Below are 70,471 nucleotides of genomic sequence, written 5' to 3' on the forward strand. Positions count from 1 at the left end.
ACTTTGATTGCATGGAAAAAGCTGCAAAGGCCTTTCCATTAAGACGGTCTGCAAAGCCCTAACTTGGCCCTGACACCCTCTCGCGGCCCAGCACCCCGACCGCGCTGACTTTGCACGTGGGTGCTCACGTTGCCAGGTTTTACCGACACCTCCAGGGCCGCCGCACTGCGCATGCTCGCTCCCGTCCCCGGCCCCCACCTCCCGGTCCCTCGCATCGCGCATGCTCGCTCTCGACCCCGGCCCCCACCTCCCGGTCCCTCGCACCGCGCATGCTCGCTCTCGTCCCCGGCCCCCACCTCTCGGTCCCTTGCACCGCGCATGCTCGCTCCTGTGTTCGCCGGGGACGCACCGCGCATGCGCATGCCTCCACTGCCCTAATGCCGCCTTGCCGGCGCACCCCGTACCGCTAGGAAGCCAAGGGCAGAAAGAGCTCGGGGACCAGCCAGCACTCCTGTCCCTGCCCATCCCCGCCCGGCCCCACCAAAGCCCCCGGCAATGGCTCGGCCTCGCCCGGAGGGAGCGACCTCGCCGCCATTGAGGGCAAGGGATGTGCGTGCCGGCGTGCGGCGACCGGCGCCGCCTGATGACGTCAGCCGGCGTGCTGACGCGCCACGTAAGCGACCTGTTTGGCGGCGAGGCGGGCGCGCCCGGTTTGAAGCTGCCCGGGGCGGGCGCGGGGCTCGTGGGAGCGTCCTGCCGTCGGGTCCCGGTCCCGCGGGTCCGCGCAGCCCCGGGCCCCGGCCGCTCCCTCCTCCCGGGTCCGCGCAGCCCCCCGCCCGGGCCGCCTCCTCCTCCCGGGTCCGCGCAGCCCCCCGCCCGGGCCGCCTCCTCCTCCCGGGTCCGCGGAGCCCCCCGCCCGGGCCCCGCCGCTCCCTCCTCCCGGGTCCGCGCAGCCCCGGGCCCCGGCCGCCTCCTCCTCCCGGGTCCGCGCAGCCCCCCGCCCGGGCCGCCTCCTCCTCCCGGGTCCGCGCAGCCCCCCGCCCGGGCCCCGCCGCTCCCTCCTCCCGGGTCCGCGCAGCCCCCCGCCCGGGCCACCTCCTCCTCCCGGGTCCGCGCAGCCCCCCGCCCGGGCCGCTACCTCTTCCCGGGTCGGCCGCTCCGGGTGTCCCGCGCCCCGAGAGCGCTGTGCGCGGCTGATCCCGCTCAAGCCCGGCCGTGCGCCCCGGAGCCGGGGCGGGTGCAGCAGCAGCCGGGGCTCCCGGGAGGGCGGAGCGGCCCGGCGCCGAGATGCCGCCCGGCAGGGTGCTGCAGCCGGTGCTGAAGATGAAGGTGGACGAGCTGTTCCTGTGCTGGCTGAGCGAGTGCAGCACCCAGGCCATGCTGCGGGACTGTCTGCAGCGCATCCAGGCGCCCGGCTGGGCGGGAAGGGCCGACGGGGACGCGCCCGGGCCGGGGTCGGACCTCCAGACCCGCGTGCCCAGGCCGCCGGCGCCCGCGGGGACCCCCAGCCCGGCGCCCGCGGGGACCCCCAGCCCGGCGCCCGCGCCCCCCGCGCTGCCCCTGGGAGCCGCCTCCAGCTCCAGGAACGGGCCGCCCCTCCGAGGGACGCGTAGGTCCGCAGGGACGAGAGCAGTAAGTTTCTCTTCCTTCTGACTCACGCAGGTAACTCCGGGTCCCCCGTGGACGCGGCTCTGGGGGCGCAAGGCTGACGGGGAGTGTCGGGCCTCAACATGCCTGGGCACCAGCCCATCGGTTCCCCCCTGAAAAGCGCAAAGTGCTGGAAGTGGGACCGTGAGATGATTAAATGAGATATTATGATGCAGTGGAAACTTTATCCTTAGTCGTTCTAGCCCCAAACTGGTCGCACTATTAGGGTCTGTTTATATGTTTCGAGGTTGATTTTTATCATCCACTTCTCAGCAGTTTCTTCTGCTTGGCTTTACTGGTGAAATTAGAGCTTTATCCCTAAATTGTTTACAACAGTTAGAACTGGGTAGCGATATATGATGGATTCCCCGGATGGCGCAAACAGTTAAGCGGAAATGTTGGTTCGAATCCTCCCAGAGGCGCCATGTGATGTGTGACGGGCTGGTGACAGGATGGCACTGGTGTGTCAGGAAGGTCAGCTCGGCTGGGGTGTGTGGCCTCATTGATACGGACCGGTTAGGAGGTTCCCAAGCCTGAAGTGGCAAGGCTTGAACTGGGTTGTTGGTGAAGAGCTGGGAAGATGTGGGAAAAAAAGGAGTCTGCAAGAAAGAAAGGGAATCGCTGATCCAGCCAGGGTGGAGGTAAGGGTCCCTGGGTGGTGCTGATCCGGCCAGGGTGGAGGTAAGGGTCCCTGGGTGGTGCTGATGATTAACGAGCTCAACTGCTATTGAAAGGTTGGGGGTTCAAGTCCACCCAGGTGCATCCTGGAAGAAAGTCCTGGCAATCCACTTCCAAAAAATGGTTCACTGAAAACCCTGTGGGGCACAGTTCTGCTCTGACAAGTGGGGTGGCCATGAGTAGGAATCAAATTGATGAGAACTGGTTCGTGGCTCTCCTTTGCAGGTGTCATGAACAGCTACCCAGGGTCAGAGGAGCAGCCTGTGTTAAGGGGAGCAGTCATGATGATCTTGTCTGAGGCTTACAGGTCTCTTTAAAAATGTCTTAGAGTGTTTGGAAGCCCTGGTGGCACAGTGGTTAAGTGCACTTAGCTGCCAACTGGTTCGAACCTACTAGAAGTAGTAGTCTGCTTCCATAAAGATTGCTGTCGTTGTTGTTGTTAGGTGCCGTCGAGTCGGTTCCGACTCATAGCGACCCTGTGCACAACAGAACGAAACACTGCCCAGTCCTGCGCCATCCTCACAATCGTCGTTATGCTTGAGCTCATTGTTGCCGCCGCGGTGTCAGACCATCTGGTTGAGGCTCTTCCTCTTTTTCCCTGACCCTGTACTTTACCAAGAATGATGTCCTTCTCCAGGGACTGATCCCTCCTAATAACACATTCAAAGTACGTGAAACATAATTTCACCATCCTTGCTTCTAAGGAGCATTCTGGCCGCACTTCTTCCAAGACAGATCTGTTTGTTCTTTTGGCAGTCCATGGTATATTCAATATTCTTCGCCAACAGCACAATTCAAAGGCGTCAGTTCTTCTTTGGTCTTCCTTATTCATTGTCCAGCTTTCACATGCATATGATGCGACTGAAAATACCATGGCTTGGGTCAGAGGCACCTTAGTTTTCAGGGTGACATCTTTGCTCTTCAACACTTTAAAGAGGTCCTTTGCAGCAGATTTGCCCAGTACAACGTGTCTTTTGATTTCTTGACTGCTGCTTCCATGGCTGTTGACTGTGGATCCAAGTAAAATGAAATCCTTGACAACTTCACTCTTTTCTCCATTTATCATGATGTTGCTCATTGGTCCAGTTGTGAGGATTTCTGTTTTCTTTATGTTGAGGTGAAGTCCATACTGAAGGCTGTGGTCTTTGATCTTCATTAGTAAGTGCTTCAAGGCCTCTTCACTTTCAGCAAGCAAGGTTGTGTCATCTGCATAACGCAGGTTGTTAATGAGTCTTCCTCCAATCCTGATGCCCTGTTCTGCTTCATGTAGTCCAGCTTTTCAGATTATTTGCTCAGCATACGGATTGAATAGGTATGGTGAAAGGAAACAACCCTGATGCACACCTTTCCTGACTTTAAACCAATCAGTATCCCGTTGTTCTGTCTGAACAACTGCCTCTTTATCTATGTAAAGGTTCGGAAACCCTGTGGCGCAGTTCTTCTGTGTCCTGTAGGGTCACTGTGACTCAGAATCAGCTCGATGGCAGTGGGTTTGGATTGGGTCAGTGAAGTTTCAAGAAGCAAATAAACAGCTTTTTTGTTGGGATGAAAATAACAGGAGTTCATCCCTGTACTCGCGTTAAATGGAACGTGTGAGGCACTGTTAAAAAGAGAAAGATGTGTTCTGTGCTCCCGACTCCCTCCACAGGGGAGAGGCAATGCTAGGTGGTGTTTGCACTTTGAGAATCTAGGAAAGAACTCAGGGCCAGAGAAGGAGGTTTTCATCCATAAAAGAACCTTTCCTGCTGTGCCCAGACATATCCAGCATTGTGTATAGATGAGCCCTCATCCCAGGTCCACCGAATTCCCCAGGGACAGTAAAAGGAAGGCACGTCCGTAGTGAACATGTCACGTGGCAACGTCCAAAACAAAACACAGGTCACGTCGGAGCTGTCATCTGATATGTACCTCCAACAAGACATAAGAGATGGGCTGCTGTGCGTTTCAAGAAACGTCACCTGAAAGGGCACCTGTAATTTCCTGTTCTCGTCCATGTGAATTAGACAATGTCCAGCAGTTATCAGATTCTTCAAGCACTTGGTGATTTACGAGGGAGACTAGGACCTGATTGGCTGTTCCCTTGTGTACTTACCTATCAACCCAGATGACAACTGGAGGAAAAAGAGGGAGGTTCAGACCGTGAACACGTTAATGCCTCCTCTTTCCTTGTGACTCCTGTCTAAGGGACTCAGCTGTGGGTTCACGTAGCGTCTTGTTCTTTGGGTGGAGTCGGATCTTCTTCTGTGTCTTAGCTGGGTGCCGTCAAGTAGGTTCCAACTCAGAGCAACCCCACGTACAACACAAAGAAACCCTGCCCAGTCCCGTGCCATCCTCACAATCGTTGCTACTATGTTTGAGTCCATTGTTGCAGCCACTGTATCAGTCCATCTCGTTGAGGGTCTTCGTCTTTTACGCTGACCTTACCAAATGTGATGTCCTTCTCCACGGACTGGTCCCTCCTGATAACATGTCCAAAATACATGAGACAAAGTCTAACCATCCTCGCCTGTAAGGAACATTCTGTCTATGCTTCTTACAAGACAGATTTGTTCATTCTTCTGGCAGTCCACGGTTTACGCGATATTCTTCACCAACGCCATAATTCAACTACATCAGAGTTCTTCAGTCTTCTTATTCATTGTCCGAATTTCGCATGCATGTGAGGCGATTGAAAGTCATGGCTTGGGTCAGGTGCACCTTAGTTCTCAAAGTGACATCTTTGCTTTTTTTTTTTTTAACATTTTAAAGAGGTCCTTTGCAGCAGGTTTGCGCGGTACATGCGTAAAGGAGAAAAATGGAGCGTGATTTTAATGCCTCTGGGTGGATTTGAGCCTCCAGCCTCCTGTTAGCAGCTGAGTGCATTACCTACTGGGCACCACAGGGACTTAGCTTTCATTTCTAGAACTTCACATAAACGGAGTTATACACCTTCTTTAATTCGACCAAGTGTGCCGGGGATTTGGCTGCGTGGACACATGTGTCCGTGGTGGTTGTGCCGTCGAGTTGATTCTGACTCATAGGGACCCTGTACGACAGAGTAGAACTGCCCCAGAGGGTTTTCTGGGAAGCAGACTGCCTCATCTTTCTTTCTCTGGAGGAGCGGCTGGTGGGTTCCAAGTGCTGACTTTTTGCTTAGCAGCCGAGCACTTAACCGTTGCACCATGAGGGCTCCTTGCATGTGTCCGTAGTCAGCACCTTTTGACTGCAGAGTCCGATTCCATGTGTGGATGTACACAGTTTATCGGCTCAAATATTAGCGAGCGTTTGGATTGTTTGCAGCCTTTGTTTGCTATGAACAGAGCTGCTGTGGACGTTTGTGTGTGGGTGTTGGTGGACTTCGCCGCTGTGTGGTAGGATGTTTGTAAAGGGCCTGCGCACGCATCCTTCCCCCCTGCCCCCCAGCGGTGTGTCACAGCCTCTCTCCTCCACGTCCCCGATGACTGGCAGCTTCTTAGTCTCCTGACTTCGGGCCTTTCTGGTGAGTTGCAGCTCCCAGTTTGGGTTTGCAGCTCCCTGGTGTCTGCAGGTGGCTGTTGGCCCTCCGGGGCCCCCCCGTGAAGCCTCTGCTCACGCCTTCGGCTGTTGTATAAGTTGGGTTGTTCACGCTGTTACTACTTTTTATGTGAACACAAGTCCTTCCTGAGAAGTGTGTTGTGGACAAGTTTTCTCCCACCCTGTGGCTGTTTTGTTTCCCTAACAGTGTATTTCGAGGAGGAAATGTTAACTTTTCCCTTTTTTTTTGGTTCATTTCTTTTGTGATTCTTACTTTTTGGGTCCTATGAAAATTTTGCCTGTCTCAGATCACCCTGGGTGTGTGTGACGGAGCCCAGGTCCCTGCAAGACACTCTTGTGATGTGTGTGTGTGGTGACGGGGCCCAGGTCCCTGCAGGACACTCCTGTATGTGTGTGTGTGGTGACGGGGCCCAGGTGCCTGCAGGACACTCCTGTATGTGTGTGTTTGGTGACGGGGCCCAGCTGCCTGCAGGACACTCCTGTATGTGTGTGTGTGTGGTGACGGGGCCCAGGTCCCTGCAGGACACTCCTGTATGTGTGTGTGGTGACGGGGCCCAGGTCCCTGCAGGACACTCCTGTATGTGTGTGTGTGGTGACGGGGCCCAGGTCCCTGCAGGACACTCCTGTATGTGTGTGTGTATGTGTGTGGTGACGGGGCCAGGACCCTGCAGGACGCTCCTGTATGTGTGTGTGTGTGTGTGTGTGTGTGGTGACGCGGCCAGGACCCTGCAGGACGCTCCTGTATGTGTGTGTATGTGTGTGGTGACGGGGCCCAGGTCCCTGCAGGACACTTCTGTATGTGTGTGTGTGGTGACGGGGCCCAGGTGCCTGCAGGACACTTCTGTATGTGTGTGTGTGTGTGGTGACGGGGCCCAGGTGCCTGCGGGGCACTTCTGTATGTGTGTGTGTGGTGACGGGGCCCAGGTGCCTGCAGGACGCTTCTGTATGTGTGTGTGTGTGTGTGGTGACGGGGCCCAGGTGCCTGCAGGACGCTTCTGTATGTGTGTGTGTGTGTGTGGTGACGGGGCCCAGGTGCCTGCAGGGCACTTCTGTATGTGTGTGTGTGGTGACGGGGCCATGTCCCTGCAGGACACTTCTGTATGTGTGTATGTGTGGTGACGGGGCCATGTCCCTGCAGGACACTTCTGTATGTGTGTGTGTGTGGTGACGGGGCCCAGGTGCCTGCAGGGCACTTCTGTATGTGTGTGTGTGGTGACGGGGCCATGTCCCTGCAGGACACTTCTGTATGTGTGTGTGTGGTGACGGGGCCATGTCCCTGCAGGACACGTCTGTATGTGTGTGTGTGTGGTGACGGGGCCCAGGTGCCTGCAGGACGCTTCTGTATGTGTGTGTGTGGTGACGGGGCCCAGGTGCCTGCAGGGCACTTCTGTATGTGTGTGTGTGGTGACGGGGCCCAGGTGCCTGCAGGACGCTTCTGTGTGTGTGTGTGTGTGTGGTGATGGGGCCCAGGTGCCTGCAGGGCACTTCTGTATGTGTGTGTGTGGTGACGGGGCCATGTCCCTGCAGGACACTTCTGTATGTGTGTGTGTGGTGACGGGGCCATGTCCCTGCAGGACACTCCTGTATGTGTGTGTGTGGTGACGGGCCCAGGTGCCTGCAGGACGCTTCTGTATGTGTGTGTGTGGTGACGGGGCCCAGGTGCCTGCAGGGCACTTCTGTATGTGTGTGTGTGGTGACGGGGCCCAGGTGCCTGCAGGACGCTTCTGTGTGTGTGTGTGTGTGTGGTGATGGGGCCCAGGTGCCTGCAGGGCACTTCTGTATGTGTGTGTGTGTGGTGACGGGGCCCAGGTGCCTGCAGGGCACTTCTGTATGTGTGTGTGTGGTGACGGGGCCCAGGTGCCTGCAGGGCACTTCTGTATGTGTGTGTGTGGTGACGGGGCCCAGGTGCCTGCAGGGCACTTCTGTATGTGTGTGTGTGGTGACGGGGCCCAGGTGCCTGCAGGACGCTTCTGTATGTGTGTGTGTGTGTGTGTGTGGTGACGGGGCCCAGGTGCCTGCAGGGCACTTCTGTATGTGTGTGTGTGTGGTGACGGGGCCCAGGTGCCTGCAGGACGCTTCTGTATGTGTGTGTGTGTGTGTGGTGACGGGGCCCAGGTGCCTGCAGGGCACTTCTGTATGTGTGTGTGTGGTGACGGGGCCCAGGTGCCTGCAGGGCACTTCTGTATGTGTGTGTGTGGTGACGGGGCCATGTCCCTGCAGGACGCTCCTGTATGTGTGTGTGTGGTGACGGGGCCCAGGTCCCTGCAGGACTCTCCTGTATGTGCGTGTGTGGTGACGGGGCCAGGTCCCTGCAGGACGCTCCTGTGTGTGTGTGTGTGGTGACGGGGCCCAGGTGCCTGCAGGGCACTTCTGTATGTGTGTGTGTGGTGACGGGGCCATGTCCCTGCAGGACACTTCTGTATGTGTGTGTGTGTGGTGACGGGGCCCAGGTGCCTGCAGGGCACTTCTGTATGTGTGTGTGTGTGGTGACGGGGCCATGTCCCTGCAGGACACTTCTGTATGTGTGTGTGTGTGGTGACGGGGCCCAGGTCCCTGCAGGACACTCCTGTATGTGTGTGTGTGGTGACGGGGCCATGTCCCTGCAGGACACTTCTGTGTGTGTGTGTGTGGTGACGGGGCCCAGGTGCCTGCAGGGCGCTTCTGTATGTGTGTGTGTGTGGTGACGGGGCCATGTCCCTGCAGGACGCTTCTGTATGTGTGTGTGTGGTGACGGGGCCCAGGTGCCTGCAGGACGCTTCTGTATGTGTGTGTGTGTGTGTGTGTGGTGACGGGGCCCAGGTGCCTGCAGGGCACTTCTGTATGTGTGTGTGTGTGGTGACGGGGCCCAGGTGCCTGCAGGGCACTTCTGTATGTGTGTGTGTGGTGACGGGGCCCAGGTGCCTGCAGGACGCTTCTGTGTGTGTGTGTGTGTGTGTGTGGTGACGGGGCCCAGGTGCCTGCAGGGCACTTCTGTATGTGTGTGTGTGGTGACGGGGCCCAGGTGCCTGCAGGGCACTTCTGTATGTGTGTGTGTGTGGTGACGGGGCCCAGGTGCCTGCAGGGCGCTTCTGTATGTGTGTGTGTGGTGACGGGGCCATGTCCCTGCAGGATACTTCTGTATGTGTGTGTGTGTGGTGACGGGGCCATGTCCCTGCAGGACACTTCTGTGTGTGTGTGTGTGGTGACGGGGCCCAGGTGCCTGCAGGGCACTTCTGTATGTGTGTGTGTGGTGACGGGGCCCAGGTGCCTGCAGGGCACTTCTGTATGTGTGTGTGTGGTGACAGGGCCATGTCCCTGCAGGACACTTCTGTATGTGTGTGTGTGTGTGGTGACGGGGCCCAGGTGCCTGCAGGGCACTTCTGTATGTGTGTGTGTGGTGACGGGGCCCAGGTGCCTGCAGGACGCTTCTGTATGTGTGTGTGTGTGTGGTGACGGGGCCCAGGTGCCTGCAGGGCGCTTCTGTATGTGTGTGTGTGGTGACGGGGCCATGTCCCTGCAGGACGCTCCTGTATGTGTGTGTGTGGTGACGGGGCCCAGGTCCCTGCAGGACTCTCCTGTATGTGCGTGTGTGGTGACGGGGCCAGGTCCCTGCAGGACTCTCCTGTGTGTGTGTGTGTGGTGACGGGGCCATGTCCCTGCAGGACGCTCCTGTATGTGTGTGTGTGGTGACAGGGCCCAGGTCCCTGCAGGACTCTCCTGTATGTGTGTGTGTGGTGACGGGGCCAGGTCCCTGCAGGACGCTCCTGTGTGTGTGTGTGTGGTGACGGGGCCAGGTCCCTGCAGGACGCTCCTGTGTGTGTGTGTGTGGTGACGGGGCCCAGGTCCCTGCGGGATGCTCCTGTATGTGTGTGTGTGTGTGGTGACGGGCCATGTCCCTGCAGGATGCTCTTGTATGTATGTGTGTGGTGACGGGGCCCAGGTCCCTGCAGGACGCTCCTGTGTGTGTGTGTGTGGTGACGGGGCCATGTCCCTGCAGGACACTTCTGTATGTGTGTGTGTGTGTGGTGACGGGGCCCAGGTGCCTGCAGGGCACTTCTGTATGTGTGTGTGTGTGGTGACGAGGCCATGTCCCTGCAGGACACTTCTGTATGTGTGTGTGTGTGTGGTGACGGGGCCCAGGTGCCTGCAGGGCACTTCTGTATGTGTGTGTGTGGTGACAGGGCCATGTCCCTGCAGGACGCTCCTGTATGTGTGTGTGTGGTGACGGGGCCATGTCCCTGCAGGACACTTCTGTGTGTGTGTGTGGTGACGGGGCCCAGGTGCCTGCAGGGCACTTCTGTATGTGTGTGTGTGTGGTGACGGGGCCATGTCCCTGCAGGACACTTCTGTATGTGTGTGTGTGTGGTGACGGGGCCCAGGTGCCTGCAGGGCACTTCTGTATGTGTGTGTGTGGTGACGGGGCCATGTCCCTGCAGGACACTTCTGTATGTGTGTGTGTGGGGTGACGGGGCCATGTCCCTGCAGGACACTTCTGTATGTGTGTGTGTGTGGTGACGGGGCCCAGGTGCCTGCAGGGCACTTCTGTATGTGTGTGTGTGGTGACGGGGCCATGTCCCTGCAGGGCACTTCTGTATGTGTGTGTGTGTGGTGACGGGGCCATGTCCCTGCAGGACACTTCTGTATGTGTGGTGTGTGGTGACAGGGCCCAGGTGCCTGCAGGGCACTTCTGTATGTGTGTGTGTGGTGACGGGGCCATGTCCCTGCAGGACGCTCCTGTATGTGTGTGTGTGGTGACGGGGCCCATGTCCCTGCAGGACTCTCCTGTATGTGTGTGTGTGGTGACGGGGCCATGTCCCTGCAGGACACTTCTGTGTGTGTGTGTGTGGTGACGGGGCCCAGGTGCCTGCAGGGCACTTCTGTATGTGTGTGTGTGTGGTGATGGGGCCATGTCCCTGCAGGACACTTCTGTATGTGTGTGTGTGTGGTGACGGGGCCCAGGTGCCTGCAGGGCACTTCTGTATGTGTGTGTGTGTGGTGACGGGGCCATGTCCCTGCAGGACACTTCTGTATGTGTGTGTGTGTGGTGACGGGGCCCAGGTGCCTGCAGGGCACTTCTGTATGTGTGTGTGTGGTGACGGGGCCATGTCCCTGCAGGACGCTCCTGTATGTGTGTGTGTGGTGACGGGGCCCAGGTCCCTGCAGGACGCTCCTGTATGTGTGTGTGTGGTGACGGGGCCATGTCCCTGCAGGACACTTCTGTGTGTGTGTGTGGTGACGGGGCCCAGGTGCCTGCAGGGCACTTCTGTATGTGTGTGTGTGTGGTGACGGGGCCATGTCCCTGCAGGACACTTCTGTATGTGTGTGTGTGTGGTGACGGGGCCCAGGTGCCTGCAGGGCACTTCTGTATGTGTGTGTGTGGTGACGGGGCCATGTCCCTGCAGGGCACTTCTGTATGTGTGTGTGTGTGGTGACGGGGCCATGTCCCTGCAGGACACTTCTGTATGTGTGGTGTGTGGTGACAGGGCCCAGGTGCCTGCAGGGCACTTCTGTATGTGTGTGTGTGGTGACGGGGCCATGTCCCTGCAGGACGCTCCTGTATGTGTGTGTGTGGTGACGGGGCCCATGTCCCTGCAGGACTCTCCTGTATGTGTGTGTGTGGTGACGGGGCCATGTCCCTGCAGGACACTTCTGTGTGTGTGTGTGTGGTGACGGGGCCCAGGTGCCTGCAGGGCACTTCTGTATGTGTGTGTGTGTGGTGATGGGGCCATGTCCCTGCAGGACACTTCTGTATGTGTGTGTGTGTGGTGACGGGGCCCAGGTGCCTGCAGGGCACTTCTGTATGTGTGTGTGTGTGGTGACGGGGCCATGTCCCTGCAGGACACTTCTGTATGTGTGTGTGTGTGGTGACGGGGCCCAGGTGCCTGCAGGGCACTTCTGTATGTGTGTGTGTGGTGACGGGGCCATGTCCCTGCAGGACGCTCCTGTATGTGTGTGTGTGGTGACGGGGCCCAGGTCCCTGCAGGACGCTCCTGTATGTGTGTGTGTGGTGACGGGGCCATGTCCCTGCAGGACACTTCTGTGTGTGTGTGTGGTGACGGGGCCCAGGTGCCTGCAGGGCACTTCTGTATGTGTGTGTGTGTGGTGACGGGGCCATGTCCCTGCAGGACACTTCTGTATGTGTGTGTGTGTGTGGTGACGGGGCCCAGGTGCCTGCAGGGCACTTCTGTATGTGTGTGTGTGGTGACGGGGCCCAGGTGCCTGCAGGGCACTTCTGTATGTGTGTGTGTGGTGACGGGGCCCAGGTGCCTGCAGGGCACTTCTGTATGTGTGTGTGTGGTGACGGGACCATGTCCCTGCAGGACGCTCCTGTATGTGTGTGTGTGGTGACGGGGCCCAGGTCCCTGCAGGACTCTCCTGTATGTGCGTGTGTGGTGACGGGGCCAGGTCCCTGCAGGACGCTCCTGTATGTGTGTGTGTGGTGACGGGGCCCAGGTCCCTGCAGGACACTCCTGTATGTGTGTGTGTGTGTGTGGTGACGGGGCCCAGGTCCCTGCGGGACGCTCCTGTGTGTGTGTGTGTGTGTGGTGACGGGGCCTGCCAACTGTGTGTATGCGATGTTGGCCCAAGTCTCTTGGGGACACACCCTTTGATGTTTGTGTGTATGTGTGTGGTGACAGGGGCACTTTAAGGCCAGGCCACGTAAGGGGATTGCTATGTGGACAGCTCCCTCTGGGGGCCTCGAGCAGTTTCAGAGCAGTTTCAGCCCCTCGGGAAGAGAAGAGAGGAGAGGGACTGGGCTTCACTCCACAGGAGAGGGGCTCCAGGGGCTCCGGCTGCACGCGCCTCCCCCCTCTCTCTCTCACACACACGTGCACACACACGGACACACACAAGCACACAGGGCCGCAGGCCTCTCCCTGCTCCCTGCCATGTGCCCGCCTCAGCCTGTGGAATGCGTGCGGCCCAGCGCAGGTCCCCTTGGTGGCTCCCTGGTGGCGGGGGCCACCCCCGGAGCCCGCTGAGGCCGGCGGGCGGCTCAGAATAGCCCACCGCACAGCTGCCGCCCGGCCGCCTGGTCCCATGAAAGCCGACAGCATGCGGCTCAAGGAGCGCTCGCTGCGGCAGGACCCCGACCTGCGCCAGGAGCTGGCCCTGCTGGCCCGAGGCTGCGACTTCGTGCTGCCCTCCCGCTTCAAGAAGCGGCTGAAGGCCTTCCAGCAGGTCCAGGTGCGCCGTCTCTCCGTCTGTCTGTCCTTGGCTGTGTCTGTCCGTCCGCCCTCCCTGTTGTTTCCCGGGAGGGCAAGATCAAAGTGCCTGGGGTTGCGGGGCTCCCGCAAGCCTTCCAGACAGAGCTGGCTGAGATTTAAGACAGGGGCCCTAACAGGGCTCGCATTCTGGGGAAAGTGTTTACATAACTTTATAAGCCGGAAAACTTGCTTTCAAAGAGGGGCCCTCACGTGCGTCCCGTGGCTGCCAGCTCACCTGCCTCAGGGCCGTGTCACCGTGGGGGCATTGTACGTGCTTGTCGCCCGGCAGCCCAGCCCAGCGGAGATTTTCAGTGTGGACAGGACTTTGGATTGTTAGTAACGCCCATCGGGGGACTTCAGGCTTCATAAAGCCCGGAGGGAACCCCGACTGTTACCGCTGTCTGAGCACTTCGCTTTCTTTGCTGCTCAGTGATCCGCTCTTTTAAGGCTTTGTGAGGTCGGGATAGATATCGTACCGCATGGTCACCCGTTTGGAGTGGGCAGTTCTCCGGGTTTAGTGCTAACAGGCTTTTCAAGTTAATCACCTTCCTCATAACGCTGAGTCGTGAGACTGTCTTTGTGTTCGTACGGTGTTTCTCAAATCTGTTTCAGAGTAGGGCGTCCTCTGCAAAGGCCAGGCGTGCCCCGTGGCTCTTGGTGCCGTTTCGCTGTTTCCTAGACTTTAGTGTCTGTAGAGGCCAGAGGGGCCCTTAACCGGCTCCTGATTTGGGTGGGGATGCAGAGGTGGGGGCCAGGAGGCTCCCCTGGGAGTGCTCCGCAGAGATCTTGGCATCTTGTTTAGGCACATCTGCTACGGGGAACTGGTGTCATGTTCTGGCTTAAAAATCAAATTGGGTCAAAGTATGCTACCCTGAAAAAAAGCAAAGAAGCAACTTTCTGCCGATGTTTTCCTTAGAATTTTTTTCTCAGTCACGTCTCAAGTTTTACATCGTTCCGGAATTTTTCTGTCTGGCCTTTGCCTTCCAGATTTTGAAATTTTGCCTGCAAACTGGTAAAGGTATACAATGTGTTCCTTCTTTTTGAGGTTTGTCTCCTTAGAATCATCTTTGAGACCTGAAAATTGAAACGACCACAGGACTGACTTTTCCGAGTAACAGGGAATGAGCATTCCATAATTGTTCCCGGCCAGAGTGTTTCTGAACTTAGGAATCCCTTAGCCCTGGGGCCCTGAGGGCTGGGGGCCTTGGGGAGTGTCTGTGAACTTAGGAATCCCTTAGCCCTGGGGCCCTGAGGGCTGTGGGGCCTTGGGGAGTGTCTGTGAACTTAGGAATCCCTTAGCCCTGGGGCCCCCTGAGGGCTGGGGGCCCTTGGGGAGTGTTTCTGAACTTAGGAATCCCTTAGCCCTGGGGCCCCCTGAGGGCTGGGGGTCCTTGGGGAGTGTCTGTGAACTTAGGAATCCCTTAGCCCTGGGGCTCTGAGGGCTGGGGGCCCTTGGGGAGTGTTTCTGAACTTAGGAATCCCTTAGCCCTGGGGCCCCCTGAGGGCTGGGGGTCCTTGGGGAGTGTCTGTGAACTTAGGAATCCCTTAGCCCTGGGGCCCTGAGGGCTGGGGGGCCTTGGGGAGTGTCTGTGAACTTAGGAACCCCTTAGCCCTGGGGCACTTGAGGGCTGTGGGGCCTTGGGGAGTGTCTGTGGACTTAGGAACCCCTTAGCCCTGGGGCACTTGAGGGCTGTGGGGCCTTGGGGAGTGTCTGTGGACTTAGGAACCCCTTAGACCTGGGGCTCTGAGGGCTGGGGGCCCTTGGGGAGTGTTTCTGAACTTAGGAATCCCTTAGCCCTGGGGCCCCCTGAGGGCTGGGGGTCCTTGGGGAGTGTCTGTGAACTTAGGAATCCCTTAGCCCTGGGGCTCTGAGGGCTGGGGGCCCTTGGGGAGTGTTTCTGAACTTAGGAATCCCTTAGCCCTGCGGCTGCCGAGGGCTGGGGGTCCTTGGGGAGTGTCTGTGAACTTAGGAACCCCTTAGCCCTGGGGCCCTGAAGGCTAGGGGGCCTTGGGGAGTGTTTGTGAACTTAAGAACCCCTTAGCCCTGGGGCCCTGAAGCCTAGGGGGCCTTGGGGAGTGTTTGTGAACTTAGGAACCCCTTAGCCTTGGGGCCCTGAAGGCTAGGGAGCCTTGGGGAGTGTTTGTGGACTTAGGAACCCCTTAGCCCTGGGGCTCTGAGGGCTGTGGGGCCTTGGGGAGTGTTTGTGGACTTAGGAACCCCTTAGCCCTGGGGCCCCCGAGGGCTGGGGGTCCTTGGGGAGTGTTTGTGAACTTAGGAATCCCTTAGCCCTGGGGCCCTGAAGGCTAGGGGGCCTTGGGGAGTGTTTGTGGACTTAGGAACCCCTTAACCCTGGGGCTCTGAGGGCTGTGGGGCCTTGGGGAGTGTCTGTGAACTTAGGAATCCCTTAGCCCTGGGGCCCTGAGGGCTGGGGGGTCCTTGGGGAGTGTCTGTGAACTTAGGAATCCCTTAGTCCTGGGGCCCTGAAGGCTAGGGGGCCTTGGGGAGTGTTTGTGAACTTAGGAACCCCTTAGCCCTGGGGCTCTGAGGGCTGTGGGGCCTTGGGGAGTGTCTGTGAACTTAGGAATCCCTTAGCCCTGGGGCCCTGAGGGCTGGGGGGTCCTTGGGAAGTGTTTGTGAACTTAGGAACCCTTTAGCCCTGGGGCCCTGAGGGCTGTGGGGCCTTGGGGAGTGTCTGTGGACTTAGGAATCCCTTAGCCCTGGGGCCCTGAGGGCTGGGGGGTCCTTGGGGAGTGTTTGTGAACTTAGGAACCCTTTAGCCCTGGGGCTCTGAGGGCTGTGGGGCCTTGGGGAGTGTCTGTGAACTTAGGAATCCCTTAGCCCTGGGGCCCTGAGGGCTGTGGGGCCTTGGGGAGTGTCTGTGAACTTAGGAACCCCTTAGCCCTGGGGCTCTGAGGGCTGGAGGGCCTTGGGGAGTGTTCGTGGACTTAGGAACCCCTTAGTCCTGGGGCCCTGAGGGCTGTGGGGCCTTGGGGAGTATCTGTGAACTTAGGAATCCCTTAGCCCTGGGGCCCTGAGGGCTGGGGGTCCTTGGGAAGTGTTTGTGGACTTAGGAACCCCTTAGCCCTGGGGCCCTGAGGGCTTGGGGGCCTTGGGGAGTGTTTGTGCACTTAGGAATCCCTTAGCCCTGGGGCTCTGAGGGCTGGGGGGCCTTGGGGAGTGTCTGTGAACTTAGGAACCCCTTAGCCCTGGGGCCCTGAGGGCTGGGGGGCCTTGGGGAGTGTTTGTGGACTTAGGAACCCCTTAGCCCTGGGGCCCTGAGGGCTTGGGGGCCTTGGGGAGTGTTTGTTAACTTAGGAATCCCTTAGCCCTGGGGCCCTGAGGGCTGGGGGGCCTTGGGGAGTGTCTTTGAACTTAGGAACCCCTTAGCCCTGGGGCTCTGAGGGCTGGGGGGCCTTGGGGAGTGTCTGTGGACTTAGGAATCCCTTAGCCCTGGGGCCCTGAGGGCTGGGGGGTCCTTGGGGAGTGTTTGTGAACTTAGGAACCCTTTAGCCCTGGGGCTCTGAGGGCTGTGGGGCCTTGGGGAGTGTCTGTGAACTTAGGAATCCCTTAGCCCTGGGGCCCTGAGGGCTGTGGGGCCTTGGGGAGTGTCTGTGAACTTAGGAACCCCTTAGCCCTGGGGCTCTGAGGGCTGGAGGGCCTTGGGGAGTGTTCGTGGACTTAGGAACCCCTTAGTCCTGGGGCCCTGAGGGCTGTGGGGCCTTGGGGAGTATCTGTGAACTTAGGAATCCCTTAGCCCTGGGGCCCTGAGGGCTGGGGGTCCTTGGGAAGTGTTTGTGGACTTAGGAACCCCTTAGCCCTGGGGCCCTGAGGGCTTGGGGGCCTTGGGGAGTGTTTGTGCACTTAGGAATCCCTTAGCCCTGGGGCTCTGAGGGCTGGGGGGCCTTGGGGAGTGTCTGTGAACTTAGGAACCCCTTAGCCCTGGGGCCCTGAGGGCTGGGGGGCCTTGGGGAGTGTTTGTGGACTTAGGAACCCCTTAGCCCTGGGGCCCTGAGGGCTTGGGGGCCTTGGGGAGTGTTTGTTAACTTAGGAATCCCTTAGCCCTGGGGCCCTGAGGGCTGGGGGGCCTTGGGGAGTGTCTTTGAACTTAGGAACCCCTTAGCCCTGGGGCTCTGAGGGCTGGGGGGCCTTGGGGAGTGTCTGTGGACTTAGGAACCCCTTAGCCCTGGGGCTCTGAGGGCTGGGGGGCCTTGGGGAGTGTCTGTGAACTTAGGAACCCCTTAGCCCTGGGGCCCTGAGGGCTGGGGGGCCTTGGGGAGTGTCTGTGAACTTAGGAACCCCTTAGCCCTGGGGCTCTGAGGGCTGGGGGGCCTTGGGGAGTGTCTGTGGACTTAGGAACCCCTTAGCCCTGGGGCTCTGAGGGCTGGGGGGCCTTGGGGAGTGTCTGTGGACTTAGGAACCCCTTAGCCCTGGGGCTCTGAGGGCTGTGGGGCCTTGGGGAGTGTTTGTGGACTTAGGAACCCCTTAGCCCTGGGGCTCTGAGGGCTGGGGGGCCTTGGGGAGTGTCTGTGGACTTAGGAACCCCTTAGCCCTGGGGCCCTGAGGGCTGCCGGGGCCTTCCTCATGGGGGTCTGTGGAGCCTTCTCATTAGAGGTTCTCAGCGGGGAGGCAGAACCCATCCTGGAAGCCTGCGTTGTTTTAGAAAGACTATTTTGCAAAAGCCAGCTTTTTTTGATACACAAATTTTATGAATTCCTCTCTCAGTAAATTGTTTCATTTTGAGGAAAGTCCGTCCCTGCGCTTTTCAGGAATGAGAGCGTGTGCTGTGTGAAGTCAGTGTTCTCTAGTAGGGAGGATTGTAGGTTCTTCTGGGGGGATGGGCATTGGAGCCCTGGTGGCGCGGTGGTTAAGAGCTCGGCTGCTAACCAGAAGTTCGACGGTTCGAATCCACCTGCCGCTCCTGGGAAACCCTACGGGGCAGTTCTACTCTGACGTACAGGGTTGCTATGAGCTGGAATCCACTCCACGGCAATGGGTCTGGGTGTTTTTTTTGGGGGGGGGAGTGTTGGGGTAATTCTCCCTGCTGCTGTCAGTGGGGTCTCTGAGTGGGTGTGTGGGGCGCTGGGACCCACGGGGCAATGGGACTGTAGTGTCATCTTGGAGGTGCCATTGGGAGTATCAGGCTCCCTCCATGGAGGTGTGCTGTCCCTGCCTTTAGGGCTGCGGGACCCCCCCGACCGACGCTCCTGTCTCGGCCCCAACAGCCTCGGCTTGTGTTCTGGAGAACCCCGAGGCTCCCGGCCGCTGGGGCACCGAGTGCAGTGGCGCTCCCCGTCTGCTGCCCTTTCCTGTTGGGGTGACCGCCCTGTTGTCCCCTCTGGGCCCGACCCTGGTAGGATTGTCAGGGCCCCAGCCTCGGGGAGCACTGTGGCCCTGCCTGCCTCCACGGCCATGGGGGCTGCGGGCCGGGGTCCTGGAGCAGGATCCGGGGGCTCCTTCCTTGGCGACCCCCCACCTCCTGCTGGTGGACGTGGGGCAGAGTCCAGGTCCTGAGCCTGACCTCCCTCCGTGTGCCCCCGCCCCTGTCTGTGTGGCCCCGCCTCTGTCCCCGCCCCCGTCCGTGTGGCCCCACCTCTGGTGGACGTGGGGCAGAGTGCAGGTCCTAAGCCTGACCTCCCTCCGTGTGGCCCCGCCCCTGTCCCCGCCCCTGTCTGTGTGGCCCCGCCTCTGTCCCCGCCCCCGTCCGTGTGGCCCCGCCTCTGGTGGACGTGGGGCAGAGTGCAGGTCCTGAGCCTGACCTCCCTCCGTGTGGCCCCGCCCCCGTCCGTGTGGCCCCGCCTCTGGTGGACGTGGGGCAGAGTGCAGGTCCTAAGCCTGACCTCCCTCCTTGTGGCCCCGCCCCTGTCCCTGCCCCCGTCCGTGTGGCCCCGCCCCGTCCGTGTGGCCCCGCCTTTGGTGGATGTGGGGCAGAGTGCAGGTCCTAAGCCTGACCTCCCTCCGCGTGGCCCCGCCCCTGTCCCTGCCCTGTCCGTGTTGCCCCGCCTCTGTCCCCGCCCCGTCCGTGTGGCCCCGCCTCTGGTGGACGTGGGGCAGAGTGCAGGTCCTGAGCCTGACCTCCCTCCGTGTGGCCCCGCCCCTGTCCCTGCCCCCGTCCGTGTGGCCCCGCCCCGTCCGTGTGGCCCCGCCTCTGGTGGACGTGGGGCAGAGTGCAGGTCCTAAGCCTGACCTCCCTCCGTGTGGCCCCACCCCCGTCCGTGTGGCCCCGCCCCCGTCCGTGTGGCCCCGCCTCTGGTGGACGTGGGGCAGAGTGCAGGTCCTAAGCCTGACCTCCCTCCGCGTGGCCCCGCCCCTGTCCCTGCCCCCGTCCGTGTGGCCCCGCCCCGTCCGTGTGGCCCCGCCTCTGGTGGATGTGGGGCAGAGTGCAGGTCCTAAGCCTGACCTCCCTCCGTGTGGCCCCGCCCCTGTCCCTGCCCCCGTCCGTGTGGCCCCGCCCCGTCCGTGTGGCCCCACCTCTGGTGGATGTGGGGCAGAGTGCAGGTCCTAAGCCTGACCTCCCTCCGTGTGGCCCCGCCCCTGTCCCTTCCCCGTCCGTGTGGCCCCGCCCCTGTCCCTGCCCCCGTCCGTGTGGCCCCACCCCCGTCCGTGTGGCCCCGCCTTTGGTGGATGTGGGGCAGAGTGCAGGTCCTAAGCCTGACCTCCCTCCGTGTGGCCCCGCCCCTGTCCCTGCCCCCGTCCGTGTGGCCCCGCCCCCGTCCGTGTGGCCCCGCCTTTGGTGGATGTGGGGCAGAGTGCAGGTCCTAAGCCTGACCTCCCTCCGCGTGGCCCCGCCCCTGTCCCTGCCCCGTTCGTGTGGCCCCGCCTCTGTCCCCGCCCCCCTCCGTGTGGCCCCGCCTCTGGTGGATGTGGGGCAGAGTGCAGGTCCTAAGCCTGACCTCCCTCCGCGTGGCCCCGCCCCTGTCCCTGCCCCCGTCCGTGTGGCCCCGCCTCTGTCCCCGCCCCTCCGTGTGGCCCCGCCTCTGTCCCTGCCCCTCCGCGTGGCCCCGCCCCTGTCCCTGCCCCCGTTCGTGTGGCCCCGCCTCTGTCCCCGCCCCCCTCCGTGTGGCCCCGCCTCTGGTGGATGTGGGGCAGAGTGCAGGTCCTAAGCCTGACCTCCCTCCGTGTGGCCCCGCCCCTGTCCCTGCCCCCGTCCGTGTGGCCCCGCCCCCGTCCGTGTGGCCCCGCCTTTGGTGGATGTGGGGCAGAGTGCAGGTCCTAAGCCTGACCTCCCTCCGCGTGGCCCCGCCCCTGTCCCTGCCCCGTTCGTGTGGCCCCGCCTCTGTCCCCGCCCCCCTCCGTGTGGCCCCGCCTCTGGTGGATGTGGGGCAGAGTGCAGGTCCTAAGCCTGACCTCCCTCCGCGTGGCCCCGCCCCTGTCCCTGCCCCCGTCCGTGTGGCCCCGCCTCTGTCCCCGCCCCTCCGTGTGGCCCCGCCTCTGTCCCCACCCCCGTCTGTGTGGCCCCACCCCTTCCCTGTGGCTCCGCCTCCGTCTGCGTGGCCCCATCTCCATCCCTGTGGCTCCGCCTTGGTCCTTGTGTCCTCACTTCTGTGCGTCTGGCCCCGCCCCTGTCCGTGTGGCCCCGCCTCCATCCCTGTGACTCCGTGTCATGTGGCCCCGCCCACGTCCCTGTGGTCCCATCTCCGTCCCTGTGGCTCCGCCTCGGTCCTTGTGTCTCCATCTCCTCTCCGTGTGGCCCCAGCCCCATCCGTGTGTCTGCCCGTCCCACCCTGCCTGGGATGCCCAGGACTCCCACATTCCCATGAGCGTGGAGCCATGCGGGGCAGGGGTCTACGGGGGCAGGGGTCTCTCTCACACCTTTGTCCTGCGGGCGGCAGGGGCCTGCGGGACAGGGGTCATCTCTCAGACCTTTGTCCTGCGGGCGGCAGGGGCCTGCGGGGCAGGGGTCATCTCTCAGACCTTTATCCTGCTGGCGGCAGGGGTCTGCGGGGCAGGGGTTTGCGGGGGCAGGGGTCTCTCTCACACCTTTGTCCTGCGGGCGGCAGGGGCCTGCGGGGCAGGGGTCATCTCTCAGACCTTTGTCCTGCGGGCGGCAGGGGCCTGCGGGGCAGGGGTCATCTCTCAGACCTTTATCCTGCTGGCAGCAGGGGTCTGTGGGGCAGGGGTCTGCAGGGGGCAGGGGTCTGCGGGGGCAGGAGTTGTCTCTCAGACCTTTGTCCTGCTGGCGGCAGGGGTCCGTGGGGGCAGGGGTCTTCCCCTGCTGGCCTCTGGAGAGGCCCAGGACTGGTGCCGGTGGCCTGAGCCCCGCCTGCTCCTCCCGCTCCCCGTGAGCACCTGCGCTTTGCTGCCTCTCCTAAAGGAGCTGAGGGGTGCAGTCAGCACCCCAGGGAACCCTCTCACCCTCCCGTCCGGGTGCCTGGTGCACCCTGCAGCCCAGCCTCCACACCGTGCGATGCTTGCTGGTGTCCCCGCAGCCCCATCGTCGTGTCTGCACACCCGCAGTCCCGTCCCTGTGGCCCAGGCAGCCCCCTCCGCAGATGGGACACCCCCTCCCCGTGGGACCTGGGACCCAGCACAGCCCTGTGTGCTCACACTGACTGGCGGGGGCCTCCTGGAGAATGCTGTTATTTGTTTATCACTGATCTCTAACCTGATCACCACGGGGTCAGGGGAGCTGCCCGCAGGATCTGTGGGGCTGGTTTCTGCTGGGATGTGTCCGCGCTCCGCTGCGCGTGTTGAAAAGAATGTGTGGTGTGCAGCTGTGCTGCAGGCGTGTCTATTTCTGTCCCGGGATCACACGTGTAAAGCTCCTGTGTCCGCAGGGCTGGCTTTGTTTTTGGTTGTTTGGGCCACCGGGGGGCTGGTTGCTGGGGAGCGGGCTGCCCCCTTCCCTGCTGGGTGTGTGTGTGTGAGAGAGAGAGACACAGCGTTTGCTCTGTGCACAAGCTTCAGATGAAGTCAGGACCCTTCTGTCTTCCTTGGAGTCTCCGGGTGGTGCACACGGTGAACGTGCTCGGCTGGTACTGAAAGGCTGGAGGGTCGAGGCCACCCACAGGTGCCTCGGAAGAAAGGCCTGGCAGATCTCCTGAAAAACCAGCCACTGAAAGCCCTGCGGAGCACAGTTCTACTCGGACACACACGGGGTCACTGAGTCAGGGTTACTCCATGGCAGTGGGTTGACTGGCTATGTCTTCCTTGTGGTTGTCCCTTTCGTCCTCATGAAGTGACCCCGTTATCGCCAGTAAAGTACATCCCCCTGCGTCTGCCTTGTCTGTTGATGAGAGAGCCACACCAGCGTCCTCTTGGTTACCGTCTGCTTGACGTATCCTCTTCTTTCCTTTTTAAAATCCCCGGCCTCTCTGTGTCCTTGTGTTCTGTGTATATATCTTCTAAATAAATACAGTTATCTTTTTTCCAGTCTGATTTTTGTCTTTTAACTGGCACATGTAGTCTGGTAATATTTACTATGACTGTTAATCCATCTTGACTTATTTTTACCATCTTATTTTTTTTTCCTATCCTGTGTTGCCACATTTTTTTTTTTCTCATTCCTCTTAATTTTTCGTCTCCTAGTTTAGAGTACAGCGTTTCTACTGTCGTTAGGTGCCATCGAGTCAGCGCAGACTCACGGCGACCTTGTGTCTGACAGGAGGAAACGCTGTCTGGTCCTGTACCATGTTCACGATCCCTGGTACGTTCGAGTCCCCTGTTGTGGACACTGTGTGGGTTCGCCGTGGAGGGTCTCTTGTTTTCACTGACCCTCCAGTTTACTAACTATGACGTCCTTTTCTAGCCACTGGTCTTTCCTGATGCGGTGTCCAAAGTCAGTGAGCCGAAGTCTCCCCATTCTTGCTTCTAGGGGTCTTCTGGTTCTATTTCTTCTAAGTCTGCTCCGTTGGTTCTTCTGGCAGTTCACGGTGCATGCGGGATTCTTCTTTTAGTGATCGCGTTGTCATTAGCTGCCGTTGAGTTGGCTCTGACTCACGGGGGCCTCATGTACAACAGGAGTGTTGCCTGGTCCTAAGCCACTTTCATGATCATTGGTATGTTACAGTCCATGGTGGTGGCCGCCGTGTCAATCCCTCGTGTGGAGGGTCTCTCTCGTTTTCACTGACCCTCCACTTTACTAACCACAACGTCTTTTTCCAGCGATTGGTCCTCCCTAATGACATGTCCAAAATCAGCCACCTGACATAGTGGCCACACGGAGCACCACGCTACTGAACACGTTCCGGCGCCTTCATTGCCGTGTTTAGGTGTCTGTACTGTGTGTGATATAGAGGGATTGTCTGAGTGTTCTGTCCAAATTTAGGTCAGAGAACTTGGCGCGTTTACTCCTTGACGAGGTCTGTTTGTGTTTGTTGCGTGTTTGTGTTGAGAAGGTACTGAAGCACGTCCCCAGACCGTGACGAGGGCTGCTGTTCTGTTTCTCAGGTCCAGACCAAGAAGGAGGAGCCTCTGCCCCCAGCCTCCAGCCGAAGCATTCCAGCCTTTTACTTCCCGAAAGGACGTCCACAGGGAACCGTCCATGTTGACGCTGTCATCGCCCGGATAGAGACAGCTTTCACCCAGTTTCCACATGAGCGGGCCACCCTGGAGGACATGGGCCGGGTGGCTAAGGTAGGCCACGGTGCGTGTGGGTACGTGTGCTACACACCTGAAGCGCACTCCTGGAGTACAAGCGGGTCACCCTGGAGGACGTGGGCTGGGGGACCAAGGTAGGCCATGGTGCGCATGGGCACGTCTGCTAGGCTGCTCGGGCACATGACAAGCACGCGAGAGGCGTGGACTCAATTTTCCTGACACGGTTCATGAGACCCCGAGAAACACAGGGAGTTCCTGAGACGCCGAGACACACAGGGAGTTCCCGAGACCCCAGGACACACGCAGGGAGTTCCCGAGACCCCAGGACACACGCAGGGAGTTCCCGAGACCCTGAGACACGCAGGGAGTTCCAGAGACCCCATGACACACAGGGAGTTCCTGAGACCCCGAGACACACATAGAGAGTCCCTGAGACCCCGAGACACACGCAGGGAGTTCCCGAGACCCCATGACACACAGGGAGTTCATGTGACCCTGAGACGCACGCAGGGAGTTCCCGAGACCCTGAGACACACAGGGAGTTCCTGAGACCCCATGACACACAGGGAGTTCCTGAGACGCTGAGACACAGGGAGTTCCTGAGAAGCCAAAACACACAGGGAGTTCCTGAGACCCCAAGACACACGCTGGGAGTTCCTGAGAATCTGAGACACACAGGGAGTTTGAGGCCTTGAGGCACACGCATGGAGTTCCTGAGACCCCGAAACACACAGGGAGTTCCTGAGAATCTGAGACACACAGGGAGTTCATGAAAACCCGAGACACACGCAGGGAGTTCCTGAGACCCCGAGACACACACAGGGAGTCCTTGAGAACCCAAGACACATGCAGGGAGTTCCTGAGACCCCAAGACACACGCTGGGAGTTCCTGAGAATCTGAGACACACAGGGAGTTTGAGGCCTTGAGGCACATGCATGGAGTTCCTGAGACCCCAAAACACACAGGGAGTTCCTGAGAATCTGAGACACACAGGGAGTTCATGAGAACCCGAGACACACGCAGGGAGTTCCTGAGACCCCGAGACACACACAGGGGGTCCTTGAGAACCCGAGACACACAGGGAGTTCCTGAGACCCCAGGACACACAGGGAGTTCCTGAGAATCTGAAACACACAGGGAGTTCATGAGACCCCGAGACACACACAGGGAGTCCTTGAGAACCCGAGATACACAGGGAGTTCCTGAGACCCCGAGACACACAGGGAGTTCCTGAGACCTTGAGACACGCGCATGGAGTTCCTGAGACCCTGAGACACACGCAGGGAGTTCCCGAGACCCTGAGACACGCAGGGAGTTCCTGAGACCCCATAACACACAGGGAATTCCTGAGACCCTGAGACACGGGGAGTTCCTGAGAAGCCAAAACACACAGGGAGTTCCTGAGACCCCGAGACACACGCAGGGAGTTCCTGAGAATCTGAGATGCACTGGGAGTTCCTGAGACCCCGAGACACATGCAGGGAGTTCCTGAGACCCCGAGACACACGCAGGGAGTTCCTGAGACCCCGAGACACACAGGGAGTTGCTGAGAATCTGAGACATACAGGGAGTTCATGAGACCCCGAGACACGCAGGTTGTGCCTGAGAACCCGAGACACACTCAGGGAGTTCCTGAGAACCCGAGACACACGCAGGGAGTTCCTGAGACCCCGAGACACACAGGGAGTTGCTGAGAATCTGAGACATACAGGGAGTTCATGAGACCCCGAGACACGCAGGTTGTGCCTGAGACCCCGAGACACACACAGGGAGTCCTTGAGAACCCGAGACACGCGCAGGGAGTTCCTGAGACCCCGAAACACACAGGGAGTTCCTAAGAACCTGAGAGACACGGAGTTTCTGAGAACCCAAGACACACGCAGAGACTTTGTATTCAGTCTTACCATCAAGCCTGAGCACCACGGTCTGTGGCTGGTCACCCAGGCGTGACAGCAGGTAGCACCTTCCTGGCCCTGTCCCCTCATGTGCAGGGTCCCCTCTCTGAGGCCAACAAGAATGGCCCTTGATGGGCGTATGCATGCCCTGTTCTGTAATCCCCCGATCTCTGTCCTGTGGACACACCGTCGCACTCGAGAGCAACGAGCTCAGGCCCGCCTTCGGTAGATAGTAACACGTCATGTATGCCCTAAACACCAGCTAGCTGTCGTCCTGTTCACGTGCCATTTCGCAGTTTTCGTTTTCCCGTTCAGTGCTCCATCTCAGGATTTATCCATGTCGGTGCACAGGTTCTGCACACGCACTCTGGTTTCTGTATGGCGTCTGTTGTGGGGATGGACCACGATTTACTTACCCCTGGGTGTCCTGGTGAGGGACCTGTCATCTATGCTCAGTGCCAGGCTTCCCTGGTGTGTAACCCAGCAAGAAAAGTCACTGGGTCAGAGAGCACCTCGCCCTCACCTCGAGTAGCTGGCCAGGGGTCCTCCACAGTGTCCACTAGTGTGCGTGCCCCACAGTGTGTGAGAGTGCCTGTGTCCTAGCCCCCCCATCCGGTGCTTGAGTGCCTGTTGGCTGGGAACTGGGCGCCGGCACCTGTCGAGGTTTGAGTTTGCCCGTCCCAGTTGCTGGTGACGGCCAGTGTCTTGAGAGTGCGCTCCCATGAGAGGAGAAGGCTTGTTCCTGTCTGAGCTAGCTAGCGCCTCTGTAACAGGAGCGCCGTGAGTGGTGGCTTTAACAAACCAAAACTTGTTTTCTCAGTTCAAGGGGCTAGAAGTCCGAATTCAGGGCGCTGGCTTTAGGGAAGGTTTTCTCTCTGCTGACACTGGGGGAAGGTCCTTGTCTGTTTTTAGCTTCTGTTCCTTGGTGCCTTAGTGATCTCCACCTGGCATCTACCTTCCCCTTCTCTGCTTCTATATCTCAAAAGCGATTGACTTGAGACACACCTATGCTAATACTGCCTCATTAGCGTAACAGAGAAATGGGGATTGTAACTGAAGTATGATGTCTTATGCCCTCCGTAGCAACCCTACAGGACAAAGTAGAACTGCGCCGTAGGGTTTCTCTCTTCCTTATCTAGTGCTGCTATGACAAATACCCCAAGTGGATGGTTTTAACAAACATTTATTTTCTCACAGTTAAAGAGGGTACAAGCCCGAATTCAGAGTGCCGGCTCTAGGGGAAGGCTTTCTCTCTCTGTCGGTTCTGGGGAAAGGTTCTCGTCTTTTTGATCTTCTGTTCCTGGGTGATCTTCACGTGGCTTGGCATCTCTCTTCCCCCACCTGTGCTTCCTGCTTGCTTGTTTAATCTCTTTTATATCTCAAAAGAGATGGACTCAAGGCACTCCCTACACTAATCCTGCCTTGTTAACAAGACAGAAACAACCCATTCCCAAATGGGATTATAACCACAGGCATAGGGGTTAGAATTTACAGCACATATTTATGGGGGACACGATTCAATCCATACCACCTTCAAGGTTATAATCTTCAAGGAAGCCAACTGCCGCATCTTCCTCCCACGGAGTGGCTGGTGGGTTCAGTTGGCAGCGGAGCACTTTGGCCACCGTACCACCGGGGCTTCTAACCATAGGTACAGGCAGTCCCCGGATTACAAATAAGTTCCATTTCCAAATATGTCTTTAATTCAAATTTGTAAGTTGGAATGGTTAGGTAGGGTTCGAATCTAACATCAGTTAGTCAAATGTTTGTGTTAGTATGTAATATATAGTGTACCTTTCTATGCATAAAAAAGATTAAAGAAACTTTCAGATGCAGTAAGACATTTTTAACATAATAATACAGTAATAATGTTTTGATGCACGTTACAAAGTAGTTTGTTATCACGAACCATTGTATGCTTCTCGAATTTTTAACGTAATAGGCTTTATGGAGGTTGGTTTGTAACTATGGGTTGTACATAATGGTAATAACCTGGGGACCGCCTGTATACAGGTTAGGATTTACAACGCACATTTTGGGGGACACAGTTCAATCCATAACACTGTACTTTGACCCTTCCGCTACTGGAGGGGTCCTCTTCTCATGTTAGCTGAGCTCTAGAGATGCAAAACCAGTGAGACGTGTATATATAAACACGTAGAGAGACATTTACATCAAGGAAACGGCTCACACAGCTGTGGGGCTGGCAGATTTCAAATCCATGGGTCAGGTGGCCGGCTAGGGACCCCTGCTGGCTCACGGGGTTCCAGGGCCTGATGAACCTAAAATCTGAAGGTCAGATGCTCAGACGAGTAGACCGTAGGGTGGAGAGAGACAGAGAGAGGTAAAGGAAGGGAGTGAGAGTGGCTGAGCCCTGCCAGGACACCCTTAATCTGAAGGCGGGCCAAACACCCAAGGAAACTCCTTCCAGCTGATAGGATGATCACATCATGGAAGATGATTACATTTATATTACATACATCACATCTCATCATCCAATTCTGTCATTTGATGTGGATGGTTAACCTGTGCTGACGTGGATGGTTCACCTGTGCTGGTGTGGATGGTTCATCGTGGTGATGTGGATGGTTCATCGTGCTGGTGTGGATGGTGCATCATGGTGGTGTGGATGGTTCACCTCTGCTGGTGTGAATGGTTCATCGTGGTGGTGTGAATGGTTCATCATGGTGGTGTGGATGGTTCATCATGGTGGTGTGGATGGTTCACCTGTGCTGGTGTGGATGGTTCATCATGGTGGTGTGGATGGTTCACCTGTGCTGGTGTGGATGGTTCATCATGGTGGTGTGGATGGTTCACCTGTGCTGGTGTGAATGGTTCATCGTGGTGGTGTGGATGGTTCACCTGTGCTGGTGTGGATGGTTCATCGTGGTGGTGTGAATGGTTCATCATGGTGGTGTGGATGGTTCACCTGTGCTGGTGTGGATGGTTCATCATGGTGGTGTGGATGGTTCACCTGTGCTGGTGTGGATGGTTCATCATGGTGGTGTGGATGGTTCACCTGTGCTGGTGTGGATGGTTCACCTGTGCTGGTGTGGATGGTTCATCGTGGTGGTGTGGATGGTTCACCTCTGCTGGTGTGAATGGTTCATCGTGGTGGTGTGAATGGTTCATCATGGTGGTGTGGATGGTTCATCAAGGTGGTGTGGATGGTTTACCTGTGCTGGTGTGGATGGTTCATCATGGTGGTGTGGATGGTTCACCTGTGCTGGTGTGGATGGTTCATCATGGTGGTGTGGATGGTTCACCTGTGCTGGTGTGGATGGTTCATCATGGTGGTGTGGATGGTTCACCTGTGCTGGTGTGGATGGTTCATCGTGGTGGTATGGATGGTTCATCATGGTGGTGTGGATGGTTCACCTGTGCTGGTGTGGATGGTTCATCGTGGTGGTGTGAATGGTTCATCATGGTGGTGTGGATGGTTCACCTGTGCTGGTGTGGATGGTTCATCATGGTGGTGTGGATGGTTCACCTGTGCTGGTGTGGATGGTTCATCGTGGTGGTGTGAATGGTTCATCATGGTGGTGTGGATGGTTCACCTGTGCTGGTGTGGATGGTTCATCATGGTGGTGTGGATGGTTCACCTGTGCTGGTGTAGATGGTTCATCGCGGTGGTGTGAATGGTTCATCATGGTGGTGTGGATGGTTCATCGTGGTGGTGTGAATGGTTCATCATGGTGGTGTGGATGGTTCACCTGTGCTGGTGTGGAGGGTTCATCGTGGTGGTGTGGATGGTTCATCGTGGTGGTGTCGATGGTTCACCTGTGCTGGTGTGGGTGGTTCATCGTTGTCGTGTGGATGGTTCACCGTGGTGGTGTGGATGGTTCATCGTGGTGGTGTGGATGGTTCACCGTGGTGGTCTGGATGGTTCATCGCGGTGGTGTGGATGGTTCATCGTGATGGTTCATCGCGGTGGTGTGGATGGTTCATCGCAGTGGTGTGGATGGTTCATCGTGGTGGTGTGGATGGTTCATCTGTGCTGGTGTGGATGGTTCATCATGGTGGTGTGAATGGTTCATCGTGGTGGTGTGGATGGTTCACCGTGGTGGTGTGGATGGTTCATCGTGATGGTTCATCGTGGTGGTGTGGATGGTTCATCGCGGTGGTGTGGATGGTTCATTGTGGTGGTGTGGATGGTTCATCTGTGCTGGTGTGGATGGTTCATCATGGTGGTGTGGATGGTTCATCATGGTGGTGTGGATGGTTCATCGTGGTGGTGTGGATGGTTCATCTGTGCTGGTGTGGATGGTTCATCGTGGTGGTGTGGATGGTTCATCGCGGTGGTGTGGATGGTTCATCGCGGTGGTGTGGATGGTTCATCTGTGCTGGTGTGGATGGTTCACCGTGGTGGTGTGGATGGTTCACCGTGGTGGTGTGGATGGTTCATCGTGGTGGTGTGGATGGTTCATCTGTGCTGGTGTGAATGGTTCATCGTGGTGGTGTGGATGGTTCACCTGTGCTGGTGTGGATGGTTCATCATGGTGGTGTGGATGGTTCACCTGTGCTGGTGTGGATGGTTCACCTGTGCTGGTGTGGATGGTTCATCGTGGTGGTGTGGATGGTTCACCTCTGCTGGTGTGAATGGTTCATCGTGGTGGTGTGAATGGTTCATCATGGTGGTGTGGATGGTTCATCATGGTGGTGTGGATGGTTTACCTGTGCTGGTGTGGATGGTTCATCATGGTGGTGTGGATGGTTCACCTGTGCTGGTGTGGATGGTTCATCATGGTGGTGTGGATGGTTCACCTGTGCTGGTGTGGATGGTTCATCATGGTGGTGTGGATGGTTCACCTGTGCTGGTGTGGATGGTTCATCGTGGTGGTATGGATGGTTCATCATGGTGGTGTGGATGGTTCACCTGTGCTGGTGTGGATGGTTCATCGTGGTGGTGTGAATGGTTCATCATGGTGGTGTGGATGGTTCACCTGTGCTGGTGTGGATGGTTCATCATGGTGGTGTGGATGGTTCACCTGTGCTGGTGTGGATGGTTCATCGTGGTGGTGTGAATGGTTCATCATGGTGGTGTGGATGGTTCACCTGTGCTGGTGTGGATGGTTCATCATGGTGGTGTGGATGGTTCACCTGTGCTGGTGTAGATGGTTCATCGCGGTGGTGTGAATGGTTCATCATGGTGGTGTGGATGGTTCATCGTGGTGGTGTGAATGGTTCATCATGGTGGTGTGGATGGTTCACCTGTGCTGGTGTGGAGGGTTCATCGTGGTGGTGTGGATGGTTCATCGTGGTGGTGTCGATGGTTCACCTGTGCTGGTGTGGGTGGTTCATCGTTGTCGTGTGGATGGTTCACCGTGGTGGTGTGGATGGTTCATCGTGGTGGTGTGGATGGTTCACCGTGGTGGTCTGGATGGTTCATCGCGGTGGTGTGGATGGTTCATCGTGATGGTTCATCGCAGTGGTGTGGATGGTTCATCGCGGTGGTGTGGATGGTTCATCTGTGCTGGTGTGGATGGTTCATCATGGTGGTGTGAATGGTTCATCGTGGTGGTGTGGATGGTTCACCGTGGTGGTGTGGATGGTTCATCGCGGTGGTGTGGATGGTTCATTGTGGTGGTGTGGATGGTTCATCTGTGCTGGTGTGGATGGTTCATCATGGTGGTGTGGATGGTTCATCGTGGTGGTGTGGATGGTTCATCGTGGTGGTGTGGATGGTTCATCTGTGCTGGTGTGGATGGTTCATCGTGGTGGTGTGGATGGTTCATCGCGGTGGTGTGGATGGTTCATCATGGTGGTGTGGATGGTTCATCTGTGCTGGTGTGGATGGTTCACCGTGGTGGTGTGGATGGTTCACCGTGGTGGTGTGGATGGTTCATCGTGGTGGTGTGGATGGTTCACCTGTGCTGGTGTGGATGGTTCATCATGGTGGTGTGGATGGTTCACCTGTGCTGGTGTGGGTGGTTCATCGTTGTCGTGTGGATGGTTCATCGTGGTGGTGTGGATGGTTCATCTATGCTGGTGTGGATGGTTCATCATGGTGGTCTGAATGGTTCATCGTGGTGGTGTGGATGGTTCATCATGGTGGTGTGGATGGTTCATCGTGGTGGTGTGGATGGTTCATCGTGGTGGTGTGGATGGTTTATCCTGGTGGTGTGAATGGTTCATCGTGGTGGTGTGGATGGTTCACCTGTGCTGGTGTGGATGGTTCATCATGGTGGTGTGGATGGTTCACCTGTGCTGGTGTGGGTGGTTCATCGTTGTCGTGTGGATGGTTCACCGTGGTGGTGTGGATGGGTCATCGTGGTGGTGTGGATGGTTCATCGTGGTGGTGTGGATGGTTCATCGTGGTGGTGTGGATGGTTCATCGTGGTGGTGTGGATGGTTCACCTGTGCTGGTGTGGATGGTTCATCATGGTGGTGTGGATGGTTCACCTGTGCTGGTGTGGGTGGTTCATCGTTGTCGTGTGGATGGTTCACCGTGGTGGTGTGGATGGTTCATCGTGGTGGTGTGGATGGTTCATGGTGGTGGTGTGGATGGTTCACCTGTGCTGGTGTGGATGGTTCATCATGGTGGTGTGGATGGTTCACCTGTGCTGGTGTGGGTGGTTCATCGTTGTCGTGTGGATGGTTCACCGTGGTGGTGTGGATGGTTCACCGTGGTGGTGTGGATGGTTCATCGTGGTGGTGTGGATGGTTCATCGTGGTGGTGTGGATGGTTCATCGTTGTCGTGTGGATGGTTCACCGTGGTGGTGTGGATGGTTCATCGTGGTGGTGTGGATGGTTCATCGTGGTGGTGTGGATGGTTCATCGTGGTGGTGTGGATGGTTCATCCTGGTGGTGTGGATGGTTCATCCTGGTGCTGTGGATGGTTCATCGTGGTGCTGTGGATGGTTCATCGTGGTGGTGTGGATGGTTCACCTGTGCTGGTGTGGATGGTTCACCTGTGCTGGTGTGGATGGTTCACCTGTGCTGGTGTGGATGGTTCACCTGGGCTGGTGTGGATGGTTCACCTGGGCTGGTGTGGATGGTTCGCCTGTTCTGACGTTGATGGTTGTATCAGAACTTCGTTCCCTTTTATGACTGAGTAATACACATCTTGTTTGTTCATCGTCTGCTGGTGGACACTTGAAATGATTCCACCTTTGACTGTTGTGAAGAGTGGTGCTGTGAATGTTCGTGGACAAGTCTCCGTGTGGACATAAGTTTTCGTTTTTCTCGAGTATATACCTAGGAGCACAGTTGCTGTGTTATAAGGTAGCTTGAGGAGCTACTCGGCTGTTTTCTGCAGCGGCTGCATCATTTTACATTCCCGCCAGCAGTGCGTGAGGGTTCCGATTTGTCCACATCCTAGTGAACACTTGTTATTTTCTGTCTTTTTTTACTGTAGCCATCCCAGTGGGTACGAAGTAGGGTATCGGGGTGTTTAGATTTGCATCTCCCTGACTAACGATGCTGTGTCTTTTCATGTGATTGTCGGCCATTTGTATGTCTTGGAGAAATGCCTGTTCAGATCCTCTGCCCCCATTTTAATTGAGTTATGTGTCTTTTTATTATTGAGTTGTGAGGGTTCTTTACATGTGCTAGATATGAGTTTATATCTGATATGTGATTTGAAAATACTCTTTCCTATTCCCTGGGCCGTGTTGTTACTTCGTGATAGCGTCGTTTGATGCACAAAAGCTTTCACTTTTAATGACACCCAATTTGTTTTCTCTTTGGAATCTTGTGCTTTTGGTATAATACCTAAAAAGCCATTGCCTAATCCAAAGTCATGAATATTTTACCATGTTTTCATCTAAAAGTTTTGTGGTTTTAGCTCTTACATTAGGTCTTTGGTCCCTTTTGAGTTAATTTTTGCGTATGAGGTGAGGGTAGGGGGTCCAAGTTCACTCTTTTGCAGGTAGAGATCCGGTTGTGCCAGCACCCTTGGTTGAAGAGACTCTTCTCCCCACGTTGAATTCTTGGAAGACCAATCGTTGAAGATCAGTTGGCCGTAAACCTAAGGTTTAGTTTGGATTCCGAATTCTCTTCCACTGATGTACATGTCTAGCCGTATGCCAGTACCTCACTGTCTTCATTAAGTTCACTTTGTAGTGAGTTTCAGAATCAAGAAGCGGGAGCCCTCCAACTTTGTTCTTCTTTACGCAGATGGCTTTGGCTGTTTGGGGTCCCCTGCAATTCCACATGGATTTTCAGATCAGTTTATCGGTTTCTACAAAGAAGCCAGCTGGGATTCTGATAGGCATCGCATTGAATCTGTAGATCAGTTTCGGGACTACTGTCATCTGAACAATTCCCAGCCTTCTGATCCGTGAACGTGGGAAACCTTTGCATTTACAAGCAGTCCCCGGGTTGCGGGCGGTGTCCATTCCTAACTGTGTCTTTAAGTCGAATTTACGGGTAATCAGAACAGGTGCCTGTGATTCCAATTTAGTGTTACTTTAATGCAGTGATTTAAAAGCAGCAGGTGAAGATCATTGTGATGAAGTATTTTTTGCAAGAGTAGGACTTGGTTCAGTCATTTCAGAGTGAGGGTGAATTTACATGCATTAAAGGGCAAGGACCCGTTGTCCCTAAGTCAGACACTCGTAACCCGTAACTTGGGGACTGCTCGTACTTAAGCCAAAAAAACCAAACCCATTGAAGTCTATCCCGACTCATAGATCTTTAATTTTTTTCAAAAAATTTTCTTAGTTCAATTGGCATGATAAAATCTATTAAGAAAACATTCTGCATCCCACTTTGAAGAGTGGCGTCTGGGGTCTTAAACGCTAGCAAGCGGCCATCTAAGATGCATCAACTGGTCTCATCCCACCTGGATCAAAGGAGACTGAAGAACACCAAAAACACAAGGTAATTACGAGCCCAAGAGACAGAAAGGGCCACATAAACCAGAGACTACACCAGCCTGAGACCAGAAGAACTAGATGGTGCCCAGGTAGAACCAATGACTGCCCTGACAGGGAACACAACAGAGAACCCCTGAGGGAGCAGGAGAGCAGTGGGATGCAGACCCCAAATTCTCATAAGACCAGACTTAATGGTCTGAGTGAGACTAGAAGGACCCCGGTGGTCATGGCCCCCAGACCTTCTGTTGGCCCAGGACAGGAACCATTCCTGAAGCCAACTCTTCAGACATGGCTTGGACTGGACAATGGGTTGAAGAGGGATGCTGGTGAGGAATGAGCTTCTTGGATCAGGTGGACACTTGAGACTATTTTGGCATCTCCTGCCTGGAGGGGAGATGAGAGGGTGGAGGGGGTTAGAAGCTGGCGAGAAGGACATGAAAAGAGAGAGTGGAGGGAGAGAGCAGGCTGTCTCATTAGGGGGAGAGTTTTTTCTTAGTTTTCAAATTGTAAGTTGTGTATTTCTTTTGTTTTAATTTACTCCAGAGTATTTTTTTCTTTCGATGCCGTTGTAAATGGAATCGTTTTCTTAATTTTATTCTTGGGTTGCTCGTTGTCAATCAGCCGTTGAAAACCCTGTGGTGCACAGTTCTGTTCTGACACTCATGGGTGCGTCGTGAGCCAGAGTCGATGCCGTGGCAACCGGGAAAATAGTGCATAGAAATACACGATTTTTGTATGTTGATCTCGTATCCTGCAATGTTGCTGAATTCATTTATTAGTTCCAATAGTATTTTAGGAGACCTGATGGCACAGTAGTTAAAGGTTCCTCGGCTGCTAACCTAAAGGTTCGAGCTCCCCAGTGGCTGTGCAGGAGAAAGATGTGGCAGTCTGCTTCCGTAAAAATTAAAGCCTTGGGAACCCTATGGGGCAGTTCTACTCCGTCCTGTAGGGTCGCTATGAGGCGGAAGCTACTTGACAGCAATGCCATAAGCAGAAACTATCTGGGGAATTTGAATCGTAGTTGTAAGGATGTTGGTATACACTTGCTGTATACCTAATTGTTCTTGTCCACTTTGAGCCGGTTAACTAAATGAGTTTTTTTTTTTATTTCTTTCATTGTTTTCCCTCCTTGCTTTTTGTCTGATACAGTTTGAAGGACATGGGATTCTCTATTCCTTAAATGCCAGTAAGCTCTCCCCTCCTCCACTGGGTCTGCTTTCTTCTACAGGAGAACGAGTTTTTCTTTTTTACCATTAATTTTCCAAGTGTAACTCAGGTTTTTTATTTCTTGCATCGATGTCAGTAATTTATATTTCTTCTGAAATAATTTTTGCATAATTTATCAGTTTACTACTCTAAAGCTTTTCATTGTCTTCTGTATTTTTTTTTTTTTTTTAAGTCTGTGGTTTATCTGCAGGGAGCCTTGGTGACATGATGGTTAAGCGCTCAGCTGCTACCCAAAAAGCTGGCAGCTCCACGAGAGAAAGACCTGATAATCTGTTCCCGTAACGATTACAGCCTAGAAAACCCTATGAGGCAGCTCTGCCCTGTCACAGTGGGTTGCCGTGAGTCGGAACTGACTTGACGGCACACAGTCACGATGGTTTATCCCCACATAGGACCCTTTTGCTTTATTGTTTACTTCTGCTATTCTTTCTTCCATTCTCAAGATCAACTCATACTACTTTTTTCTAATAAGTATCTTTGAGCTTGTTGATTATTTTTATAATTTTTTGTTTATCCTTTTCCTAAATTTCTGCTCTCATTTTTATTATTTTCTTCCATGTAGTTTTTCTTTTTTTTTTTCTATTTATTCTGCCCTTCTTTTTCTAGCCTCTTGGGTTAACTACTTATTCTTTTTTTCTTCCCCTGCTTTGGGTCAGTTTTACTGGGATGTGATTTACATACAACAGGGTTCACCTGCATATCGACCACCGTAATCAAGATGTGGGACATTTCATCACCCGTGAACGTCCCTGTGCCCTTTGTAATCAACCCCACTGCTTGGCCCTGGCCACCCACAGATCTGCTTTGTGTCTCCCAAGTCTTGCCGCTTGTAGAATTTCACACGAATGGTGTCAGGGTGCGTTGGCTTCTGCGTCTGGCTTCTTGTTACAGGTTTATGTCTATGCTCACGAAGGATAATGGTCTGCAGTGTTTCCAGGTTGCTCTCGGGGTAGTTCTGGCCTCTCGGAGCTGGCTGGGAAGTGTTCCTTCTATTCGCTTTTCTTGGGCCATTGTTTTTAAGTTTTTGGTAGAATTCACCAGTGAACCCACTGGGACTAAAGTTTTCTTTGTGGGGAGGTTTCTAACTACAATTTCTTTAATAAATACAAGTTATGTACATTTTCTCCGGTGAGCTCCAGTAGTTCATTTCATTTCTGACATGAGCATTTCTGTCTTCTCTCTTTTATTCTTCATTAGTCTGCCAGAAGCTGAATTTTCTTTACTTTTTTCCTCTCCCAAAAATCAGCATTTGGTATTAGTGATTTTCTCTTACAATTTTCTGTTATGTTGATTTTTTATCTTTTCTTTATCATTTCCTTCCTTCTGCTTACTTTAGATTTAATTTGCTCTTTTTCCAGTTTCTTAATGTGGCAGCTTTGCTCTTTAAAACTTTCTTCTTTTCTAATGTACGCATTTAATGCTGTAAATTTCCTTCTAAGCATTACATAACCTGTATCCTACAAATGGATGTATGTTCTTTCTTTCCTCATTTTCTTTTGGTTCTATCCAGATTCTAATTTGCTATGTTACTTCTCCTTTGCCCAATGAGTTATTTAGAATTTTGTTGCTTAATTTTAAAAACTCGCAGATTTTTCAGACATTTTTTTTGTTACTGATTTCTAATTTAATTCCATTGTGATCAGGGAACAGACTTTGCCTGATTTCAGTTATTTAAAAGTTGCTGAGACTTGTCTTAGGAGCGGACGTCTGTGTTTTAAGTGCTCCGTGTGGGCTTGAAAAGGAGATACATTCTTTGCAGTGTGTTGAATATCAGTTTGCTTGATAGTGTTTTCAAATCTTTGCAGTTTTACAGATTTTCTGTCTGCTCCTTCTGTCAGTGTTGAGACACCAGCCGTAATTGTGGATTTCTGTTTCTCTTTGCAGTTCTATCAGTATCTGCTTCATGGACGTTGAGGCTCTGTTAGAAAGCATGCCCCATTTAGGGTTTCTCTGTACCCTCCATGAATTGCCCCTTTATCACTATAACATGATCCGTTGTGTCCCCGGCAGTATTTCTTGCTCTGAAAGCTGCTTTGTCTGACATCAACGCATCCACAATGAAATACTACTCAGGAGTGAAAAGAAACGAACTATTGACACACAGAATAACGTAGGCGAGTCTCATTTGCATTGTGCTGAGTGAAGAGAAGCCAGACCTACGAGCTTCATAGGGTCTGATTCCATTGATACGACATTCTGGACAAGACACAACCATAGCTAGGCATGGAGAGCCGGTCAGTTGTGGGGGTTGACTCTAAAGGGGCAGGGGAGGGAGTTGTTGGAGATGATGGCACTCTGTGTAAAAACTGCTTTATATCTTTCATGTTTTAGAGCTAACTCATTTCCCATTCACTTCAGAAGATTTTTTAAAAAATTGTGAGAGATGATTTAGGTCAAAGCTGATTTTCTTCGTTTAATTTTTAAATGAAAATATTATGATGATATACCACAGTAAAACTTTAAAAAGAAAAACCCTGTTGAATCTTTCAGCCACCTTTTAGGATTGAATAGAATTGGAATTCAAGGTGTGCATCCAGTTCCCCTAACTTTTTAATTGAGGTGTAGTTTACGTGAAGGAGCTCTGGTAGCGTATCAGTTAAGTGATCGGCTGCTAACCAAAAGGTTGGCGGTTTGAACCTATCCAGCAGCTTCATGGGACCTGGCCATCTGCTCCCATAAATATTGAACCAGAATAACCAAACCCATTGCCACGGAGTCGATTCCAACTCATAGTGACCCTATAGGACAAAGCAGAACTCCCCCATAGCGTTTCCAAGGCCTTGATCTTTATGGACGCAGACTGCCACACCTTTCTCCTGGGAAGCCACTGGTGGGTTCAAACTACCGACCTTTGGGTTAGCCGCCAGGCACTTAACCACCTAGAAAACTCTGTGGGGCAGTTCTGTGTCACATGGTGTTCCTGTGAGGTGAAACTGACTCAACGGCACCTACTGACTACAACAACGTAGCTTATATACAAACGAGCATACAAACCTTAATTCACACACATCTCTGGTTGTTGACAAATGCATAGAGTCATGTACACAGCACCAGCACTGGTTCAGAGCAGCACCATTGCCCCCAAATCCTAAGTGATGAACCTTTATACACCCTAGACCCAGAGAGCGAGTATTTCTGGCACCCCAATTAGTCCCCCCGGGTAGCCAGAGTTGTGAATGCTACTGGGATTAGCGTTAACAGAACCAAGCACGCACATTCTTTGTTATCTTTCTTCCGCAGCTCAGTATTGTGTCCATCAGATTCATCCACACGTGCGTGGAGCCATTGGCTCTTCCTTTTCATTGCTGCATTGTATTCTACTCTTTGACTATACCATGATTTATCCATCCAGCCTGCTCCTCAGGGACAGTTGGGTTGTTTTTGTCTTGGGGGCATTATGGATAAAACTACTATGAACATCCTTGTTGGTGTCTTTTGTGAGCACAAGCACTCGATTCTGTTGGTGAGTTCCTAGGAAGAGAACTGATGGTTTGCACATGTTAACTACGTTAGTAGAACTGCCTGTTTTCCCGGGTAGCTGGACCACTTTACTATCCCAGCAACACCACTCCAGAGTTGCGGTTCCTCCAGACCCTGTTACCAGAGCTTGTATTTCCAGTCCTTTCAGTTCTAGCCATTCACAGGGTGTTTGTGCTGGTGTCTCGTGCTTTTAATTGGCGCCAAGCACGTTTTCATGTGCTTTCTGGCCACATGCATGTTCTTTCTCTTGGAGTGCCCATTCAAGTCTGTTGCCCTGTCTTTTAAGTTGTGGTGTTTGGGTCATTTTTTAAAAATCGATTTATAGGAGTTATTTAAAATTCTGCATATGAGTCTTTTGTCAGAAATAATGTATTGCAGATATCCTTTCCCAATCAATGGCTTGTCTTTTTGTTCCTCCAACGATGTCTTTGGTTGAACAGAAGGTCTCAGTGTTAAAGTAGTTCAGTTTACCAGTCTGTTCTTTCAGGGTAGTATTCTTGAGTCCTGTTTAAGAATTTTTATCTACTCCAAAGTTATGCGGATCTTTTCTGTTTTTCAGGAAGTTTACTCTTTCACATTCAGGACTGTGATCTATTGCACATTAATTTTTATGTACGATGTGAGGTAGGGATCAAGATTTTTTTATTTATTATTTAATGTGGCAAGTCCGCGGACGCAGTACTTCTATTAAAAAGATTCTCCTTTTCCTACTGGATTGCAATTGTGCCTTTGGCCCGAATCAGTTAACTGGCTATGTGAGGGCCTGAAACTCTGTTCTCCTCCATTGCTCTGTTTCTTTTTCCTTGTGCTGATACTACATTGTCTTAATTACTGTAGCTTTATAAAGAAAGCCTTGAAATGCAATTCCTCCAATTTTCTTCTTCTTCTTTTTTTTCCCCAAGCATTTCCATGTTTTAGAATCAGCTTGTCAATTTCTACAAAAAAAAAAAAAACCAACTGGGTGTTGATTGGGATTGCAATGAATCTTTAGAACATTTTTGGAACAATGGACATTTTAACAACATCAAGTCTTCAGACCTGTTAGTATGCTGTGTTCCTCCATTTATTTGGGTCTTTCGTAATTTCTCCCAGCAATGTTTTCTTTGTAAAGATCTTGTACACTTTTTATTAAATTTATTGATAGGTTGATTTTAGATGGTCCGTTTTAAAATTTCTTTTTTCAATCGATTGTTGCTAGTATATTGAAATATAACTGATTTTTGTATTTGCTATTGAACCTGGATCCAGCAACCTTGCCAAGTTTTTACACTTAGCAATTCTAAATTTTGTAAACCTTTTGGATTTTTGCATATCAAATCATATGATTTTAAATTGACAGTTTTGCCTCTTCTTTTTCAATCATTATCTTTTATTTCTCTCTCTTGCTTTGTTGCCCTGGTTAGGACATCCTGTTCTTATTTCCAAGCTCAGGGAGGAATCGTTCTCGTGTTTCACCATTAAGTGTGACGTTACCCAGAGAGTCTTCTGTAGATACCCTTTATTACAGTACGGGTGTACCTAGTTTCCTGGCTTTTTTTTTTTTTTCTTTAATCGTGATTTATATATCTAGACAGACAGACAGTTGTTAGTTGCTGTCTTACGCTGTCTTCTAGTCTTCTATAGAGAAGCAAAACCAGTGAAGGATGTAAATAGAGAGAGAGAGAGATTTATCTCATGGAAATGGCTCATGTGGTTGTAGAGGCTGGCAAGCCCCAAGTCCATGGGTCAGGCGTCAGGTCAGAGGCTTCGCCTGGCTCACAGGCTGCAGAGGCTGGTGAATCCCAAGATCAGCAGGCAACATGGCAGGCACCTGGCTTAAGTTCCAGGAGCCAGAGGTCAGACAATGAGGAACTGGATGTAGGATCCAGAACAAGCAAAACCCAGCAAACTTTTCCGGAACGTCTGTATGTATTGAATGCAGGCCACACTCCTGAGGAAATTGCCCTTACAGCTGATTGGCTGATCACATCAGATACATCATGGAGGTGAGTACCTTATATCACAAAATGGAGGATAACTACATCATTACATAACTGCCGAACCATTGAGAATCATGGCCCAGCCAATGTGACACACAACCTTAACCATCATAGCTGCCACCAAGCCACTTCCGACTCACGGTAAACCCACATTTAACAGAATGAAACGTTGCCCCGTCCTGCACCATCGTCACAATAGTAGGTATGTTTGAGCCCATTGTTGCAGCCACTGTGTCACTCCATCTTGTTGAGGGTCTTCCTCTTTTTTGCTTACCCCCTACTTTACCAAGCATGGTGTCCTTCTCTAGGCACTGGTCCCGCCTGATAACATGTCCCAAGTACGTGAAACAAAGTCTCACCTTCCTCACTTCTAAGGAGCCTTCTGGCTGTACTTCTCCCCAGGCAGATTTGTTCATTCTTTTGGTAGTCTATGATATATTCAGTATTCTTCTCCAACACCTTAATTCAAGCGTCTGTGTGTGTGTGTGTGTGTGTGTGTGTGTGTACATATGTACATACCTACAAACAAAAATGTACATACACATATACATTGCCGAATTCAATTTGCTAATAACGTATTTTATTTAGGGTTTTGAGTCTGTGTTCATGAGGGACATTGGCCTGTAATTTTCCTTCCTTGTGTCCTTGGCAGGTTTCAGAATCTGGGTCACGCTGACCTCATCAGAGTTGGGAAATGCTCCTTCCTTTTTTATTCTCTGGACGGGCTCGCATACCATCGACATTATCTCTTCTGTAAACACTTGGAAGAATTCACTGGTGAACCCTCCTGGGTCCGGCATTTTGTTGGCAGAAAAGTTTTTAATTATGTGTTCAATCTCCTGAAGAAACATAGGACTGTCGAGATTTTCTCTTCCTGTGTTGGTTTTGGTTAGGTGTGTTAATGAAGTAATTTGTCCATTTCACCTAAATTGTCAAATTTATTGGCATAAAGTTATTCATAATATCCACGTACTACCCTTTTTTTTTTTTTCCGGTGCAAATACACACAGCAAAGCCGGCTCCCGTTCCACAGTTTCTAAAGAAAATGTTCAGTGACGTTGGTTATGTTCTTCACGTCGTGTCAAGATTCTCCTTGTTTCTGTTCTAGTTGTTTCACTTTCCTGTATTTAATCTCCCTGCTGCCATCTCTTCCATGTTTTATAATCTGTTGACCCTTTGGTCTTATATAGATTTTTATATTTTTTTGGGGACACAGTACTGAAGGGTGACAATCTACTCTTTGGGCTAAACCGTTACTTATTTTAAAGGTGACTTCAGGGGATAATTTCAGTTCAAGGTTTGAAGAGTGCAGCCTCGGTAGGTCCAGCGCTTAATGTCGACGGGAGCTGTAGTGATGTCCTCTCATTCCTGACGTCGGTCATCTGTGTTTTCTTTCTTTTGTTCTTGAAGAGTCTTGCTAAAGGGGCATCAATTTATTTTAAAAATCTTATCAAAGAAATGACTTTGGTTGTATTGATACTCTTTACTGATTTGCTTTCTTTTTCGTTCATTTGGGCTCTTTATTTTCCTTTTCTTTCTGAGACAGAAGCTTGGGACATTGTTCATCTTCAACCTTTCTTTGTTTCTAGTGCGTGTGTTTAAAGCTACAAACTTACCTGTGGTCATCGCTTACCTGCACTCAATACGGTTTGACAGTGTTTGCATTTAAAGCATTTTCTGAGTTGTCTTGTGGAAGTATGTTGCTTAATTTCCACACATTCGAGGGTTTGCATGTTGCCTTCCTGTACAGATTTCCAAGGTATTTTAACCGTGCTTAGGGGATTTGTTCTGGGCACAGTGCCATGGCTCTCTGTTCATAGCAGTGTCTGACGACGGAAATAAACGACCTGGCTTGCGAGAATGAAAACATACCTTGCGTTTTGAGGAAACAAGTTGACACCCATTGCTGCAGCTGGTGGGTTTGGAAAGTTATGTTCTGATTTTCTGCAGCAGCAGCAGGGCGGTCCCTTTGTAGCCTCAGCATCAGAGCTCAGGCCTCGTAATGTGAGGCTGGTGAGGGAGTCAGGGTTCGCAAATGTTCTCTTCTGCCCCAACGCAGGCCTGTGGCTGCCCGCTGTACTGGAAGGGGCCGCTGTTCTACGGTGCCGGGGGAGAGCGCACAGGCTCCGTGTCCGTTCACAAGTTCATCGCCATGTGGAGGAAGTGAGTCCTGCCCCTGGGAGGGTGGGGGGCGTGGGGAGACATGCAGAGGCTTGTGTGTAGATGCTCAGACGTGTGGGCATATGGAAGTGTGGACACAGGGCCAAGTGAATGTGTGGACACGTGGACATGAGGGGTGTGGACATGTGGACGCTTGAACATGTGGGCATATGGAAGCGTGGACACAGGGCCAAGTGAATGAGTGGACACGTGGACATGAGGGGTGTGGACATGTGGACGCTTGAACATGTGGGCATATGGAAGCATGGACACAGGGCCAAGGGGATGTGTGGACACGTGGACATGAGGGGTGTGGACATGTGGACATTTGGATGTGTGGGCACAAGCCAAGGGGATGTGTGGACACGTGGACATGTGGACATTTGGATGTGTGGGCATATGGAAGTGTGGACACAGGGCCAAGGGGATGTGTGGACACGTGGACATGAGGGGTGTGGACATTTGGATGTGTGGGCATATGGAAGTGTGGACACAGGGCCAAGGGGATGTGTGGACACATGGACATGAGGGGTGTGGACGTGGACGTTTGGATGTTTGGGCATATGGAAGTGTGCACACAGGGCCAAGTGAATGTGTGGACATGTGGGCACGACGGGTGTGGACATGTGGGTGTATGGAAGTGTGGACACAGGGCCAAAGGGATGTGTGGACGTGTGGACGCTCAGACGTGAACACTCGCACGTGTGGACATGTGGATGCTTGGAGGTGTGGGCATGTGGAAGCATGGACACGGGGCCAAGTAGATGTGTGGACACATGGACATTAGGGGTGTGGACATGTGGACACTCGGACATGGGCATATGGAAGCATGGACACAGGGCGAAGTGGATGTGTGGATATGTGGACATGAGGGATGTGGACGCTCAGACAACACTTGGTCATGTGGATGTGTGGGCGTGTGAGCATGTGGACCTTAGTCACATGGAGGTACGGGCATGTGAGCACGTGGAGCTTGGTCGTGTGGGTGTGTGAGCACATGGAGCTTGGGCTTGTGAATGTGTGAGCACGTGGAGCTTGGTCGTGTGGATGCATGGGTATGTGGGCGTGTGAGCATGTGGACCTTAGTCGCATGGAGGTACGGGCATGTGAGCACGTGGACCTTAGTCGCGTGGAGGTACGGGCATGTGAGCACGTGGACCTTAGTCGCATGGAGGTACGGGCATGTGAGCACGTGGAGCCTGGTCGTGTGGGTGCATGGGTATGTGGGCGTGTGAGCACGTGGACCTTAGTCTTGCGGAGGTACGGGCATGTGAGCACGTGGAGCTTGGTCATGTGGACGAGTGAGCATGTGGAGCTTGGTCGTGTGAATGCATGGAGCTTGGACGTGCGGCCTTCAGGGCCTATGCTCTCACTTGGAGACCGCTTTGCTTCAGGCACGTTCTTCTGCCCTGTCACAGCAGAGATTTGGCCATGGGCAGCTTGTGGGTACACCTGGGCCCCCACATGCTGTCCCACTCCGCCAGGCTGTCTCCCTGCGCCCCACGGTCGACAGTCCCTGCCCTCACGCCTCTGCAGAGGGCTGCTCCTGTGTTCGCGTGTCAGAGCAGTGGGCATCCTCTGTCCCCTCCAGGGTCCTCCAGAACTGTCACGATGACGCCGCCAAGTTTGTGCACCTCCTCATGAGCCCTGGGAGCAACTACCTGGTGCAGGAGGACTTCGTGCCCTTCCTCCAGGTAACACTCAAGGGCCCCTGGGGACCCCTTGCCTTCCCTGGGGAGCTCCGTGCCTTCCCTGGGGAGGGCCGCCCACATGGCTTGTATGAGGACATGGTTTAATCTCCAGCCTTTCTCACATTTCTGTAAACATCACCTGCACACCTTCAGCATCCACAACACGAGGAGGTGGGGTCAAGGGGGCAGAGGGTCACCATGGGCCTCGCCCTGCACAGAGCAGGTCAGACCTATAGGTTCGTGCTCCGGGCGCCACTAAACGCATATGTGCTCTGCAAAGTGATAGAGAGAGCTCGTCATCAGGCGTCACTCAAATATCATTTGAAAAAAAAAAGATCACAGCCTAGAAAACCGTATGGAGCAGTTCTCCTCTGTAACTCACGGGGCCGCTGTGAGTCTGAATCGTCGATGGCGGCTAAACATAGTAGCAGAGCAGTGCAAGTTCAAGTGACCTGAAGGGCGTGTGGTGGTAATTCTTTGCAAAATGAGGATATTTCACACGGACTTACATGTTGGTTGTTAAAATTTTACATTTGCCGAGTTATCCTTTACTGCGAGAGGCTGTAAAATTGTAGGTGTCGTTTTAGCTCACCTGCGGGCTTCAATCTGTCGGGGTCCCTAAGTAATGTGGTTGAGGTCCTTTTATAGGAAGTAACGCCTCCGGCACAGCCTCTCAGGTGGTTTGTGTTGGGGTGTGCACACGCCCCTGTGCACACGGGCAGACATGCCTCAGCACTCTCCCCTTCTGTGTGCAGGACGTTGTGAACACGCACCCCGGCCTGTCCTTTCTGAAGGAGGCGTCCGAGTTCCATTCCCGCTACATCACCACCGTGAGTATCTGCTCCTGGTCATGCACAGCGTGCTCCCAAAAGCCCCTTCCAGAGCCGGCCCTGCTGAATCCTGATGTCAGTAGCCAAAGTCCTGCCCCCAGGTCCCCCGTGTTCCTCACCTGTAGTCTGAGTTGGGGGCAGCTCCACCTTGTGGTCTGTGAGGTCGAGTGGATAGATGCCCTGGGTGTGGGCACAGGACATGGTGAGCCTGGGTGCCGGCCCTCCTGCAGTCAGTGTGCAGAGCAGTCAGACTTCATCAGAGTCAGACGCCAGCAAGGCGGAGCCGAGTCCCCGGCAGGAAGAACGAGCCAGGGGCTCAGGCTGAGAAGACCCCTCGGAAGGCCCTGTCTCTCCCCCATGTGACCCCTATGGCCGCAGGGCTGTTCTCCTCTGCAGCCCCTGTGTGTAGGCTCTGTCCTCAGCTCTGTCCCCTAGTCCTGGTTTCTGTGCCCTGTGAGGGCATGTGGCTCCCCTGCTGGTCACTCAGGGCTCCTGCACCTGAGTTCTGCCCACAGGCTCACCTGGGCCTGGCTCCCCATGTCCCCCTCACGGCGCCCCCTCACCCACCACAGGTTATCCAGCGGATATTCTACACCGTGAACCGGTCCTGGTCGGGACGAATCACATGCATGGAGCTCAGGAAGAGCACCTTCTTGCAGGTACGCACCCAGCTTCACGGGGGAGCGTTCACGTGGAGACGCTGCCTGTATGTGCGTGAACCCTCTGGGGGGTTTGAACCTCACGAGGACATGGCTGGGGACCATTTTCGGGAGAACTCTCCTTCAGGGGTGGGGGTGGTGTCTGGGTGTGGTGCCCCTCAGCTGCTCTCCCTGAGATCCACCTGGAACAGCCAGACGGCCCCCAACCCCACGTGACCCCCCATCCCCACACGGCTGCTCCACGTGACCTCCCATCCCCACACGGCTGCTCCACGTGACCCCCATCCCCACACGGCTTCTCCACGTGACCCCCCCCATCTCCATACGGCTGTTCCACGTGACCCCCACATCACGACACGGCTGCTTCACATGACCCCCACATCACCACACAGCTGCTTCACGTGACTGCCACATCACCACACGGCTGCTCCACGTGACCCCCACATCACCACATGGCTGCTCCACATGATCCCTCATCTTCACACAACCCTTGTCCCCACCTGCTTGTCCTCCTATCCTCACCTGCCTATCCCACGCCCCCCACGTCCCCCCACACCCCCTGCATCCCCACCTGCCCTTTCCCTGTCCCCACCTGCCCGTCCTCCATCCCCACACTTCCCCCCATCCCCACACGGCCCCCCGTGTCCCCCACAGAACGTGGCACTCCTGGAGGAGGAAGCCGACATCAACCAGCTAACGGAGTTCTTCTCCTACGAGCACTTCTACGTCATCTATTGCAAGTTCTGGGAGCTGGACACTGACCACGACCTACTCATCGACCCCGACGACCTGGCCCGGCACAACGACCACGGTGAGGACAGTCATGGGCACCTAGACGCCCTGCGCCTCCCCAGACACGCACTTGCAGCTGATCACCTCCCATCCCCTCCGCCCCCAGTGTGGCTATGACCGCAGGCCCACGACTACGGGGTCCATAGGCTCACAACTATGGGGTCCGCAGGTCCATGACTGCGGCGTCCGCAGATCCATGCCCGAGGGGTCTACGGTGGCTTCCCTGTGGCTGGGAGCAGTGGGCCGTCCTCCCTCAGCAACCCCTGCTCACATGGGGTCTCCCTTGCCCAGCATCCTCCTCCTCTCCTTCAGCTACCTGTCCACCCTGTCCCACTGCGTCGACCTCCAGGGATCTGGTCAGCCCTGAGGCTTACACCACGTCAGCCAGGGTGGGCCCTCATGAGCAAGCCTCTGGGTTCCCCCATGGAATCTCCCTGACAAGCTTCTCCTCGCTGTGTGACTGTTCCCGCAGGTGAAGGTCCATTCCCACGGCACCTTCTCACACAGGTGAACATTTATACAGGTGGCTGCTCACACAGGTGAACATTCACACAGGTGACTGCTCACACAGGTGAACATTCCCATAGGTGACTGCTCACACATGACTGCTCATACAGGTGATCTCTCACACAGGTGAACATTCCCACAGGTGACGGCTCACACAAGTGACTACTCACACATGTGAACGTTCACACAGGTGAACACACACACAGGTGACTGCTCACATGTGAGCATTCACACAGGTGAACACACACACAGGTGACTGCTCACATGTGAGCATTCACACAGGTGGCTGCTCACACAGATGACTGCTCACACAGGTGAAGGTCCGTTGCCACAGCCCATGTTCCCATAGGTGGTCACTTCCCCCGGGAGAAGGAATCCCTGTCTTCAGGGCCTGCCTCCGACCTTCCTCGTCTCCGGCTGCCCTGTTTGCCCCTTGTCTGAGTCACCTCGTGCCGCTGTACAGAAATAGCACAAGTGTGGCTTCAACAAACAAGTTTATTTCCTCACAGTTGAGGAGGCTGAAAGTCTGGATTCCAGGCGCTGGCTCTAGGGGAAGGCCTTCTCTCTCTCTCTCATAAAAGAAAGCAGCCCCCTCCTATTGTCCAGTCGGGGAACCCAGACTTTTAGGGTTTGTGAAATCAGCTGTGGGGCCTGCGGCCACTTAGCTCTGTACAGTTTCCTTAAATCCACAGAGCCTGTGCCCCCACCGTGCGGAGCCCCCCACCATGAGCTCTCTGTCCTGCCCTGTGGAGCCTGTTTCCTGCAGTTCTGGAGGCTCGTGCCCTCCACGGCGTCTCCATGTGTGGGACCCTCACATCCTTCTGTTGGTCCTGAGCCGGCCCTTGTCCTTGTGCCCCAAGGACCCCAACAGTGGTGGTCAGTGGTCTCTCACAGATGCTGAAGGCCCATGAGGGTCAGGGTGGCCACCCAGTGCCAGAGGTGTGGTCTGATGTGCCCCCCTCCTCTGAGCAGTCTGAAGGCTTCCTGCAGGCGTGGCAGGAGGGCTGCCGTGCTGGTAGAGACCGGGCGGGGGTGTCTTGTGTCTTGTGCACCCACAGAGTGGTCCCCTCGACAGCGGCATTCATTGCCGCCACTGCCCCGAGAGCTGAACTCACCCATCAGGACTGAGGGCTCCCCGAGCGGGCATGGCGGGGCAGGAGAACTGTCCCCACAGCTTCATAAGCAGAAGGACATGGCTGTCTTCCTCCTGGTCGAGTTGCACTCAGATGCTCTCATTCTCACAGTCAGTCATGGTGGAGGTGGTCGTGTACACCTGGCGTGACGTGAGCGTGTCCTGCTTCTTACACGCCATCCATTTGAGGCCCCCGGCTCCACTTTACCGTTTGGGGTCAACAGGGCAGAATCCAGCTCTGTCCCAGGGACAGAACCTCCTTTGGGTGCTGGGCAGGTGGGCACAGGAATCGCGCAGTCGTGTTCAGTGCCCTCCTTGCACCCGAGACGCCCTCCGGGGCCCGCTGATGCCTGGCCGAGCACAGTGGACGGAGCTCACAGCCGCTCTTGTCTTGCAGCCATATCCAGGAAGATGGTGGAGCGGATCTTCTCAGGTGCAGTGACCAGGTGTGTCCGGCCACGGCAGTGTCTTCCCCACGTGAGCCCGGCCTTGGGCTGTTCCCCCCTCGAGTCTGGATCAGACCGTGGGTGCCATCTCAACCCCGCACGGCCAGGCCCCTCTGCTGGCCGGTCAGCCTCAGGAGGCCCCTTGACCTGGAGCCCTGGGCGGGGCTGTGACAGTGACGCCGCCTGTGGTCAGGAGACGCGTCCTCTGCGGGTCAGGCCATTTGGCCTCCGGCTGGAGGGAGGGTGGAGTCAGGATGCGGATGGGGGGGCTGTCAGCAGGGCAGGTGAGTGTGGACTGACAGCCATACCACGTGACAGCCAACTCCTGTCCCCGGTCCCGACCACAGAGGCAAGAAGGTGCAGAAAGAGGGGAAGATCAGCTACGCCGACTTCGTCTGGTTCCTCATCTCAGAGGAAGACAAGAAGACCCCCACCAGGTGGGTGCCGGCATGTGCCGTGCTGCCATGGCGGGAGGGTGTGAGCCACCTCCTTGGACACGCTGATGTGTGCGCCCACGGGGGTGAGTGCGGGTGGCGGGTGGCTGGCATGAATGTGCTAGAGACATGCCTGTGAGTGAGCAGCATGTGGGTGACGTGCATGCAGGCGATGTGTGCATGGACTGCATGTGGCTGGTGTGTGTGTGGGCAGTGTGCGTGCAGGTAGCGTGTGGCTGACGTGCGTGGGTGGCATGTGTGGGGGCAGTGTGCGTGCAGGTAGCATGTGGCTGAGGTGCTTGGGTGGCATGTGTGCGGGGCAGTGTGCATGCAGGTAGCATGTGGCTGACGTGTGGGTGGCACGTGTACGGGAAGTGTGCGTGCAGGTAGCATGTGGCTGACGTGTGGGTGGCACGTGTATGGGCAGTGTGAGTGCAGGTAGCTTGTGGCTGACGTGTGTGGGCGGTATGTGTGGGGGCAGTGTGCTTGCAGGTGGCGTGGCTGACATGCGTGGGTGGCACATGTACGGGCAGTGTGCGTGCAGGTAGCGTGTGGCTGACGTGTGTGGGTGGCATGTGTGGGGGCAGTGTGTGTGCAGGTAGCATGTGGCTGTGTGTGGGTGGCATGTGTGCGGGCAGTGTGCGTGCAAGTAGCATGTGGCTGATGTGTGTGGGTGGCATGTGTGGGGACAGTGCATGCAGGTAGCGTGTGGCTGATGTGTGCATGGGTGGCATCTGGGGCAGTGTGCGTGCAGGTGGCATGTGTGGGGGCAGTGTGCGTGCAGATAGCATGTGGCTGAAGTGTGTGTGTGGGCGGCATGTGTGCAGTGTGCGTGCAGGTAGCGTGTGGCTGATGTGTGCATGGGTGGCATGTGTGGGGCAGTGTGCGTGCAGGTAGCGTGTGGGTGGCATGTGTGGGGCAGTGTGCGTGCAGGTAGCGTGTGACGTGTGTGTGGGCGGCATGTGTGGGGAGCAGTGTACATGCAGGTAGGTGTGGCTGACGTGTGTGTGTGGGCGGCATGTGTGGGGCAGTGTGCGTGCAGGTAGCATGTGGCTGATGTGTGTGTAGGTGGCATGTGTACAGGCACTATGTATGCAGGTAGCGTGTGGCGGGTACTGTGTGTGTGGGTGGCACGTGTATGAGTAGTGTGCGTGCAGGTAGTGTGTGGCTGACGTGTGCATGTAGGTGGTGTGTAGCTGACGTGCAGCCCTGCTGGCTGTCAGCATCGAGTACTGGTTCCGCTGTATGGACCTGGACGGGGACGGGGTGCTGTCCATGTATGAGCTTGAGTACTTCTACGAGGAGCAGTGCCGCCGCCTGGACAACATGGCCATCGAGGCGCTGCCCTTCCAGGACTGTCTCTGCCAGATGCTCGACCTGGTGCAGCCCGAGCATGAAGGTGGGGGCCTGGGGCGGGACGGGGGGACTTTCGGGACAGGGCCGTGGGGTGGGGCTGGGGGATGGTGGGGCCCTTCCAGAACTGCCTCTCCGCCACACGCTCGACCTGGTGCAGCCCCAGCCTGGGGTGGGGGGGGGGCTGGGCTGGCCTGGGGCTGTAGGACTGGGACGGGGGGACTTTCAGGACAGGGTCCTGGGGTGGGGCTGGGGGGTGCTGGGGCCCCGACCGAGTGGGCAGAGGTACCTGTGTGGGGACCTGTGTGAGGGGCTGTTGGGCTGGGCCGTGCTCAAGCCCCCAGGGAGGGTTTGGGCCGTGTGGGGCTGACACGTGGCATCCCCAGGTCTCACTTGTAACGGGGGGACCAGACCTCAGGCCCTGGCGGCCTGGCCGACCACCAGTTTACATCCACTTTCTACATCCATCGATCACTTCTCAAAACCATCAGATCTTACTGGACGTGTAGCCCTGGCTGCGTCAAATGCGTGTCCTGACACAGCACGTAGTACCATGTAGACCTGCGACACGTGAGCCCAGCCCATCTTCTCAGGCGTGTGCTCACACACGGCATGTAGTAGTGTGCAGACCTGTGACCCGCGAGCCCAGCCTATCCTCTCAGGCGTGTGCTCACACACAGCACGTAGTACCGTGCAGACCTGTGACCCACGAGCCCAGCCTGTCCTCTCAGGTGTGTCCTCACACACAGTACATAGTACCGTGCAGACCTGTGACCCGTGAGCCCAGCCTGTCCTCTCAGGCGTGTTCTCACACACAGTACGTAGTACCGTGCAGACCTGTGACCCGTGAGCCCAGCCTGTCCTCTCAGGCGTGTGCTCACACACAGCACGTAGTACCGTGTAGACCTGTGACCCACGAGCCCAGCCTGTCCTCTCAGGCGTGTGCTCACACACAGCACGTAGTACCGTGCAGACCTGTGACCTGCGAGCCCAGCCTGTCCTCTCAGGCGTGTGCTCACACACAGCACGTGGTACGGTGCAGACCTGTGACCCACGAGCCCAGCCTGTCCTCTCAGGCAAGTGTCTCCTACAGGGAAGATCACCCTTCACGACCTGAAGAAGTGCAAACTGGCAAACGTGTTCTTCGACACATTTTTCAACATCGAGAAGTACCTCGACCAGGAGCAGAGGGAGCAGGTGTCCCTGCTCAGGGTGAGTACTGGGGGTACAGGTCTCCCCGCTCAGGGTGAGTGTTGGGGACAGCATTTCCCCATTCAGGGTGAGTGTTGGGAAGCAGCGTCTCCCCTCTCAGGGTGAGTGTTGGAGGGAGGATGTGGGTCTCCCCATTCAGGGTGTCAGGAAGCAGCGTCTTCCTGCTCAGGGTGTCAGGGTGCAGGTTTCCCCTCTCAGGGTGAGCGTCGGGGGTGCAGGTCTCCCCTCTCAGCGTGAGTGTCGGGGGGGGGGTGCGGGTCTCCCTGCTCAGGGTGTTGGGAAGCAGCGTTTTCCTGCTCAGGGTGTCGGGGTGCGGGTCTCCCCTCTCAGGGTGAGCGTTGGGGGAGGGTGCGGGTCTCCCCTCTCAGGGTGAGCGTCGGGGGTGCGGGTCTCCCCGCTCAGGGTGTCCATTGGGGGACACAGCATCCCTATGTGGTGTCTACACGCTCTAACACGTGTCTCATCCAGGAGACTGAGAGCGACGGCCCAGAGCTCTCTGCCTGGGAGAAGTACGCTGCTGAGGAGTACGACATCCTGGTGGCAGAGGAGGCTGCCGGGGACCCGTGGAACGACGGGTAAGACAAGAAAGCGTCTCCTCAGGTTCGCTGTCGGGGTTGTGCTCACCCCGTCCCCCGATTTACGCTGAGGACGGTAACCGTTTCGCGGGCCTCGTGACAAAACGGGTCTTGGCCGGGCCCCTGCACTCGGCTGACCGGGAGGTCCTGCCCAGGTGCCATGGGCACAGAGACCCCACAGTGGCCGGCCCCCCAGAGAACAGCCGGGCCCGACTGAGGACAGGCAGTCAGCTGACCAGCGTCTCTCTCACGGACCGCGCCTCTGCGTCTTCTCTCGGAAGGTGCCTTATCCAGAGTCCCCGAGATTTTCTTCCACAAGTTTCATTTAGGTCCGCGGTCATTTTGAGCGCGTTTTGCACGCAGGGTGTGAGGTAGGTGTCGCAGTTCGCGTTTTGGCGAGCGAGTGCCCACTTGTGCCGGCACTTTTTTGAAAAGCCTGCCCCTCCTCCCCTGACGCGCCGTGGCTTCTGTCTGGAAAACCAGGGACCGCGTGCGTGTGGTCGGTTTTGGAACTCCGTTCTGTTATACGTGGGCCCGTTCACCCGTGCTGCACCGTGTCGGTGACCGTAGCTTTGCAGTGAGCGTGGGAATCGGACCATGGAGGCCTCGACTTTGTCTCCTTCAAAGTCGTGTGGCCTTCCTTTGCCTTTCCATGCAAATTTCCTAAAAACCTGCCTGGTGGTTTCCGTGAAAAACCCTGGAATTGTGGTGACTTTGTAGTTCAGTTGGTGAGTAGAAACTCGGGGGTGAGATCCTGCCAACGTTTTCCATCGCTTTCAGAACCGTCGTGGCTGTTGCAGGCTTTTGCCTTCATGTGCAAACTTAGAAACCAACTCATCTGTTTCTGCAAAAAAAACTCTGCTGAAAGTGTGAGATTTTGATGAATGAATAGATTGATTTGGGGAGAAATAACCTCTTAAATACCGAGTGTTCTAATCCATGAACAGAGTCCCCAGGTGGTGCAAACAGTGAACGCGCTCAGCCGCTAACCAAAAGGTCAGAGGTTCGAGTCCGCCCAGAGGCGCCTTGTTAGGTTGTTAGATGCTTTACTCAGAGCGACCCCGTGCACAACAGAAGGAAACACTGCCGCATCCCGCGCCATCCTCACAGTCGTTGTTATGCCTGAGCCCCTGGTCGCAGCCACCGTGTCAGTCCATCTCATGACGTCCTTCTCCGGGGACAGGTCCCCCTGATAACATGTCCAAACTACGTGAGACCACGTCTCACCATCTTTGCTTCTAAGGAGCGCTCTGGCTACACTTCTGAGACTTGGTCATCGAATTATTTACTTTTCCTTGCCTACCGCACTGCCTGGGGTGTCCATTGTGACGCTCACTATCGGGAGCGGGGGCCTTTGCCTGTTCCCCATCTTAGCTGAGACGCATTGTCACTTCCACTCAGCACGATACCAGCCGTGGGGGTTGGTAGACGCCCTTTATCAGCTTGGAGAACTTTCTGTTCCTGGTGCGCTGAGATTTGTTTTGTTTTGTTTTTAAAACATGAGTTGATGTTGGATTTTGTCCGATGGTTTTGGTCAAACAGTTTTTCTTCCTTATTCTGTTGCTACACAGAATTATGTTGAGTGGTTTTTGGTTGTTGAACCGGCCTTGCTTTCCCAGGATAAGTCCTACTTGGTCAGATATGTTACCCTTTTTATAGACTGTTAAGGAGCCATGGTGGCACAACTGTTAAGCACTTGGCTGCTAACCAAAAGGTTGGCAGTTTGAATCCACCAGCTGCTCCATCAGAGAAAAGATGTGGCAGTCTGCTTCCATAAAGATTTACAGCCTAGAAAACCCTACCTGGTCCTGTAGGGTCGCTATGAGTTGGAATAGTCTTGACGGCACCCAAGTATGGCAAGAACCCGTAGTGTTGGATTCACTGTACTGACGCTTTTCCCAGGAGTTTTTCTTCCTTCGTCCGCTGGTACAGTCACATCAAGTGAACCTTTGTTGTGGAACCAGTTTCGCGTTCCCTGGACAGACCCTACTTGGTCAGACACGTATCCCTTCTTACACACGGCTGGGTTCACTCTGCTAGCGCTTTTCCCGAGAGTTTCTGTGTCTGTGTTCACAGGGGTGCTGTTCTGCACTTTCCTTCCTTGGGGCGTCTTTGGCCTCGCAGACGGAGCTGGGAAGTCTTCCCTCCTCTTTCCTGGGCAGTGTGTGTACAGACAGTGTGATTTCTTCCTAAATCTTTGTGAAATGAGCCAGTGGCGCCATCTGGACCTGGAGTTGTCTTTGTGGGTTTTTATTTTTTTTAACAGTTTTGTGGAAGTATAACTGAGATGACCCTGCTCAGAGTGTACACTCTGATAAGTTGTGACCTCTGTATCCACCCGTGAAACCATCGCCACAATCAGGAGAGCGAGTCTTGTGCCTTTGGGGTCCCCTCCTTGCACCCCCCAAAGAAAGCACTGATCTGCTTTCTCTAATTATAGATAAGTTTGTATTTTCCAGAATTTTATATGTTTGGTACAATTTACCAGCAACGCCATGTGGTGCTGGAGTTTTCTTGGTGAGAATCTTTGACTCTGAATTCATCTGTGCCGGACTTCTACCCTAAAGGTTGGTAGTTCAAACCCACCCAATGGCACTGCAGAAAAAAGGCCTGGTGATCTGTTTCCGTAGATTCCAGCCGAGAAAAGCCTATGGGGCAGTTCTGCTCGGTCACATGGGGTCACCACGAGTTGGAATCAACTCAGCCACAATGGGTTTTGTTTGTTTTTTTTTTTAAAACAAAGATAGGACTGCTCAGGCAATCTGTTTCTTCTTGAGTGAGCTTTGGTGGTTTGTCCCTCAGGGAATTTCTCCATTTATCTGAGTTGTTTTGTTTATGGTTATTTATAACATCCCCCGATATTCTTTCAATATCTGTGGAATCTGCCATGATACCACCTCTCACTTCCCCGATACAGTTTTTTCCCCTTTTTTTCTTAATCCGTGTGCCTACAGGTTTATCAGTGTTATCGATCTCAAAGGGCCAGTGTCCTTGATTTTCTCTGTTGTGTTTGTGTTTTCTGTTTCACTCATTTCTGCTGTCATTTTCTTTCTGTTTACTTTGCGGTCACTTTTTCAGGTTTCTTCAGGTAGACTCTTTGGTCATGGACTGGAGGCCTTTCATCTCCCCCAAATCGGGGTTTTCAGTGCTAGCGTTTCCCCCATACGCAGAGCTAGGATGATGTTGTGTGTTCATTTTTATTTCTGTCAAAAGACTTTCTAGTTTTCCTTTGGTCCCTTTGACCCACCGGGCACACAGAGGTTTATTTTACCCACTCCTCATGGGCGCACGTGTATTTTACGTACTTCTCATGGGCGCGTGTATATGCGCTCACACACACACTCACACAGCACACGCACGGTGACTAGCCTGGCAGGACCCACACAGCTGGGCTCGGCAGGGCACACATGCTCTGGATGCGAGTGCTGCGTTCGGTTTTTGTAAAATCTGTTGTGGAGCTGACCCGTCTCACAGCCACCCCATGTGTCAGAGTAGAACTGCACCCTATAGGGCTTTCAGTGGCTGATTTTTTGGAAGTTGATTGCCAGGCCTTTCTTCCCAGGTGACTCTGGGTGGACTCGAACCTCCAACCTTTCAGTTAGCAGCCGAGCACGTTAACCTTTTGCAGCTTTTAGGGATTCCTGGTTTTGTGTAGGGGCCTTAAAAGTTCTTGAGTTTGGCAGTCACAGGAATTGGGACTCCCAGACCTCGGTTCCCTGCCTCAGTTGTTCCAGGGGCTCATTTGAGAAAGAAAGCTGCTGTCTGTGAGGTGGTATCACAGGAGAGGAACAAGTCTGGGTTTGTGGGGCGACAGACCATGGTTTCAATCTGGGGTCTCTGGATCCTTCTGGACTTGCCCTTGGGTGTGATTATTTCTAAACTTTGCTCTGAAGTGAACTTCCCAGAAGTAGTAGAATCATTCCCCAAAACTGGGGCGGGCAGCGCATGTTCTGTATTGTTATTGTTGCCGACACGTCAGCTCCGACTCACGGTGACCCCGTGTACAACAGAACAAACAAAACACTGCGCGTCCCGCACCACCCTCATGGAGGTTCTCCCTTGTTTTCGCTGACCCTCCATTTCAAGCGTGATGTCCTTTTCTAGCAACTGGTCCCTCCTGATGACATGCTCGGGGACCTGGCTGTGCTCACACAAGCCCAACATCACAGCAGCCCGCCCAGCCACGCGTCCCCAGCTGCATCCTCACGGCCTTTCTCTTGCAGGTACGAGCCCGAGCTCAGCCCCGTGGACCCCAAGCTGCGCCCACAGCTGGACACGAGGCCTTTCCTGGAGGCGTCATCCGCATTGGGCACCGTGGACCTGTACGAGTATGAGGGCGACGATGGCCCGCAGCTGCTGTGACCGCAGGGGACGGGGAGGGGACGACAAACAGCCAGTCAGCTCAGCAGTGGTTGGCCACTGCCCCCAGACATGGCGCAGGCTGGTATAGGACAGACAGACAGTTAGTTGCTGCAACGTCTTTATAGAAACAAAGTGCGTTTGTATGAATGATAAATTTTTATTTATTCAGTACTGTGCTGTCAGGGTGGTTATTGGTGGCGTGGTCTCCGTCTGCATGGACGCAGCCCCCCCATGTCCACCGGCCCCCAGAATTGTGGCAGGGACACACTTGGTGCCTCAGGCCTGTCATTTACACAGGCAGACCCTCCCCAGGAAAGTGCGGGGACCCACGCCCCTCGCCCACATCTGTGCGTTACTGCGGCCACCTCAGTCTGGGGCTTTTGGCAGCCGAGTTTCTCCCCCCAGCAGCTCGTCGCCGACCTCCCATGAGCAGGAACAGTGCTACGGCCACACCAATCACGAGCCCAAGGACAGTGGACCGTCCCATCCAAGGTGGTGAGCACCCACCACATGGTGCGGATGCTCTGACACGGCTCACGGACGCGTTCGTGGACATGTAGAAACATGCAAAGACCTCTGCTGCTACGTGTTCAGACGTCCAGGAGCGTTCTACGATGTCACGTCTGTGCCTCCAAAGACTCAGTGGATGTTTGCCCGGGAGCAGCAAGGAGCACGCCACGTGGCCTCACACGGGAAGGGACCCCGGGTGGCAGGAGCCTCCACCCACAGAGCAGGCCACACATCACAGCAGCCCCCAACACTGCCATCGTCCCAGGTCATGGTGATGCACGGCAACAGGCTACTTGGCCTGATGCCTCATGCCTAGGCGGCCACACTGCTGCCCACTGGCTTAGGGACATGTGTGACCTGCTCGGTGACCTGGGGGCCACGCTGTGCTCCACGGCCACTGGACTGGGATGGTGATAGAGTGAAGGCCGGAGTCTGGACATAGCACCAGGTCCACTTGTGGCATTGACGGGGTGAGGTCGTGTCCTGGTGGCCTCAATCCAGCAGCCCCTGCAGAGATGGGGGCTCAGCATGAGCACCCTGGTTCCCACAGGAGGACAGTCCCCAGGGGGCCCAAAAGCCCTTCACAGGGAATAGGGGCTGCTCCCCAGAGCACCCACAGGGGCCACATCACAGGGTCCCCTGGGACATGGACTGTAAGTGTCCCTGCTATACTGCGGCCGAGCCCACGCCCCAGACAACCGTCCACCCAGCCAGACTGGGTCAGCTGCCACTAGAACCCACGTCTCTGTGTCCATCTGCACAAAGGAGACCCCCCTAAAAGTCAGGGTACCCTCAGTCAGCATCCTCTACCTCTGGCCCAGGGGCGGCAGGAGAGCAGGGCCCGAAGGTGGGAGCCACCTCCTCGTCCACGCCACAGTCCACGTCAACATCCTTGCTGCCTGAGCCCTCAGACTCCTCGGACCACAGGAGATCACGGTGAACACATCCCTGCAGGAGCAGCGGTACCGTGTGGGGTCCTGGCCACCCCAAGGCTGACCTCAGCCCCCAACAGCCCACTCACTGTAATCCCAGAGCTGGGCCCTGGCCATGGCCTCACACAGCAGCCCCTGTGAGAGGGACCACGGACTCCACCCTGCCCCAGACCAGTGGCTCAGGCCCGAGCCCAGTCTCACCTCTGCGGCTGGTGGGGCCCTGGGATCCATCTGGGGAGGCGTCCACCATGGCATCCGGCACCCAGGGGAAGCACTGGTCCTCAGGGAGCCCTGTATACCAGAGTGGGTCAACACCATGCCCCACACCACTGCCCACAGCGGGGCAGATCAGCAGCACCCCAGACGACACCCAGACTTCTCCCCACACCACAGCGAGTTATTGGGGCCACCACCTGGACGTAGGGACCCCCCTCAGAAGGGTGACATGGAAACCCCTTACTCTGGAGTCACTGGCTCTCCTGGGTGATGACATCGGTTTGGGGGGCAGCTCCTCGACCCCTGCGAGGGCCTTGTGCACCCAGACCAGGGACTTACGGTAGACAAACGGGGTTCATCTCCACCCCCCCCGGAATGTGGGGATGCCTGCAGGGACCTTGTCCTGGAAGTGGGCAAGCCTGGCGGTGGGGTGGGGCAGTGGGTGTGGGGCATCAGGGAAGTGGATATGAACAAGGACACAGATGGTGAACAGGAGCCAGGTGACTGCGAGATGGGCTCAGCCCCTCACAGGCCTGGCTCGAGGAGCCCCCAGGGGCTTCTCCCCTGCCCCCAACACGAGGGACACGATGCACCAACCCCAGAGCAGGCAGCACAGGTGGGCAGGTAGACAGGTGTGCTGCCTCAGAGAAGTGACGGGAAGCCCTGGGGTGGGGGTGCCGAGGTGACATGGACTGGGGGCTCCTGAGACGTCTACTGCAGATGACCCCCAGGCCCTCTACTGCCTACAGAAGGACCTTGAGGACTCCTGGCAAGCCCCCCAGTTCATGTCTGTGCACCCAGTATGTCTGTCTGTCCTAAGCAGATATCAGCAGGGACACCTCAGCCCCACTCCCGCAAACACAAGGCCCGGCTCCCTCCTCCCCAGCCCACAGACACAGCACCCGGTGCTCCCCTTCCCCCCCCCCACAGACACCCACAAGGCCCGGTACCCCCTCCCCACCCCACGGACACCCACAGGGCCCGGCGTCCCCTCCCCCACCCCACGGACACTCACAGGGCCTGGCACTCAGATGGGAGGACCTTGGAGAAGAACTCCCAACAGCAGTAGCAGCAGGAAGTTGAGGTTGGGGAAGCCGTGTCCGTCTGTCCAGCTTACATGCTGGTGCCTCAGCAAAGGCAAAGGCCAGTCCGCACCTGCAGGCAGAAGGAAGGGCAGTGTGAGGACAGCTGTAAGGACTGCTCCCACACGTCCAGCCCACCTGGGCGTGTGTCCACTTGGGCACCGGCACACCTGCGCATCTATCTGCCCACCTGTGGATCAGGTGTGCGGCATCCCACGCACAGAGCAGGTCAAAGCTGAGTGTCAGGGCCAGGCGCCGCGCCAGGTGCTGCACATTGTGGGAGGGGCTGCAGATCAACCTGATGGGGTCGTAGCAGACGCCGTGGACGTCCAGGTGCTTCCGGTATAGCTGCAGACAGGAATGAGGTCAGGCACTCAGCTGTCCTGGGCCTCACAGGTAAGATGCATGCGTCCAGCTACAGGCCTGCACCTGGGGAACATCCGCACTGGAACCAGGTACCGCGTGCATCTGGGCGGACAGATAAAACCCAGAGCAGGTGCGTCCCCGGGGGTTTGCTGCCATAAGAAGGCCATGGGGCGGGCCTTCCCTTGTTATTGCTTGTGCCCCCCAGAAATTCTTGTGGAGTCCTCACCCCTGTACCTGTGACTGACCCTGTTTGCAAATAGGTTGTGGTGATGTCTGGTGGGTCCTAAACCTCGTTGCTCCTGAGAGGTCTTAGTAAAAGCAGCATAAGAGACACAGATTGGGAGGGGCAGGGAGACAGACGCCATGTGAGGACCATCTACAGGCAAAGGAACCCCAAGGATGGCTGCCAGACACCAGAGACTAGAGGGGCCACAGAAGGAATCTACATGCCGAGACCCTGATTTGGACTTGCAGCCTGCAGTACTGTGAGAAAGTAAGTTGCTGTCATTTAAGGTGCCCACGTGTGGTGCCTGTGTTACAGCTGTGCTCGGGCATGGAGACCCCCAGGCAGGCAGATGAGGAAATTCCGCCCATGGACACCCTACAGGGGACACGCCTAGCAGCCTTGTTCTCAGGGTTGCTTGGTGATAAGCCTGAAAAAGGACTGACAGGGACACCCACAGCCCACTAGGCCACAGCCGTACGGCCACGATGAGTAACGGATAAAATGACAGACGGACGTCGCGAGGGAGGTGCATGGCACTGAGGCTGTGCGTGAAGACACTGGGATCACCCCGAGTCGCCTCTGAACCACGGGTTCATGGGGGACAACTACAGGGAAACGTCGCCACCTACAGGAAGAGCTGAGTCTAACCACTCAGGATCTGTGTTCCTGCCAAGAATCAGGTAAGACATGCTCCCTGGAGAAAGTTCTGGAACCCAAAGAACCAGCAAGCATCCAGGAAAAGCCGGGGCCTTGCTCTTCTCTGCATTTCCACAGCAATGGGACCGCAGGAAATGGACTGACCGAGAGACGGTGGGCATGGGATCAGGAGATGGCCTGCCTGACCAGAGTGAGGCTAAAATGATGTGACAGACGCAGGGGTGGGGGACTCAGAGACCCAGAGATAACTCGATCAGAGACAGAGAGATGACCCAACAGAGACACAGGTGTGGAGACAACCTGACAGAGACACAGAGACAGACATGAGTGACCCACATGCCTCGGGCTCCACGCTGTGTGGCCGGGTGGCTCCCTCACCTGCTGCAGCCGAGCAGGAGCAACGAGCTATAGCACAGCTTGTCATTCTGCTGCTCCTCGTCATGGTCTTCTGGATGATGTCCCCAAAGGTGTGGTAATACTGCAGACAGACAGACGTCACCATGCCACTCAACACTGAAAGACAGACTCCTGGTGACCATGCTCAGCTCCACATTTATGCTGTTGGGTAAGTTCAAAGAAAGTAACAGACATCCCAGGGGTCATGGACTGGACTGCATCCCCAAAAAAGTTACATTGAAGTCCTGGCCCCTGTACCTGTGAAGGTAGCCCTGTTTGGACATAGGGCTTTTCTTTCGTTATGTTAATGAGATCATACTGGGGTAAGGCGGGTCCTAAACCTACCCCCTTCTGAGAGGTGTCTTACAGAAAAAGCAGAATAATATTGTTAAAAGTGTAAAAGAAATAATCGTATTATGAAGCTGCCTTGTTTTCTCTTTGTAAGTTACTATTTCCACGTGGATATTTATGTAGATAAAATTTGTCTCTCGATAAGGCTGTAATGGAGCCCTGGCAGCACGGTGGTTAAGAGTTCAGCTGCTAACCAAAAGGTCGGCATTTCGAATCCACCAGGCGCGCCTTGGAAACTCTGAGGCAGTTTTACTCTGTCCTATAGGCTTGCCATGAGTCTGAATTGACTCAACGACAAGTGTTTTAAGCCTGTAATGGATAGGGCCCAGAAATGAAATATTTGAAGAAATCACATGAAAAGATCTCAATGTAAATATATATTAAAAGAGAAAATCCTGAATAATGTTTCTGCGAGGTTTGGGATTGTAAAGCTGCTTTATCTTTTAGGGTTACTCCTAAACGTACCTTTTTTTGTAAACTTGACTGCCATCTCAGCAAGATAAATTATATGTAAGAAATAAAAATCCAAAAAGGAGAAAACGAGCGGAATAGACACAGACACATGGTGAAGACAGCTGCCACGTAAAGCTTGTCTCTGGGCCAAAGAACCAAGGATCGCCTGGGGCTCCTGTCCAGCAGCCCCAGACCTGGTGCCTGCTTCCGACTTCTGGCCTTCAAAACTGTGGAACCCTAAATTCCTGTTCTTTAAACCGCCCTTCCACCCAGTAAAAAAGTGTTTTGAGCACTTAGTAATACCAAATGCTATCCTAAGCCCTTGGAATGCCTCAGATCCCCAACCTCCCTGCCCTCACGGAGCTTCCATCCAGCCTCTGTCATAAGGAAAAATGCAAATGAACACAATAGTGCTTTGCACTTCACAAGTTAGCAGTTTTGTTTGTTTTTTTACACGACAGCATGGCAGTCACACGTGAAGGTATCAGGTTTGGGAAGAGATTTTAAAGATGTAGGACCTCGTGGGGGCCTGGGCAAGAGAACTGCAGCCCCAAAGCTCAGGGAGGGGACACGGGTGCATGGGGGGGATGCTGGGGTAGCAACAAGCAGGCAACTTACCCTGTTCCTGAGGAGCTGGCCAGCAGGCGGACAGCATTCCCCAGCCTGGCACGTGGTGGCCACGAGGATCTCAGTAAGCACGCTCTCCTGCTCAGTGGTGAGGCCCTGCGGGGAGACAGTATCAGTCAGTGTGGGGTGGGGGGGACCAGAGGGCACTGGGTTGCCGTGGGGAGAAGCCACACCCTGGGCTACAAAACATTCTGGGAAGATGGGATGAGCTCACCCTCCTACTCGGTCAGCCCAGGGGAGAGAGCACACAGGTGGCCGTGGGGAGAAGCCCCCCACTTTGTCTGAGTCCCCGGTGCTTGTGTCTCTGAGCACTGCTGTAACACCACGTGAGGTGACTTTAGGGACCGGGGGCTCACCGTCTCGGCCTGGAGCCACAAGTCGAATCAATGTCTCCTCTGAAACCTGGTTTCTGGCGTCTGCCGTGGGTGCGGCCTCCCATCGACCCCGACCTGTGTCCTGACCCCTGAACCAGGACAACGATATCCCCAAATCAACCCTGACCCATGGCCCTGACCCCCGACCTGGGACTGTGCTGCCTTCCGCTGGCCCTGACTCCCAATGCTGACCCCTGACCTGAGATGGAACCACCTCCTCACTGACCCCGATTCCTAGCCCTGACCCGGAATGATGCTGTCTCCTGCTGATCTCAACTCATTTCCTAACTCCTAACCCACGACGGTGCCATCTTCTGCCAGCCTGACCCACAAGCTGATCCCTGACCCTGATGGTGCTACCTGGCAGCATGCCGTGGTCCACCTACACAGTCTCCACGTGCCTGATCTTCATGCACCTCACAGGGTCACCATGATCTGACTTCCAAGTGCCTCACCTCTGTGCACCTCACAGGGTCACCATGGTCTCCTCACCTCTGCGTACCTCACAGGGTCACCACGGTATCACCTCTGCACACCTCACAGGGTCACCATGGTCTCCTCACCTCTGCGTGCCTCACCTCTGAGTACCTCACAAGGTCGCCACGGTCTCCTGGCCTCTGCACACCTCACAGGGTCACCACGGTCTCCTCACCTCTGCACACCTCACAGGGTCACCACGGTCTCCTCACCTCTGCACACCTCACAGGGTCACCACGGTCTCCTCACCTCTGCATACCTCACAGGGTCACCACGGTCTCCTCACCTCTGCATACCTGACAAGGCCACCACGGTCTCCTCGCCTCTGCACACCTCACAGGGTCACCACGGTCTCCTCACCTCTGCATACCTCACAAGGCCACCACGGTCTCCTTGCCTCTGCATACCTCACAGGGTCACCACGGTCTCCTCACCTCTGCATACCTCACAGGGTCACCACGGTCTCCTCACCTCTGCATACCTCACAGGGTCACCACGGTCTCCTCACCTCTGCATACCTCACAAGCTCGCCATGGTCTCCTCACCTCTGCGTGCCTCGCCTCTGAGTACCTCACAAGGCCACCACACTCTCCTCGCCTCTGCACACCTCACAGGGTCACCACGGTCTCCTCACCTCTGCATACCTCACAAGGCCACCACAGTCTCCTCGCCTCTCCACACCTCACAGGGTCACCACGGTCTCCTCACCTCTGCATACCTCACAAGGCCACCACGGTCTCCTCACCTCTGCATACCTCACAAGGCCACCACAGTCTCCTCGCCTCTCCACACCTCACAGGGTCACCACGGTCTCCTCACCTCTGCATACCTCACAGGATCACCACGGTCTCCTCACCTCTGCATACCTCACAGGGTCACCACAGTCTCCTCGCCTCTGCATACCTCACAAGGCCACCACAGTCTCCTCGCCTCTGCATACCTCACAGGGTCACCACGGTCTCCTCGCCTCTGCATACCTCACAAGGCCACCACAGTCTCCTCACCTCTGCATACCTCACAAGGCCACCACAGTCTCCTCACCTCTGCATACCTCACAAGGCCACCACAGTCTCCTCGCCTCTCCACACCTCACAGGGTCACCACGGTCTCCTCGCCTCTGCATACCTCACAGGATCACCACGGTCTCCTCACCTCTGCATACCTCACAGGGTCACCACGGTCTCCTCACCTCTGCATACCTCACAGGGTCACCACGGTCTCCTCACCTCTGCATACCTCACAAGGCCACCATGGTCTCCTCGCCTCTCCACACCTCACAGGGTCACCACGGTCTCCTCACCTCTGCATACCTCACAGGGTCACCATGGTCTCCTCACTTCTGCATACCTCACAAGGCCACCACAGTCTCCTCGCCTCTGCACACCTCACAGGGTCACCATGGTCTCCTCACCTCTGTATACCTCACAACGCCACCACAGTCTCCTCGCCTCTGCACACCTCACAGGGTCGCCACGGTATCCTCACCTCTGCATACCTCACGGGATCACCACGGTCTCCTCACCTCTGCATACCTCACAGGGTCATCACGGTCTCCTCACCTCTGCATACCTCACAAGGCCACCACAGTCTCCTCGCCTCTGCACACCTCACAGGGTCACCACGGTCTCCTCACCTCTGCATACCTCTCAAGGCCACCACAGTCTCCTCGCCTCTCCACACCTCACAGGGTCACCACGGTCTCCTCACCTCTGCATACCTCACAAGGCCACCACGGTCTCCTCACCTCTGCATACCTCACAAGGCCACCACGGTCTCCTCGCCTCTCCACACCTCACAGGGTCACCACGGTCTCCTCACCTCTGCATACCTCACAGGGTCACCACGGTCTCCTCACCTCTGCATACCTCAGAAGGCCACCACAGTCTCCTCGCCTCTCCACACCTCACAGGGTCACCACGGTCTCCTCACCTCTGCATACCTCACAAGGCCACCACGGTCTCCTCACCTCTGCATACCTCACAGGATCACCACGGTCTCCTCGCCTCTCCACACCTCACAGGGTCACCACGGTCTCCTCACCTCTGCATACCTCACAGGGTCACCACGGTCTCCTCACCTCTGCATACCTCAGAAGGCCACCACAGTCTCCTCGCCTCTCCACACCTCACAGGGTCGCCACGGTCTCCTCACCTCTGCATACCTCACAGGGTCACCACGGTCTCCTCACCTCTGCATACCTCACAAGGCCACCACAGTCTCCTTGCCTCTGCACACCTCACAGGGTCACCACGGTCTCCTCGCCTCTGCATACCTCACAGGGTCACCACGGTCTCCTCACCTCTGCATACCTCACAGGGTCACCACGGTCTCCTCACCTCTGCATACCTCACAAGTCCACCACAGTCTCCTCGCCTCTGCACACCTCACAGGTTTACCATGGTCTCCTCGCCTCTGCATACCTCACAAGGCCACCACAGTCTCCTCGCCTCTCCACACCTCACAGGGTCACCACGGTCTCCTCACCTCTGCATACCTCACAGGATCACCACGGTCTCCTCACCTCTGCATACCTCACAGGGTCACCACGGTCTCCTCACCTCTGCATACCTCACAAGGCCACCACAGTCTCGCCTCTCCACACCTCACAGGGTCACCACGGTCTCCTCACCTCTGCATACCTCACAAGGCCACCACAGTCTCCTCACATCTGCACACCTCACAGGGTCACCACGGTCTCCTCACCTCTGCATACCTCACAAGGCCACCACAGTCTCCTCGCCTCTGCACACTTCACAGGGTCACCACGGTCTCCTCACCTCTGCATACCTCACAGGGTCACCACGGTCTCCTCACCACTGCGTACCTCACAGGGTCACCGCGGTCTCATCTCTGCACACCTTACAGGGTCACCGTGGTCTCCTCACCTCTGCGTGCCTCACCTCAGTGTGCCTCACAGGGTCGCCATGGTCTCCTCACCTCTGTGCCTCGCTTCCCACATGCCTCACCTCTACACACGCCTCACTGCTGGATGCCTTCCCTTCATGTGCCTCACAGAGCCGCCATGGTCTCCTCACCTCCACGCACCTCACTTCTGCATGCCTCAACTCCGTGCACCTCACCTCCGCATGTCTCACCTCCACATGACTCACAGGGCCACCATGGTCTCCTAACCTCTGCATGCCTCATCTCCGTGTGCCTCACCTCCGCATACCTCACATGGCTGCCATAGTCTACTCTCCTCTGCATGCCTCACCTCCATGCACCTAACCTCTGTGCGCCTCACCTCTGCATGCCTCACTGGACTGCCATGGTCCATGGTCTCCTCACCACCATGAGCCTCACTTCCGTGCACCTCACCTTTGTGTGTGTAACCGCACATCTCACCTCTGCATGCCTCACAGGGCCGCCATGGTCTCCTCACCTCCATGCGCCTCACCTCCACATGCCTCAGCTCCACGTGCCTAACAGGGCCACCATGTTCCCCTCACCTCTGTGCACCTCACCTTCGTGCACCTCACCTCCACATGCGTCACCTCCATGTGCCTCACAGGGCCACCATGGTCTCCTCACCTCCATGCTCCAGCGGTGCCTCACGCAGCAGAAGGGCCGCCATGGTCTCCCAGTCACACAGCAGGCCAGGGGCCCACTCCCACAGTCTGTCCACCAGGTACGTGACATGTCTGTGGAATGAGAGGGCGTCAGGGGGCGGAGGAGCTGTCCTCCTCCCCCAGTCAACCAGCCCCTGACCCACATGGGACCCAGCCACAGGGCTGAGGTGACACAGTGACATCCCCCAGACCCACGTAGGACCCAGTCTCAGGGCTGAGAGGTGACACAGGGACATCCCCCAGACCCACATGGGACCCAGCCACAGGGCTGAGGTGACACAGGGACATCCTCTAGACCCACACAGGACCCATCCATAGGGCTCTGACACAGGGACGTCCCCCAGACCCACATGGGACCCAGCCTCAGGGCTGAGGTGACATGGGGACGTCCCCCGGACCCACACGGGACACAGGTAGGGCTGAGGTGACACAGGGATGCCCCCGACACACACGGGACCCAGCCACAGGGCTGAGGTGAAGCGGAGACATTCCTCTGATCCTTGACCCTCATGGGACCCACCACAGAGCTGAAGTGACAAGGGGATGTCCCTTCTCCTTGACCCCTGACCTTCACAAAACCTGGGCTGCAGGGCTGAGGTGACACAGGACTGTTCCCTGCCCCACACAGGCCCCAGCCACAGGGCTGAGGCGACCCAGGGACGTCTCCCCTGATCTCCGACCCTCAAGGGTCCTGGCTGTGGGGCTGAGGTGACACAGCGATGTCTCCCCGGCCCCCCACCCTCAAAGGTCCTGGCTGCGGGACTAAGGTGACACAGGACCATCCCCCCAAACCTCATGGGGACCCTCGCACGCCAGCTCACCTTGCCCTGCAGGTAGAAGCTAATGAGCGTCTGCCGGTGGTGGGCGTTCCCGCTGAACTCCTCACCGGGGCCATGGCTGACGAGACCCTCCTGAGGAGGTGCCAGGAGTCTGGGAACACAGAGAAACCCCGCTCACCTGCCTGCAAAGGGCCAGGACCTACGAGGCCCAGCCATCTGCACAGTGCAGGAACCACAACAGCAGGGACCCTGTGTACACACCTGCCCATCCACCGTGCCCCTGCCCCATACAGCCCCATCAGGGCGTGGGCCACAGGTGGCCGGAGACGGCGGGGACTCCAGAGGCGAACAAGCCCTGACCCTCATTCCACCTCTACGTCGTCGGGGAACTGGGCACACAGCAGGGGCCAGGGCCAGGACGTTGTACCTCCTACCCATGGCACACATGCCGAGCCCACAGAGCCAGGGAAAGAGGGTGCTGTGGTTTAACTGTGTCCTGCCCCCACCCAGAGATGTGTTCAAGTCCTAGCCCCCCACCAACCAGAGATGCGTTCAAGTCCTAACCCCAGTACTTGTGAAAGTGACCTTGTTTGGAAACAGGGTCTTTGAAGATGTCATCAATTAGGTAACATGAGATAGGGTAGGCCCTAATCCTATATAAGTTACTGCCATTGCCAGCTGCTGACAAGTCGACCCTGACTCACAGCGACTCGTGTGTGCAGAGCAGAACTGCTCCGTAGGGTTTTCAATGGCTGATTTTTCAGTAGACTGCCAGGGCTTTCTTCTGAGGAACCTCTAGGTGGAGTTGAGCACTTAAATGTGCCCCCAGGGACTCTGTCTTAAATGAGTGGTGTCCTTAAGAAAGGCAAGAGACACAGGGTCACAGGGACACACACAGAGGAAGACGCCATGTGGAGATGCGGCCACAAGCCAAGGGATGCCCAGAAGTATCGAGAAACAAGGAAGGCTCCTCCCCCACAACCTCGGTGTCAGGGGTTGAGTGGTGTCCTCTAAAATGACAAGCTGAAGTCCTACCCTTGTACCTGGGAACGTGGCATTGTTCAGAAATGAGGCCTCCGAAGATGTAATTACTTAGCTTCACAAGAGGTCACACTGGGGTAGGGGAGGTCCTAACCCTACATGACTAGCTTCTTTATAAAAGAGGAGAAATAAAGAGAGAGACAGAAGGTCACCACATGATGCTGCAGGACAAGGAACGCCAAGGGTCGTCAGCAGAAGCTGGGAGAGAGGCAGGAAGACACGCTCTCCTCAGAGCCTCAGAAGGAATCAACACGGCTGACACCCTCATCTCAGACCCCCAGCCGCCAGGACTGTGAGAGAATACATTTGTATACTCAGAAGTCTGCCACTTTGGATATTGTTAGGCAGCCCAGGAAACTGGGATGGAGAGCAGTGCAGAGGCCAGGAGACGCCTGCCCCGTTGGTCTCAGCCACGTGGTTAGCCCCAATACCCTCAAACCTGCCCAAGAAGAATCAGGTGGCAGTGGAACACAGAAGCCCCCCCACCCCGACGAAAGCTTGTAGGTGCTGGCCACGGAGACACAGACGCTGCCCCTCACTTCCCAGGAAGGGTGCAGGGACATTACCGTCGGTAGATCAGTTCCCCCACAGCCACTGTCAATTGGCCTGTAGGCTGTGAAGACAAACTGTAGTGCCTGTGGGGACAGATGGGGGGGGCGGTGGAGAGGTGTGGGCATGGTCAGCGTCTCTCTCTGCATCTTCACATCAGGTGAACGTTCACAGGAAATAGCCCGACAACAACAACAACAAAAAGCCCAATCTGTTGTGCTGACCCCTAAAACAGGCTGAGGGGCTACACACCCACTGTCCCCTCCTGTGCTGACTAGATACAGGCTGAGGGGCTACACACCCACCATGACCTCCTGTGCTGACCCCTGACACAGGTTGACGGGCTACACACTCACCATCACCTCCTATGCTGACCCCTGACATAGGCTGAGGGGTTATATACCCACCATCGCCCCCTGTGCTGACCCCTGACACAGGCTGAGGGGCTACACACCCACCATCACCTCCTCTGTTGGCCTGACACAGGCTGAGGGGCTACACACCCACCATCGCCTCCTGTGCTGACCCCTGACACAGGCTGAGGGGCTACACACCCACCATCGCCTCCTGTGCTGACCCCTGACAGAGGCTGAGGGATTACACACCCACCATCGCCTCCTGTGCTGACCCCTGACACAGGCTGAGGGGCTACACACCCACCATCACCTCCTGTGCTGACCCCTGACAGAGGCTGAGGGGCTACACACCCAGCATCGCCTCCTGTGCTGAGCTGACACAGGCTGAGGAACTACACACCCATCATCACCTCCTGTGCTGACCTGATACGGGCTGAGGGGCTACACACCCAC

The 70,471-nt window shown here is 55.6% G+C and overlaps 1 protein-coding gene across 1 annotated transcript; it reads left to right on the plus strand.

Annotated features, from left to right (window-relative positions):
- The first annotated feature begins 1,227 nt into the window (after window positions 1–1,227).
- LOC135229064 (serine/threonine-protein phosphatase 2A regulatory subunit B'' subunit beta-like) lies at window positions 1,228–57,246 on the plus strand. Its single transcript, XM_064278854.1, has 13 exons — window positions 1,228–1,572; window positions 23,353–23,538; window positions 42,964–43,067; window positions 44,656–44,758; window positions 45,511–45,585; window positions 46,158–46,244; window positions 46,899–47,055; window positions 49,073–49,121; window positions 49,469–49,558; window positions 50,779–50,954; window positions 52,002–52,120; window positions 52,589–52,695; window positions 56,919–57,246. Exons 1-13 carry the CDS (start codon window positions 1,228–1,230, stop codon window positions 57,055–57,057), a joined length of 1,737 nt encoding a protein of 578 aa, XP_064134924.1. The 3' UTR covers window positions 57,058–57,246.
- Window positions 57,247–70,471: the final 13,225 nt, after the last annotated feature.

This window comes from Loxodonta africana, chromosome Y (genome assembly GCF_030014295.1).
Source record: "Loxodonta africana isolate mLoxAfr1 chromosome Y, mLoxAfr1.hap2, whole genome shotgun sequence".
Classification (NCBI taxonomy): domain Eukaryota; kingdom Metazoa; phylum Chordata; class Mammalia; order Proboscidea; family Elephantidae; genus Loxodonta; species Loxodonta africana.

Coding starts and splice junctions, on each gene's coding strand:
- LOC135229064 (XM_064278854.1), top strand. CDS start 1,228: ATGCCGCCCGGCAGGGTGCTGCAGCCGGTGCTGAAGATGAAGGTGGAC. Junction 43,068..44,655: donor TTCATCGCCATGTGGAGGAA/GTGAGTCCTGCC, acceptor TGTCCCCTCCAG/GGTCCTCCAGAACTGTCACG. Junction 46,245..46,898: donor GGAAGAGCACCTTCTTGCAG/GTACGCACCCAG, acceptor TGTCCCCCACAG/AACGTGGCACTCCTGGAGGA.